Source organism: Mustela nivalis (assembly GCF_964662115.1).
Source record: "Mustela nivalis genome assembly, chromosome: 14".
Lineage (NCBI taxonomy): Eukaryota > Metazoa > Chordata > Mammalia > Carnivora > Mustelidae > Mustela > Mustela nivalis.
The window spans coordinates 42,651,570-42,723,658 of NC_139033.1; the positions used below are offsets into that span (position 1 = coordinate 42,651,570).

Genomic DNA, 72,089 nt, shown 5'->3' on the forward strand with positions numbered 1-72,089 from the left:
TCAAAAATGAAAACTGGTTGCTAGGTTTTACTAATATGTGAATTTAAAAACAATACTTGAGAACTGAACAGTATTCTAGTTACATATTTTCAGAGAAATCTGTTTAAAAGCTCTGTATTTTTGTGCCTATGACCATCCCATAAAAACCAGATATAACAAAGGCAGATGAAACCAGTTCCATGTAAGAAGATACTTTCAGTTATCTTTTTCATATTAAAGTACATACTATATGAGCACTAGACAAGCTGCACACCACGCTCAGTCCTCGGTGCCTTCTGTGTGCAAGCAACCTGCGCAAAACCCAGGAACGGGTAAGAAATACAGCCTCTGCAGCCCTACCCCAGACCCACTGCTCTCCAGAGGAGGAATCAGCTCTCCAGATGATTCGGATATCCACTTTAGGGCAGCCAGTGAGAGGCAGGGGAAGTGTGCGTCAGAATTCCCCTGGGAACCTGCTGAAAATTCAGCTGCCAGCGCTCTGCCCCTGCTGGTCCAGGGGGCCTGGAAGGAGGAGGCAGAGGCATATGCATGTTAAAGAAGCTTCAGGGGGATTCTGAAGCAACTTCCTGGTTAAGAAACCATCTTTTCAAACGATTTTAAAATCTTTAACATGGTTGCCAAGTTAAAGTCAATAAACCTTACCCCACAATTCACCCAGTTTCTTTCACACCATGGGTGCTGGTGCCAGATTAGAACATGTGTTCTCACTTCTCCCTACTAAGCAATTTCTGACAGACTAAACCTACAGATTTTCTTCCCTATTCAAAAGAATGAAAATGACTCTCCATTCTGTCTTTAAAAATAATTACCTTCTTGCTCAGTAAAATTTCCATAGAAGATCTGAATGTTTCTTTTCCAGTCTGATACGGTCATGCCACCAACCTCTTCCCACCATGCTGGTAGCTCCTGCCTGTATTCCTGTTTTGTTTTGTTTTGTTTTGTTTTTTCAATTTATATCCAACAGTCATTTCTTGTTTGGTGAAATACTGGTTGGTAAATAGCACACGAGAGCAGGTGGATTTCAATAAATACACATTATATATATATTCTAATATATTTGTTATATATCTCATATAGTATGTGTAAATGTATCTTACTTCTCCAGATAAATATGTGCTCATTAAAACCACCTATTCTCATGTGTTATTTACCAACCAGTACATTACTGGTTATATAAATAAGCAGGCTAAATGCCAGTTGGCTTTGTTTCTTTCTTTAAAATATAATTTCCATGAAGACTGTACCAGGCATATTTACTAAGCAAACATCTTAGTAAAATTACATTAACTCAGCATGTGATCCTGCCTTCAGTAAGCACAAAGCAAAAAACAGGATTTGTAATTATTATACTTGTAATGTTAAACTAAAATCAAGAGAGTATTTTGGGGGGCTATTTTTGTTTTGACAAAGGTAACATGAAAAACATAAAACATGCATTTTTAATTAAAAGAAACAAATAGTGACCCGATTGCTTATATTATACAACAGGTTTATAACAGACTTCTGACTTTACTCATCTGTTAAATGGATTAATCAATTGCATTTTAAAATACTCCAAATGGCAGTGCCATTTCAAGCATTCTTAAAATGTTAAATTATATCCCAAATTAGTATGAATCAATCTCTAACTATACATAGAAGGACATATGAACATACAAATGATGTCCTTTTCCCCCTATAGAATATCACATCTAACATATCAAGGATTGTGGAGAGAAATATCAAATAATGTTACACCCTTACATGTAGCTAAGAATAACTTTTTGTAGTTGATCTTCTAGAAGGAGCACTTAAAATAAGATTTTGTTCCTTCGAAGCAATTATGTTAGGCACATAAAAAGGAATACTACTAACTCTCCAAAGGCTTTTGTGTTTTCCTTTAGAACCCTCCAATCCACAAGCCAATAAGAAAACCGGTCTTACTTGCCAATTGTTACCCATTTTACTGGTATTAAAAATGGCATTTCCTGGTCTGTATACCTACCTCACTCATCCCCCTTAGCCCTAAATTAATTTTAGTGGTTTCAAAAAATTAAATCCATCTTCAGTGGGAAGAGTTATCACTAATGGTATTCAAAGGAATAAAGACATTCTAAAATTATCCAAACAATAAAGAGCACCACTATTGGAATAAGGGGTATAGCATCTCCAGTTAAATATGCTTCATTCAAATGTGCAACAGGACTCATTGGTTAAAAGTCACATGATGTCAGTTATAATTTATGCATTATATCCCCTCCTTCGAATTATCTAGAAATAAGTAAAATGAAAATAGGTGTTTTTCATAATAAGCAAACCTAAATTTCTACTTGGGCAATAAAATCACATTAATTGAAGCAATTAAATTTAAGATAATACCTTTATTAAATAAAAAAGTTACACTATGATTTTTATACACTGTTGAAACAATGACTATTTTGTTTATCTCTCTAAAGACAGCGGTACTTCCCATTTCTCTCTCCTGATGTTATAGTTGGGCCTCAATTTAGGTCCAGAAAATAAATAACAGGGTAGATTTTTCACATTTCTCTAGATTTATCAGCTGGAAAGGAATTTCAGAGCATGAAGATAAAATAAGGCTGAAATAAGAGAACTTTTAGACACTGACAGTTTGTCCTTATAATCTGGTTAAATTTGGCTTCTTAAAACTCTATACTCATATCCACAGAAGTAAAATTTCTTAGTAGCCCTAAAAGAGCTGGGGAGAGAAGATGATTACTATTAATAGTAAATAGCAAATACTCTGGCAAGCATGAACAATAGCACAAGTGAAGACATTTACAAATACATCTGTGACATCTCTTTGATGTGCTATGAGCTAGAATCAGAAGAAAAGCATCATGGTTATTTTGACTGCAGGGTGCTGGTGGGCATTCACAATTGTAGCCAACATGTTGATCCTCTAAGGAAGTACAGATTCATGGAAAAAAATAAAAAGTCAAGCAAAGCAGTGGGGGAGAATAAAACACATGAAAAAACTCATACATTTGAGATTATCTCTTTTTCTCTGGAAAAAAAAAATAAGGGGTGTTCCCTGAAGCATTGAAAGTATTTTTCAGTGGGTGTGCTTCTCTTCCGTTATCAAGGGAGGGCTTAGTGGGGATTCTGGCCAGTCGTAGACATCTGGCAGCAGGGAATCGTATTCACTTCGCCAGATTCTTTCTCTAATGTATTTGGCCTTGTCTTCAGGTTCTGGGTATCGGAAGGCCATTTTGTTAGCGTACAGGTATTCTGTGACCTGAAAAATAAATAAGATTGCTGTGTAGAGTCTGATAGTAACCGGAGAGAAAAAGTACTATTAAAACACAGTGGAACGAATGTATGATGTTTTTCTTTCTTCAAAATAAAAAAAAAATAACATTACTTTGACTCATTTCAAAACATTTGGAAGCTATTAAAAACTTGAAAGATGAAATAAAAATAATCTGCCATCTCAATGTGTGTTTTAAAGTTACCCCCCCGCCCATTATAGACATTTCCTTAATACTTCAAGCTAACAAACAATTTTAAGCTCTGCTTTGTGTCAGTCAGGCAGTCCTACCTGGGTGACCCGCCTAGCCCCTGTCCTTCTCCCACTTTCTTTTCTTTTCTTTTTTTAACATTTTATTTATTTATTTGACAGACAGAGATCACAAGTAGGCAGAGAGGCAGGCAGAGAGACAGAGGAAGCAGGCTCCCCGCAGAGCAGAGAGCCTGATGCAGGGCTCGATCCCAGGACCCTGGGATCATGACCTGAGCCAAAGGCAGAGGCTTTAACTCACTGAGCCACCAAGGCTTCCCTTCCCCCACTTTCAAACAGCATGTAAGAGTCTGCGTCCTGTCCATAGCTGACTGGACTGGGGTGAAAACCTAACCTAAATACGAGCCAGGTGTTTGTGCTCTAGAATTCAGATTAAGAGACAGAGAGATTACTATAAATCAGGTGTTGGACACAAGAACTCTAAGGTCAAGTAAAGTGAGAGCCGGGACCTACACATGGCAACTCACCACCACCATCATGGAGTGCCAGGCATGTTCCATGTGCTTTACATGTACAGCTTATTTACTCTTCACAACAATCCTATGAGGTTAAGTATTGGTAGTATTATCCTCATTTTACGTATGAGGACGCTAAAGTATGAGGAATAAGTAAGTAATAATAGTAAGTAACAAGTTACAAGTAAGTAACTTGCCCAAGGTAGTTAAATGAGAGCTGTGTCTCAAACCTAAAGCTTTCAGACTACAGATCCCAGGCCCTACACAGTGAAGCCAGATTACTTCCCATCTCATTTGGCTTGAATGGATTTCTGATATTTGTAACCAAGCCACACACCATGACTGGTGATGAGGATAAGCCCTCTCTGAGTTTTGAGGTGAAATGAGGTAGTAGGAAAAGTTTCCTCACAGGATAGCACAGTGTTTACTATATAGTAAATTCTCAAGTTATGGTTTCATTTTAACTTAAAAAATATTATAAAACATGATTAAAAAATTTCAATTTTGTCTTTCTCCTCCTACTCTAATTCCCATTTAAACGGTGACCACTATTCAAGTTTATTTCAGCTTTCTAAGAAAAAAATTTAACAAAGAAATGAAAGTCATTAAAAATAGCACTCCATTCCAGGGGCTCAACCTTACTGTATTTTGTGATGAACATGTAATTCAATTATTTTCTAGCCTATTATAAGAAACATATTTGTACCCACAGAAAAGGCTGAGGCAAAGCAAGAGAGATCGGAGATGCTCAGTGGCCGTGGGATGGGGTGAGGGACAGAAACAAAGCACTGCTAGTCTCCTGATCCCTTGCTCTTAAAAAGGCAAGTCTTAAGACAATAAAGGAGCAAATTCTCTACCCTGGGGAAGGGAGAAGAGGCATCAACCTGGGGCTACTCTCCTGTACCAGCCCATAAGCACAGGTCTCTCTTTCACATGACCTTTCAGCTTGACACACTGGTAATGTGACTGATAAGTTCCAAAATACGTCCCAAATATAGTATCATTCTATAAATTCCAAAACCGAGCACTGTTCATCCTAGTTCTTGGGCTCTAAAATTCTTGGCTGTTTTGCAACAGTAAGGTATTTAGACTCCTTAGCCTGGCATTTGTGTATCTGGATAAGCTGGCCTCAAGAAAACTTGCAAATCCTCTCTTGTGCCTTTTCCTATTCATACTTTAGTCCAGCTCAAGTGGACTGGCTGTTATTTATTTTTTAAGATGTTATTTATTTTTAATTTTTTTTCAACTTTACTGAGATAAGATTGACAAATAATCCTGTACTTACGGAATACAATGAGATGTTCTGATGTATGTGTACACTGTGAAATAATTCCCCCAACCAAGCCAATTGGCCTCTTCATCACTGCACATACTTACTTCTTGTGTGTGTGGCAAGAGTATTTAAGATCTACTCTGTTAGCAAATTTCATTAAACCATGCTGTACATTGAGATTTCTAGAACTTAATCAACTTATTATAGAAAGTTGCACCCTTTGATCAGCATTTCCCCTTTTCCTCTAGTTCCTTCTTTTTTAAGGCTGAATAATATTAGTGTGTGTGTATGTACATGTATTTGTGTATATATGCCACTTTGAGTGTTGATGGACTTTGATTTGTTTCTGTGTCTTGGCTATTATGGATAATGCTGTAGTGAACATGGGAGTGCTCTTCAAGATTATGATTTAATTTCTTTTGGATATATACCCAGAAATGGGGTTACTGGATTATGTGGTAGTTCTAATTTTTGGGTTTTGAGGAACAGCCATACAGCTTTCCATAATGGCTGCACTAATTTATATTCCCACCAACCATGCACAAGGAGGAATCCATTTACGTTTAATAGCTTAGTATAGCCCATAATCGAAAAACCAACTTTGGGGCACATGGGTGGCTCAGTCATTGAGTGCCTGCCTTCGGCTCCCAGGGTCCTGGAATTGAGCCCCACATCAGGCTCCTTCCTCGGCAGGAAGCCTGCTTTCCCTCTTCCACTCCCCCTGCTCATGTTTCTGCTCTCCCTGTTTCTCTGTCAAATAAATAAATAAAATCTTTAAAAAAAAACAAAAACAAAAACAAAACCAATTTTGAAGCCAAAACTTAAAACTAAAGTAATCTCTACACTCATCATGGGGCTTGAACTCGTTACTCCAAGAAGAGTCGTCACATCCTCCATTGACTGAGCCAGGCAGGTGCCCCTGGATTGGCTGTTCTTTATTTTTTTTTAAAAGAATATTTTTAAAGATTATTTATGTGAGTGAGAGGGAGAGCACGTGAGAGCATGCATGCGTAGGGGGAGGGACAGAGGGAGAGATCTCAAGCAGACGCCTCATCAAGTGTGGATTCTGATGTGGAGCTTGATCTCATGACTTGAGCTGAAATTAAGAGTCTTGGATGCTCAAATGACTGAGCCACGTAGGCACCTCTGGCTGTTATTTCTTAAACACATCACCCTCTAATTTCCAATCTTTAGTTTATGAGTGTTAAAATAATCAAATAACATAGTCAGAGGAGTAAAAATTTTACAATCATCAGTATACAGTTGAAAATATTATTAATAAATTCTAAATCTAATCCTGATGTTTACTAAGAAAATCTTAGTAAACTAGGATGAAGATTATTTCTTTAAAAAGATAAAAGAATATTTATTTCAGCCAAAAGCTAGTATCACATTTAGTATTAAAATACAAAGATGCCCTTATCTACTAAGTTGCTTAAAACTGGTCTTAAGGGGGAAAAAAAGTAATACATAAAAAATGAAGAAAAAGGGACACCTGGGTGGCTCTGTTAGTTAAGCAGCTGCCTTCGCCTCAGGTCATGATCCCAGCGTCCCGAGATCGAGTCCCACATCGGGCTCCTTGCTCTGCAGGGAGCCTGCTTCTCCCTCTGACTCTGCCTGCCACTCTGTCTGCCTGTGCTCGCTCTCACTCTCTCTTTCTGACAAATAAATAAAATAAATAAAATCTTTAAAAAAAAATGAAGAAAAAAATTACTTGCAAATGATTTAAAACTCAAAATTCCCAAAGAGGTAATTTAAAGAGTTAAGATTACTCAACAAATTAGTTACCAAGTAAATTCACAAAAATTAATACCTTCCCTATATGCCAGAAATGATAAGCGAGGATATGGAAAGAAAAATCTTCACTTATTTAAAAGAACAAAAATTTTAAAATCTAGGAAAATAAGTATAAGTAACATACCATGTTTAAGGAAGAAAACAAAAAAATTATATTAAAAGACTTAAGAAAAAAAAAAACAGACAGCTGATTGGGAAGAGGTAGCTAGGGAGGGAAGAGCGAGTACCAAAGACTCATTTTCACTAATTTAATTTATAAGTCTGATAGCTTCATTCATAGATGCAGGGTTTTCTTTGAATTCAAAAAATTGATAGAAAAATTCCTCCAAAACAATACATAGTTTGAACAGATAAGAAAATACTGAAAAACCATAGTAATGGGAAACATAGTATCAAATAATATACATTATATATACCACAATAATTATTATGTAAGATTTTACTTTTGAGAATCTTTATACCCAACTCATAACTCCCAGATCAAATTGCACTTTCTGACTGAGCCAGCCAGGTGCCCCCATACCACAATAATTTTAAAGGTACATGGGTGTCCCCAGGGGCGCCTGGGTGGCTCAGTGGGTTAAGCCTCTGCCTTTCGCTCAGGTCATGATCTCAGAGTCCTGGGATCTAGCCCTACCTCAGCCTCCCTGCTTAGCAGGGGAGTCTGGCTGAGATTCTCTCCCTCCTCCTGCTCTTTTTCTCTCTCAAATAAATAAATCTTTAAAAAAATATAACGTGGGTTTATATTCTGGTAGTAAGAAAATGTGTGATTTAAAGTTTCTTCTTTGCACCCTTGAAATGTTTCAAAATTTTCTCTAATAAACTTGTGCTACTTAAGAAAACATCATTAAGGGGCACCTGGATGGCTTGGTGGGTTAGAGCCTCTGCCTTCAGTGTAGGTCGTGTTCCCAGGGTCCTGGGATCTAGCCCCACGTTGGGCTCTCTGCTCAGCAGGGAGCCTGCTTCCCTTCCTCTCTCTCTGCCTGCCTCTCTACCTACATGTGATCTCTGTCAAATAAATAAATAAAATCTTAAAAGAAAAAAAAAGAAAACATCATGAAAATCTATGTGAAGAGGTATACATTAATACTTACTTTAATAGCAATGTTAATAGAAACTTCCTGAATGTTAGCAAGTGGTGGGTAAAGTCTCCCTTGAGCTAGCTCTTTATCTGTCAGCTGATTTGTCAGAGCCTGAAGAGAAAAACAGCATTTTATTTTTAAGTAACACAGAATAAGGACCTAATAAAATGGAAAAGGAGTTTGGGGAGCAGAAAATAATATAGGCAAGATAATTCTTCTTATTTTTAGCAGGAATATGCACCGCAGAGATTAAAACTCTTCACCACTAAATAAGAAATAACCAGATTGAAAGGTTTATTGACATATTCTACTTAACACATACACAGTGTGGCATAATTACATTAGTTACTATGAAAATAAGCATGAAAATCTGTATTAATTTGAGTTCTTCAAAACTCATATTACAGTTTGGCACTCTAACAGACCAGCGCACTCCAAATAAACCAGTATTTGTCCATTAAAAAATGAAGGTGTTACATTTTATCTATGCCGTCACAATATAGTACCTTCAGATACAGATACACAACAGGTACAGTATGTGTTATAAATATGAAAGGATTCATAGCTTAACATTCAAACATTTGAAAAATCATGATATAAAATTAATCTTATGCAAAAGTAGAGAGCCAAATCAAAAAAGCAACAGATGAATAACTTCCTTTCCATTCATAAGGCAGATTTAACCCATTTTCTTTCTCTGCTTTTAATTAAGATCCATTCATCTTTATAATTCATACTAATAAAAGAGCCAAACAATATTTAAAACATTTACCTTTGCAGCTTCTAGGAAAACATGATCACTGATATGCCGGGTGTTACAGAGAATAACAGCTAAAGCCACGCCTAAAAAACATTTTAAATAGTTTATTTAGTAAGATCACTTTTCAAATTACGAAAGGAACCAAATTCCAGACTTGAAGCAAGTTAATGGTGACAGCTAGCCCCAGATGGCCGCCCCCCCCCAAATTAGCAGCCAAGAGAAAACAGAAACCTGAGAGTTACAATCAAATGATCGTTGTTAACTGTTAGAATTTTTACCTCCTAGAATAACTTGAGAAATATCAAATGGCTTTTCTCAATTTAGTTTTTTACAATTAGCAAAATAACAATGCATACAATTCATCAACACTTGCTACAAGAAACTTGCTATAAGAAACATCAGCCCACCTCTAACCCTGCCACTTCTTGCCCTATAAAGGCAGCTACATTCAATTCTTTTAGCTGATTATTTTTATATTTCTTTCTCTCAAACAGCTGGCTTGTATTTCTCCTGACTGAATTCTGAGTTTTAAATATCACCCACTCCTTCCTGTAGGAATTAAGTACTTGGCTTTCCTTCCCATTTCCAGCCTTGTCCCTTTTGCCGGTATGGTTAGGGCACCATTTTGGTTGAGTCAATCAGTAGTCAATGTTTATATTATTCTGACTTCATGAGTGTTACTTCCAGCAGAGCCATTATTAACACCGTGTCGTCGTGTCGTGATTATTTCTCCTCTTCTGCAAAACTTCTGGTTTTCCCTGAAGTTACTGTCCTATTCTCCTTATCTTACTTTTTCAGTACTTAAAATTATTTCACATTGGAACAGTCATTCGTTTGCCTGAATCATCCAGTAACTCAGTCACCTCATGTACTCTCTTCCTTCATCTTCTAGAAGAATCCTCTGCCGCTGCGACCATCTGCTTTCCACCCAGATCCTGCTGTCCGTCCCAGATCTGGAGCAGTCATCCTGCAAAATCCCTTATCTTCATAGGGATTCCCTTTCTTTCTTTCTGAGTTCACGTCCTAAATCCCACTTTTTCCTAGTTTTTTGTTACTCCCTCTTTTTGGTCAGACATGTTTTCCAAAGATGCCCCTCCCCCCCCATTTTTTTTTTTTTAAACTACTGTCCACTTATTTTTGATAGTTTGTTTGGGTTTAGAATTCTAGTTTGGAAATAATTTCCCTTCAAAATTGTGAGTCATGACTTCAATACCTTTTAGCTGTTGGCACTGTTGGTGAGAAACCAGTGCCAATTTGATTCCAGATCCTTTTTGGTGATTATCTTTTTACTGCATTTCTGGAAATATTAGGAACTTTTCTCGTCCCGAATGTTCTGCAGTTTCCCAGGGATGGGCTTTGAGGTGCATGACTTTCACATATCATATCACATACGGCACTCAGTGGGAGCCCCTTCCTATCTAGAAACTTGGGTCTTTCAGTTTGGGGAAATGTTCATGAAATCTTCGATAATATTCTTCCTTCCACTTACCTATTCTCTCTCCAGTTCTTTTTTCTGATATTGTACTTTCTGGACTAGTCTTCTAATTTTCTTCTTTTGTTTTCCATCCCTTGTTCTCTGCTTGTTTTTTAGGTGATTTCCTCAGCTTTTTTTTTAATCCTTCTGCTATCAAACTTTTCGTTTTCAAGAGCTCATTTTTGTTTTCTAATTAAAAAAAAAAATTCTGTCCTGTTTCTAGAACATATTATTTTCATCTCCATGTGGTTACTGATAATTTTTAATCTTTCCTTTTCCCCACCTAATCAATCCCTGCTTCTTCCTAAACAACTTTTTTATTTCCTGTCTATTTTAGTCTCTCATGAGATAAATTGTTTATATAAGAAATTTCCTTAGTTAACGAGTAACATTTGAGTGTTTTTTCATATGTAAGGGTTAGGAACCAAAAGAATGATTGGTAGCCATGAGGACGAGGATGGGGCTTGCCCACTCTGAACATCACTGTGGTGACAATGACCCTACTTTCTGACACCTCCTTCCTTAACTCTGTCTGGTGTCTTCCAGTCTAGAAATTCTGTTTTACAGTATTCAAAGAGTATCCCAATAGTCCTTGGCCAGGTGGGGCACTACAGTTATCCAATTAATCAAGGATGAGAAGAAAAACAGATGGTTAATAGATTCCTTATTTTAATCTAGCCTCTAGATAATAGATACATTTCAGAAAGTAGAGCATTTATTTGTTCTGTCTATAGTTAATATAGTCGCTTAAATGATTGGAGCAAAATCTATTGTCCTCTTATATTTGTCTTGTCTATTCCATGTTCCTTCCTTTCCTCTTCATTCTTGACTGTCGAATTTTTTTTTTTTTTTAAATCATTTCATTTCCTCCCTTAACAGTCTCTAACCATAGTTGGGAAGTTCTTCTAGCCTTCTAATGATTATCCTAAAATTTATAACCTGCACCCTATGAAAACTCCATGGCAATCTCTAATGTACTCTCCTGCCAGACAATGCATGTCCCTTTAACAGTTTCAATCTGCTTAACTGATAAACTGTTATAGTTGCTCCTTTCAAGGAAATCCTTTTGCTCTGCCTGCATTCATAGTCTTCTCTTTGTTATTGTTTGCTGAAGGCTCACAACAATGTTCCTAGATGTGGCCTTTTATTTATCCCACAGAGGTTTCACTGGTTTCATGTCAATATTGAGTACTGACTTCATCCTTCAGGTTCTAAGACATTCTCAGCCATCGAGACACAAATATTGCCTCTGCTTCATTCTCAGGTTCATCTTCTGGGACCATATAATAAAGTATATCAATTAAAGGTATATATCTGTTTTTCTGTATTTTTCTTTTTTTTGGTCTCTTGATCATTTCTTCTGACTTTACAGTTTAATTCTCTTTAGTCTAATCTGCCATAAGCCTCATTCACTGAATTCTTAAATTTATTTTATTTTTCAATTCTACAATTTAGTGTTACTTGGCTGAATCTTTCAAGCTTGGCTTTTATCTCCATAAACACAACAAGCATATTTGTTTCACAGCACCTGTTTGATAGCCAGAATTCCAGTTTTCCTGTTGTTTCTGATACTTTTGGCTTCTGCTGTCTTGTCTCTGTACGTGTGTCTTTATCTTTAATTTTTTAACTGGAGGTTTATTTCAAAATTTGTGGAAGTAACCTGAAGAAAAGGATAGTGTTTATCTTGTTCCGTAGAAGATTTCTGTTTGCTTCTGCCAGTCACTTGTGGATGCTGGTAAGCCAGAACAAAGGCTTGAGGTTTTCTAGATTATCCACACGACAGTGCAAACTAGACCCATATTCCACGGTACAGCCTTTAGGGCTACAGCACGAGAGGTTCACAAAGAATCCCACTCTTGGCAGATGCCAGACTCTGACACTTGTCCTCCTTCCACCAAAAGCACTGTTGTTGGACTGCTCAGCCCCCTCTTGCTGATGAGAAAACACTTCATGGCGAAAAGCCTTCACATACTGGTTTTTGAAGCTCAAGTTCTCCCCCTACTCTTGATCCAGAATTCCCGAGTATTTTATTAGTCAGTATCTTATTAGCCTTGTGACCCTGTTAAGATTTTACTTTTGTTGTTACTTCATCCAGTTATAACTGCTGGACCAGGTAATTCAAACATTATCAGAGCCTTACCTTTTTTTAATCAACAGACTTTGGTCACCTGCTTTAAAGTCCATTTTTACCTCTACTACCAAGTCATTTTTACATCTGTATTTATAGTGCTGGTAATGGTTAATAATAAAGTTAGGATTTTGTGGTGTTGTATAAAAATAATCGATTGCCAAATTCCTTGTTAGTCAAATAAGATACAGAAGATGACTGTTAAAATGAGCAGAAAAGTATTCTTTTCCATACTCTTATGCCTTTATGCCACAGGAATACTGCTGGATAGAATGGATGGATGGATTCTGAACATTATCAAGTTCTAGAAAGAGATCATTGGTGATGAGAGAGTTTCTATTACAGACACTAGGTCTCAAGAGCCAAGCATGGTACAATTCTAGATATGAAACAGCTACACAGGAGGAAAATTCACACACAAAAGCACTGGGGTATTCACAGGCTAGAAGTCGTCTTTACTTTGACAACAGTTAAAATGCGCTTGATTGATGCTAACCTATGTACTCTAAAAATCTACCTGTCATGAAATCGTAGCACCTACTGTCAGCTCCTCAGGAAGAGGCCCACAAGAAGACAAAGGAAATTCAGGTCAAATCCAACAGTCTTTCATTAAAATGAATGAACAATTAAGGATCACCAGAAATTTATAGAAAATGAACAGCAAAAAGGAAGAAATATTTAAAAGAATCTAAGTTCTCAGAAGAAATTCAAAAAGATCCTGCAACCTTAAAAAAAAAAAGTGGCTATTAAAAAAAGAGTAATTTTAGGATAAGATAAAGGTATTGGGAATAAAAAAAAAATATTTGAGCCTACTGAACTGATGATATGTGATATCAAACAAATGTTCATTTTATGTGGTATGATACGAGTTTTACATTTAATTAAAAAAATTACTGGGGGCGCCTGGGTGGCTCAGTGGTTAAGCCGCTGCCTTCGGCTCAGGTCATGATCTCAGGGTCCTGGGATCGAGTCCCGTGTCCGGCTCTCTGCTCAGCAGGGAGCCTGCTTCCTCCTCTCTCTCTCTCTGCCTGCCTCTCTGCCTACTTGTCATTTCTCTCTGTCAAATAAATAAATAAATAAAATCTTTAAAAAAAAAAATTACTGAAAAAATAAAATTAAAAAAAATTTCTATCAACAGTAAAAAAAATTACTTTTTAAGAGATACATACTGTAGTAGTTATGAATGAAATTATATGATCGCTCTGATTTGCTTTAAAATAACGCAGTGAGGAAGGAATGGGTAGGGTTACATGTTAGTAACTGCTGAAATGCGGGAGACAGGAACATGGGCCTTCATTCTTTTCTCTGCTTTTGTGTATGTTTGAAAATTTTTATAATTAAAAAAAAAAAAAGACATTTTTTGTTGTTGTTTTAGGTTTTATTTAAAGTAGGCTCCACACCCACACATGCGGCTTGAATTCACAGCCCTGAAATCAAGAGTTACATGAACAGAACTCCCCCACATTACAGAATTTAAAAAGGCAGAGTTGAAAATGTAAAATAAAAATTACAAGTCAAGGACAACAGAAGTATTTGACCATGGTCTAATATAAGTTCCGTAAGAGAAAAACAAATAATGGAAGGAAGGAAATAAGAAAGAAAAAAAAAGTTAAAAAAATCATTTGGAAAAAGAATATATAGTGACCTGGCCCCCACACAGATAGGCATAATAAATGGAAATAAGCCCAAACGTGGATGCATCCCAGTAACCCTCAGAAATCTAAAGATAAAGATAAAATTTCAAGTATTTTTAGAGAGAAAAAGCTAGTATGGATAAAGAAATGAGAATCTCAATGACATCAGATTTCTCACAGCAACACTAAAAGTGGAGAAATATTTTCAAAGATCTGAGGGAATGGGCTTTCAATCTACAAACCTCTACCCCACCAAACTATCAAGTGAGAAGACAAAATAAAGACATTTTTAAGATATGTAAAAACTCAGGAGGTTTTCATCCATGCTTAATGAAAACATTTCTTCAAAAGATGTACTCCTGAAAAATGAGATCAAGATAGAGAGGAACAGTAGCAAGACAGAAATAGCACATGCATGAGAGGGAGAACAACACGGGTTACAAGAAGTAGTCTGCTGTGCGGGGCACCTGGGGGCTCAGTCGGTTGAGCATCTGATTTTTGGTTTCAGCTCAGATCATGATCTCGGGGTTTTAAGATTGAGCCCCCCATTAGGCTCCCTGCTCAGAGGGGAGTCTGCCTGGGATCCTCTCCCTCCGCCCCTCCCCTGATGCACATGCACACTCTCCCTTTCAAATAAATAAATCTTAAAAAAAGAAAAAGAGAAAGTAGTCTGCTGTGGAGCAGGATCCAGAAGAAATGAAGAAATGAAATGATTGATTCATGATACTTGATACTTGAAAGACTTTTACTTTGAGTTTCAAAAATTTTGTAATATAGAATTACATATTGTACTATATTTATCAAATCATACCGCTTAGACATAAATAGTCATGTAATTTCAGAATCAATCCACAAAGCACAGAAAATAACAGAGCACAACCTACATGTCCAAAACCCCTCTCTACAATGTAGAAAATTTTTTTAAAGATTTTATTTATTTATGACAGAGATAGCATGAGGGAACACAAGCATGGTGGAGCTGGAGAGGGAGAATCAGGCTCCCCACTGACCAGGGAGCCCAATGCGGGGCTCCATCCAAGGACCCTGGGATCACGACCTGAGCCAAAGGCAGATGCTTAACCGACTGAGCTGCACAGGAGCCCTACAATGTAGAAACATTAACTAACCAAAATTGAGAGATGGAATAAGAACAGATACAGCTAAATACCAGATTTTTCAACAGTGGCAAACTAATAAAAACTGTCGTAAGTTGCTAACAAAAGTTTTTTAGATGTGTTATATAAAAATAAAGGTAACTACTAGGAAAACTAAAAATAGTAACACAAATTGAAAGGTAGAGAAGCAAAGTATTAGGAGGTATGTGTACACTATTATATTTAACAGTGGGAAGTTCATACATACAGTCCATGGCTAGAATTAAGGTAAGGGAAGATAAGGGTATTAGTCGTGATGGTAACCATCAGAAAAACTCAAAGCAAACCACTGACAGTGGTTATAGCTGAGAAGTACAATAAGGAGGTACCAAGGGGACACTTGGGCTGCTTACACACTTTGGCTATTGTAGATAATGCTGCTATAAACATTGGGGTGCATATATCCCTTTGCATTAAAATTTTTGTATTCTTTGGGTAAATACCTAGCAGTGCAATTGCTAGATCATAGGGCAGTTCTAGTTTTAACATTTTGAGGACCCTCCATACTGCTCTCCTGACTGGCTGCACCCGCTTGCATTCTCACCAGCAGTGCAAGATGGTTCCCCTTTCTCTACTTCCTCACTGACACCTGCTGTTTCTTGTGTTGTTGATTTTAGCCATTCTGATGGGTGTGAGGTGATTATCTCATTGTAGTTTTGACTGTTTGTCCCTGATGACCAGTGAGGATGAGCATCTTTCCACGTATCTATTGGCCATCTGCATATCCTCTTTGGAAAAATGACTATGCATGTCTTTTGCTAATATTTTAGTTGGATTATTTGGGTTTTGGGTGTTGAGTTTTATAAGTTCTTTATATATTTTGGATACTAACACTCTATCAGGTATGTAATTTGCAAATATCTTCTCCCATTACATAGGCTGCCTATCAACTGGTGAATGGATAAAGAAAGTGTAGGCCAAGGGCGCCTGGGTGGCTCCATGGTTAAGAGTCTGCCTTCAGCTTGGGTCATGATTCCAGTACCCTGAGATTCAGCCCCACATTGGGCTTCCTGCTCAGTGGAGAGCCTGCTTCTCCCTCTCTAGGTCCCCCGTGCTTGTGTTCCCTCTCTTTCTCTGTCAAATAAATAAATAAAATCTTAAAAAAAAAAAAAAAAAAAGAAGATGTGGTGTATATATATATACAATGTACTATTACTCAGCCCTTAAGAAAAAAAAAAAAAAAAGGAATGAAACCTTGCCAGTTACAATAACATGGATGGAGCTAGAAAGTATTAACCTAAGCAACATAAGTCCGTCAGAGAAAGACAAAGATTATTTGATTTCACTCATATGTGGAATTTATGAAATAAAGCAAATGAGCAATAGGAAAAAAGAGAGGCAAACAAAGAAACGGACTCTTTCTATAGAGAACAAACTGATGGTTCCCAGAGGAGGGGTGGGGGGGTGGGTTAAACAGGCGGTGGGATTAAGGAGCACTTGTCCTGATGAGCACTGGGTGATGGATGGAAGTCCTGAATCACTATATTGTACACCTGAAACTAATACTGCACTGTATAACTAACTGGAATTTATTTTTTGGAATTATTTTACTAACTGGAATTTAAATAAAAACTTAGGAAAAAAAGAGGTACTGAAGGCAGAGACTAAATAATTTTATAACATTCTGTTCTGTTTGCATTTTTATATACCATGTACTACATTATTTCTATAATAAGAACAAGCTTAATGGAAAAGATGAATAAGTACATTTACAGGGAAAATGAAGCAACCTGGATTTGCTGAATTCCTTGAGTTTCCCTGTACATACGTAGCAAAATTCTATAAATACTATCATTCTTTTAATCTTAAATTCTATGTAATTTTGTTAAGTATTTTAATTTAATTACCTATTGCTCTTTAATATAAATCATGGTGGCACTTACCTGGGAAAATATACACATTGTTGCCTTGGCCTGGTGTAAAGACTTGCCCATCATTGAGTTTCACTGGCTCAAAAGGACTGCCACTGGCAAACAAACACCTTCCCTGGTAAGAAATGAAGTAACCTCAATTTGTAACTTAATGTGGACCAACACTGAGGTGAGTCAAAACACAATTAAATCCCGTACTAAAACAGACCAACGTATTACTTGCAAACAGTCATAATTAACAATATAATATCATCTTTCATTAAAATTCTTATCAGAATGAGTTTTTATGCAGAGCACACATTCAAATAAAATTGAAAATTGTCCATCAGTAAACTAAAAAAACTCACACTTCTACTTCCTTTATTTTATTTTTTTAAAAGATTTTTATTTATTTATTTGACAGAGATCACAAGTAGGCAGAGAGGCAGGCAGAGAGAGAGGAGGAAGCAGGATCCCTGCGGAGCAGAGAGCCCGATGCGGGGCTCGATGTGGGCTCAATCCCAGAACCCCGGGATCATGACCTGAGCTGAAAGCAGAGGCTTTAACCCACTGACCCACCCAGGTGCCCCTTCCACTTCCTTTAAAAAGTTTAAAATGTAGATGGGCCAACAAATACCATCCTGAATAATAAAGATTGCTATAAACATCTGTGAATGAAGGGGAACATACCAAAGGTTAAACTGTGGTCACTGACCATACATCTATTAATTTTGGCTCTGTACCAGGTGTTTTGTATGTGTTCTCTCAGTTTAGCCTGCATAAAAAGCCTTATGAGATTATCATTATCTCCACCTCACTGATATAAAAAAAAAATCTCAAAAAACTAGAGCTTAGATTTCCAAGTACTTTGTAAAAAGTCACATGTTACAATTGTAGTAGTTAAACTTGAATCCAGATTTTTTTTTTTTTTTTGGTAACTCCAAAGCCCATGGTCTTTCTATTATGCTAACAAAGCTCCTGTTGGACAGTTTACAAAACAGATGTATGGTATAACCACAGTATTACCCCAGAAAAATACAGCATGTTGCCTTGTTAAAGAAAAAAAAGTCTCCAAATTTGTTGTACCAATTTTAGTACTGTGCTCAACAATGGAATATAATGTTACTAGCATATGCATTATTTCCTTTTTTTTTTTTTAAAGATTTTTTCTTTATTTATCTGACAGAGATCACAAGCAGGCAGAGAGGCAGGCAGAGAGAGAGGAGGAAGCAGGCTCCCTGCAGCGCAGAGTGCCAGATGCGGGACTCGATCCCAGGACCCCGGGATCACGACCCGAGCCGAAGGCAGAGGCTCAACCCACTGAGCCACCCAGGTGCCCCCTTTTTTTTTTTTTTAGATTTTATTTATTTAGTTGAGAGAGAGCAAGCGAGTGCACATGAGCAGGGGAGGGGCAGAGGGAGAAGCAGACTCCCCTGCTGAGCATGACAATGCAGGGCTCATCCCAGGACCCTGAGATCATGACCTGAGCCAAAGGCAGATGCTTAACTGATTAAGCCACCCAGGTGTCCCCATGTTCAATATTTCTAGGAGAATTAGATACCTGTGAAATTGAAAAGTACCTGAAAGTAAATATTTGAATCTCTTCTTTTCTTTAAAGACTTTATTTGAGAGAGAAATAAAGAGAGAGAGAGTGAGAGAGAGCATAGCCCTGGGAGGCAGCAGAGGGAGAGGAAGGAGGCGGCTCCCAGCTAAGGAGGAACCTAGGGCTCAATCCCAGGACCCTGGGATCATGACCTGAGCCCTGAGCCCAAGACAGACGCTTAACCAGCTGAGCCACCCAGGTGCCCCCATAAATCCTTTAAATATCATTTCCCCACCACAAATCCCATCTGCTCCACTCCTCTTTGGCAAAAAACCACAAAGAGCAAGAAAACAGTAGTTCTCAAACAGGATAATCTATCTTGGAATGCTTGAGGTATGACTAAAGTAAGTATGTTTATTTCTTTTATTTTTTAATTTTTATTTATTTTTTAAAGATTTATGTATTTTAGCAAAAAAAATTTTTTTTTGGAATTTTATTTATTTATTTGACAGACAGAGATCACAGTAGGCAGAGAGGAGGCAGGTAGAGAGAGAGGAAGAAGTAGGCTCCCCACGGAGCAGAGAGCCCGATGTGGGGTTCGATCCCAGGACCCTGGGATCATGACCTAAGCCAAAGGCAGAGGCTTTAACCCACTGAGCCATCCAGGCGCCCCAGATTTATGTATTTTAGAGAGAGAAAGAGAGTGAGCGAGTGCACAGCGGGGAAGGGCAGAGGGAGAGGGAAAGCCAACCCTAAGCGGACTCCATACTAAGTACAGAGCCTGACACCGGGCTCGATCCCACAACCCCAAGATCATGAGCCAAACTGAAATCAAGCTTAACCGACTGAGCCAAAAGTCAGGCATGTTTGAACAGCTACCTGGATTAAGTAAGAGATGGTTTACAGAAAACTGAACTATCTCCACACAGAAGATGGACAAACTGACACGGTACCTGAACACTGGACAGAATAATAAGTGTTTAGACATTATTTTGTCTTCTTTTCTCTAGATCTAAAAATGTGTATTCTATAAAGGCTGATTATTCTCTGAAGTATAGTAAATCCTTGGCATTGGTGGATTTAACACTCAACAGTTTGAACCTTTGAACCACCTGAAGGTCTACGATATATATTAATTTTTACTTTTACAAGACATACTTTCAGTTTCAAAATGAACACAAAGTATAGAAGCTATCTAACTATGCTAGTGTTGGCCCCAGGTGACTACCCTGACGCTACAATGTCAGGCGGTTGGATCATTTTCTACAGAGAGCTATGATCATTCTCTACCTGTTCTAAGCACAGAGACTGTGATGAAATTGTGTTTCTTTGAAGATTAAAGTCAGTTCATGGTTAATGTCATCTAACATTACAATGATAATGCATATAATAATTACTTTTGTAATACCACTAATTTTAATAGCTTTATAAAATGGCCTATATGATATAAGCTCTTTATAGGAAAAATGTTACATTCTCATCATATTATTACTAATATGATTTAGATTTAGAAAGATCTTGGGTATTTTCTCTAGAATGGCAAGATTCTACAGCAGTTCTTCAGGATATTTTTTGTCTTTCACAATCAATCAAATATGGCTGGATCTTAATGATAACCAAGTTGTTCTCATTCTGAAGCTCAAGAATTAAAAAGAAGTATTTTTCTCACTAAGCAGCAGAGGGTGTTAGAGTAACACTAAGACTTCTCTCTACTGAAAACAAAAGGACACTAAAAATTTAAGAGGTGACTACAAATATGTAATTTATGCCATTATTTTATGTAAGATTAAGAAGGAATTTATGTAAAATTAAACTATGACACAATGCTTTTTTATCATTTTTAGGAGGTAATACAATATTGAGAAAAAATTTGCAGCTCAGAACTGATAGACAATATATCAAACTAGTCTTGTTGGATTTTTATTTTTATTCATTCTAGTAATACACAGCTCTCATGACAGTATTTATTCAAAAAATAAAATTCTTAAATGTTTGGGCCATCTTCCAGTGATATGCTACCACTGCCCAAAACATTGACGTATTTTGTATTTCTAAAATGCCAAAACCTACTGACAAATTGAGTATATTCTTCAGTCATTGTATCAGACTAAGACTTAATCTTGGGGGCAATAACCATTAATTTTAAGTAGTAAACACTGGTAAATAGGATACCATACTTTGGTAAAAAGATAAGGCAGTATACTAAAAGAGACTGATTTTCATTTATTTATTATTTTGGTATCTGGAGGCTGATTTTGTGGATGATTTCAAAGAAAAAGATTTCAGTAACTAGAAGTTTAGAAGTTTCAGTGATTACTATAACTTGGAAACCAGTAGTGAGAATTCATTTTGACTAAACTGAGCGGCACTATGAAGCAAAAGAAATTTAGAGGGGATGTATGTATCAAAATAAATACTTTGGCAATGAGAAAAAAAGAATGCAGAAGACTTAAGGAGCATGAATATTAAGTCTGGAAAGTTCTGAGAAGGTTCTGCTTTGGCAATGATCTAGGCTGTTTCACATCCAGTCTCCCTCTGATAACAATGAGAGAAACTGGATAAAATACATTAAAAATATCCGTTAAGAAAGCAGCAGTGCAGGGTGCCTGGGTGACTTATTGGGTTAAGCTTCCGCCTTCAGCTCAGGTCATGATCCTGGGAGTCCTGGAATAGAGCCCTGCATCGGGCTCTCTGCTCAGCAGGGAGCCTGCTTCCCTTCCTCTCTCTGCCTGCCTCTCTGCCTACTTGTGATAAAATCTTAAAAAAAAAGAAAGAAAGAAAGAAAGAAAGAAACAAAGCAAGCAAGCAGCAGTGCTCTCGAAATCATGAGAGCTTGGGTGTGGGAGATGCAGAAGAGGAGGAAAACAAGATACATGTGATTCCAGCACTTGAAGCTTTCCCCCTTCATGAGGATTGTGGATTTCAAAAGAAGCGGTATCTGTGGCTGAGAACCCAAGCAACAAAGCTATCCGGAGCCTCAAGATGACAGAGGAAGAAAAGTTCAGGGCCTGCGGGGGATGATGGCTGCTAATAAATAGCCCAGGACTTGTGATTCATGTGAAAGGGTAAACCGTGGAAAGACAGCAGGCACCCCATGGACCGCATCCTGATTAGATTAAGGTGAGCTGCTCCAGACCAACCCCCACCACAGGAAAAGGGAAGACCCCCTCCTCTAGAGCCTCAAATTACCGCTATAATAGTTTACCCACACCATCTAGCACTCAAGAAGGAAACAAAAAACAAAAATAAAATGAGGCTTACAAAAATACAAGACTGCATAACCAAGAAAAAGAAAGAGGATAGAAATGGATTCACAGAGAGTAAGGTATTTCCTGCTATCAGACATTCACTTTCATCATGATTCATATATTTCAGAAATTAAATAACAAGATAGACTATTTTAGCAGAGAACTATAAGCTACGTAGAAAGATGAAATAAGTATTTGAAAAATACTGTTAAAAATTGTGAGGTGTCGTAATGATCCCATGATTATATCTTTAAAAGAACTCTTAACTTTTGAGAGATTTACAATGAAGCGATGCGATGTCTTGAGATCTGTTTAGGGTGGGAAGGACGTAGAAGAAACAAGATTGAGAAGGAGGTGGTTATTTCCACAGCTGGTACTGGCATATGGGAGTTGACTAGACTATTCTACCTCTGTATATGTTTGAAATTTTCCGTAATAAAAGACATTTTTAATAGAGTGCAGAAAAAAGCATTCGTCACAGATTGGTTACCTATTCTGAAGTATATGACCTAATAATTTCCTGTTGGGTGTCACTGTAAACAAGCCTTTAAATACTACTTCCTGGGCGCCTGGGTGGCTCAGTGGGTTAAAGCCTCTGCTTCCCAGGGTCCTAGGATCGAGCCCCACATCAGGCTCTCTGCTCAACAGGGAACCTGCTTCCTCCCCTTCTCTCTCTGCCTGCCTCTCTGCCTACTTGAGATCTCTTTCTCTCTGTCAAATAAATAAAATCTTTAAAAAATAAACAAACAAATAAATAAATAAATACTACTTCCTGGGGTCACTTAAAGACCACTTACAAGAACAATACAGAACGTGATTACATTGTGGAGATTAAAAATATATCACTACAGAACAGTGCAGAAAACCTAACTGTCCTAATGGTATATGAGCAGACACCTGTAATTGGGATATAGTCCTGCGGCAGTGTCAAAGAATTCAGAAGTACTAAACCTTAAATGATTTGGATGAAAGTAAAAACTTCCTGACAGCTGTCAGATGACTGAAAACAATGGCTTTCATGAAAACAAATACCAACAGTGAAGCTATGTTGGAAGAGTAAAAAGAATTGTTTTATTAAATGTGACAGCAAGGAAGTAGAATTTATTTATGAATTATTTCTATAATATGCCATTGTAAGTCTGTTTCACTAATTAGAAAAACAGTCAAACTGAAATTCTACAAATGAAAAATACAATAAAATTAAGAGCCTAGCAATAGATTAGCATAGCTAAAAAGAGTGCATGCAACTGAAGATACACCCAAAAAAAATATTAAAATACAGCATGCAGGGGTGCTGGTGTGGCTCAGTGGATTAAGCATCTACCTCTTGATTTCAGCTCTGGTCATGATCTTAGAGTCATGGGATCAAGCCCTGCATTGGGCTCTGCACTCAGCACGGAGTCTGCTTATCCCTTTCCCTCTGCCCTTTTAAGAGATAAAAATCTTAAAAAAAAAAAGAAAGAAAGAAAGAAAGAAAGACTACACAGTATGTCAACAGGATGGAATATGCAGAAAGCTGTATAAGAGATACCTGAGATAGGAGAACAAGTCTGACACTCTCCAACCGGAGACCCACAAGAGCAGACAGAGAATGCAGCCAACCCAGATATTTCCAACATGGGCCACAAAAGAGGGCATCAAGATACAGAGTTCTACAGTCCCAGCTGGAATAAATATAAACTCAACTACGTCCATTATAGCAAAACCCAAGACAAAATAATGTATCAAAAGGAAAACAGACGTCAGGAAATAATAGCATACTATCTCCACTGACTTTTACTTCTATACATAGTAAAAACTATCCTTCAAAATGAAGGCAAAATAAAGAGATTATTAAGAGAAATTCATCAGACCCACACTCAAGGAAAGTCCTTCTGGTAGAAGGAAAACGACCCAAGATAAAAATACACGTCAGACAGAATGGCAAGAGAAGACATTAAAATGTATCAAAATGTATCAAAATCAATTATTTTGTGTTTAGAACAAGACTGTCTTTTGGGATTTAAAATATAATTAAAATGTACAACAATAGCCCACAAGACAGAAAGGTGTTAAAATGGAGATGTATGGTAATTATGTTCCAGAATTCATACACACAATAGTTTATACAGAACTTGATTCAAGGGTGCATACTGTAATCTCTACAGTTAACTATGAAAAGAATTATGCAAGAATGTATAACTAAGGCCAATGGAAGGAAAATAATGGACATAACCAATTCAGACAATTATGAGTAGTACCTCTGTAAGTGTATATGCTTCTTCAGCCGTGCACTCAGCCATTGCTGTAGGATTGCTTAATGCAAATATTACAGGCCTTTCATTGATTTCAGCCATGGCTTTGATTACACTAGGAGTGAAAAGTCGGCCAGCTCCTGCAACTCCTATAATACATAAGGGGGGGGGAAAGCAACTTCCTTACATGTAACATAAAACAATTCTTATCAACAGCATTTCTGCAATAGGTTTAATACAACAAAACACATATTTTGTATTGCTGAGATAATGCCATAGGAACACAGTCTCGAATCTGGAAACAATAAAATGCTGAAAGTTTTTACTAAAATATTGTTTACCCCAAACATAGTAAATTCTAGGAAATTAAAAAAAAAAGAGTATGACTATCTCCATCACTGTCTAATTAAGATAAAACTTGCTACAACATGAATGAACCTTAAGGATATTATGCTAGGTAAAATAAGCCAGTCACAAAAGGACAAATACTATGTGATTCCACTTACATGAGATACCTAGAGTAGTCAAATCCATAAACACAAAAAGTAGAAAGGTGGCAACAGGGGGCTAGGGAAAGTATTTGTTTAAGTGGTATGGAGTTTCAGTTTTGCAAAATGAGTTTTGGAAACCAGCTGCACAACAATGTGAACGCACTTAACACTACCTAATCATACACTTAAAAAGGGTTATGATATATACAATTCATGAATTACTGAACTCTACATCTGAAACTAATGATGTACTTACTATATGTTGGCTATATGTTGAATTTAAATTTAAAAAATGGTTATGACGGGCGCCTGGGTGGCTCAGTGGGTTAAGCCGCTGCCTTCGGCTCAGGTCATGATCTCAGGGTCCTGGGATCGAGTCCCACATCGGGCTCTCTGCTCGGCGGGGAGCCTGCTTCCTCCTCTCTCTCTCTCTGCCTGCCTCTCTGCCTACTTGTGATCTCTCTCTGTCAAATAAATAAATAAAATTTAAAAAAAAAAATGGTTATGATGCAGGGTGCCTGGGTGGCTCAGTGAGTTAAGCTGCTGCCTTCGGCTCAGGTCATGATCTCAGGGTCCAGGGATTGAACCTCGCATCAGGCTCTCTGCCTGCCTCTCTGCCTACTTGTGATCTTTCTCTCGGTCAAATAAATAAATAAAATCTTAAAAAAAAAATGGTTATGATGGCAAATTTTATGTTATGTGTATTTTACCACAATTAAAAATGAATTTTAAAAAGTTAAAAACTTGCATTTCAAATGTTAAATTGTTAAACTCGGGTTTAATTAAACAAATAATAGGAATTCAGAAGGGATAAAAAATCATCTGACTAAAGCAATCTACTTTCTTGATGCAATTTAATGACCTTTTCTTTAGTCCTTAGAATGTCTCAGACACTGCATTAGGCCACTGGGATATAAACATGAACACAATGCAACTTACAGTGGAGAGAAAAACAAAGTAGGCAGAAAATGAGAAAACCTGTAACAGGTGCCAAGTATGCAGTGTTACAGAAGCATGAAGAGTACTCAGCCTATGATAGGAATCTGGCGATGACCAAGCAAAACCTCAGCTGAGTCCTTTTCCAGTTCATCTAGTAAGATGACTTATATTTAACAATCAAAATAGTTAATTTTCAATTCTACTTTTAAAAACTGATATGTAACAAGGAATACTAATCTGGAGACTAGAGTTCTGGTGTTCTCTGTCAGTCCTGGCTATATGAAATATTCACAAATCTTGGGCAAGTTGTTTAACATCTCAGTGCTTGTTTTTCTTATGTAAAAAAGGAATTTATAATCAGTGTTTCTCTATAGGGAAGTGTATGGACATATTTTTAGGAGTCTATGAGTTCTAAAGGAATTAAACTTTTTTAATTTTTGTTTCCTTGACCCTCCAGAGAGAAAACTGGTGGACAGATTCTTAGGTTTTCATATTGAATTTTGAGAGAAATTGGGTGATCTTCAAGATGTCCTCTTGCTCTAAGAAATTGTGTGTTCTAATCAATGAAGAAGCTAACAACCACAGAAACTTATGTTTGTGACTGTTTTCTATTTAACATTCAATAGGAGTTCTACAAGAAAGTGATAAAACTATTAAAAACTTATGGATTCAAATCTCACAGCTATATAGGAAATGAAATAGCTCCTCTTTTAAAGACTTTTACATTTTCTGGGGCACCTGGGTGGCTCAGTTGGTTAAGCATCTGACTCTTGGTTTCAGCTCAGGTCATGATCTCAGGGTCCTGGGATTGAGCCCTGTGTCGGGCTCTGTCCTAGGCACAGAGTCTGCTTGTCCTGCTCTTGGGGAGGGTATAAGCTATGGTGAGTGCTGTGAATTGTATAAGACTAATGAATTACAGACCTGTACCCATGAAACAAATAATACATTATATGTCAATAAAAAAATAAAAAACAAAATACTTTTACATTTTCAGGGGTGAACCCAATACCATTTTGGCATACTCTGAAGTCAGCTATGCAATGCTTTACTCTCAAAACATAACAATGCTTTCTGCTTTGTTGCCACTGCAAAGATTTGACCCTGCACAGGACTTCTTGGTTTAGTCTATCATATGACCTTGGTCTTTTTCAGGTTTTGAGCACAGCAGTCACACCAAGTCTAAAAGCAAAGCATGATCAATTGTACAGCTTCCCACACTTAAGATCACAAGCAACATCTGTTAACTGAACTTTACACATAAAGGCTATCACAGAAAAACACATTAGATGCTGAAAGTTAGATAAAATAGGTCATTTCATTTTTAGTACTCCTGCATGGTACTGATGACCAGCAACATATTGTAAAGTGATATGATGACATGTCAACAATTCTACTTACCAATTATAGCTGAAGGCCTGAGAATATTTACTGCATCTTCAAAAGTATCAGGTATATTCCCTGGGGCTGAGTGAGCAAATGGTTCCTGATGACTGTCTATTTTAGCTTTCCGCCCCTGAATTTTTGGGAAAAAATACAGTATTTTTTAGTAAATGCTTACTGAGGATTAAGGAAAAGACATCATTATGAATCATATATTCTTTCTACAATAGAAATGCCTTTTCATTCTCATTTACTTTCCTCTTCAGCCACTATCTTCCAGTGTCCACAAAACCCAGATATAAAACATAAATCCCACCTTAACCAGAGACTTTCTAGTCCCTGTCAAAAACTCATTTACTTAGTGAAGTGCTTCTAAATCCAATATGGCACAAAGGCTTAAAATCCCTTATCTAGGCTAGATGTAAAATATTTTCATACTTTAGAAATGTATTGTGGTAATATATCAAATATTAAAATCCCCCAACATGGCACCCTAAACTGAAGAAAATTTAGTATACTAAGTACAAAAGGTCAAGACTACAAATACCTCTCTGGTTTTGCTATCAGATAAGTCCAAGTCAATCAGATTTGTTATCAATTTCAAAAAAACTTTGAGATTTCAGAGCTCTTAGGATTTTAGAATTGCAGAGAGACATCATGGACTTGTACTAGCAAGAGTTCTGAAACAAGAGGAACAGGGAATTCTGGTCCAAGATAGCTGAATGGAGAAACATGCTTTCCTCCCTAAATCCCAAGCCAAAAACTATAAAAATTAAATCCTTAGTGGTGTTATAAGGCCAGAAGACATACCACTGACAAACTAGAACAATGGAGAGTTTTTCAACAATTTAAAGCAGTCAAAAATATATCAAATGCAAAATCCAAGCAGGCTGAGAAATCCGTATCCTTATTTTGGCAAAAGAAGAGAACCCACTGCAGAGGTGAATTTTTCTATCAGAACTCCAGAATACCCCCAGATAAGAACTAGCAGGGTCTGGGGAAAGCAGCAGGCCATAATCAGTTAGATGGGAAGTTAATTAAGGAACTGACATATAGCCTCAACAGATTCAGGTTCTCAGAACAGTGGCTTCTTATACTTGCCCCCTGAAGGACCACCGCTCTCCAATATGTAGGTTCAACAGGAAACTCTCAGAGTCTCAAAAAGGAGGGCAGAGTTTGGGTCAGCAGGGGAGTTCAGGCGCCTAAAACCCATAAGTCAAGCTATTCACACACCCTAAAAGAAAAATATTCCCCGAACTAGCAGATATTCAGGGATTCACATTTATGCTAACCAATAGCATATTCATTCTAGACTTGACTTGCCACAAATATAAAAAAGAAACACAAAACATATGTGAAAACCAACACTACAAAAAGAAGCACCAAACTGTGTATGTATGTATGTGTATAAATATGTATTCTGCCAATGGCCTTCTAAAAGTACAAAGTTTTTAATCCTTGTATCTTAGATACAAGCAAATACAGTGGTGACAGCTCACTTGGAAGGCAGCACAGCTTCATGGTCAAGAGCACAGGCTTCATAGTCGGCTTGGATGTGTCTCTCACATCCACTACTTAAGCTAATGACCTTGGAAAAGTCACCTGCCCTTTTAAATCCTAAATTTCCTTATTTGTAAAACTTCACAGAAGATTAAACAAGATAATACCTGCAGAATCTTATCATAAGGTCTGGTACATTTTAAACTACTATTTTAAATTATGTATAATTTAAGCACTCAAGATTTTTCATTCAAACACTTTTTCATTTTATTTTCTGTGTCAACAGTTGTGAGTACTAGTTAAGAAGAAAAGATTTCAGAACTGAAACAAAGTATGTTCAAATAAGCTGTGTCTGAAGAGGTATATTTCAAGTTATTGCTGTATGTCATTATATAGAGCAAAAATACAACAGCACTGTGTACTGTAGGTTCAACTGTGAAATAGTTTACCTAATGTGTTACACAGTGTAAGATATAATTCATTCCTTAAGCTACTAAAAATGGTCATCAGTGCTAGGAAAGCAGGCAGGTGCAAAGGCAGGTGCAAAGGATACTAAATTAATCTGGGTTGGAAGCTCTTCCTTATCCATGAACTGGCCTCAGAAAAGGATGCATGGATTGCTCTCAGACTGTTACAATGGACTATGATCTCTAAATGGCTAAGGAATTTCTGCTCAAATGTCAGATGTCCTGCTAACAATTTAATTAGGAACTTCTGAGTTCCAATAAAAAACCTAGTTTTAGAAAGGCCAAGTACAATCTTATTTGTATGGTTACTTGAGTTCTTAAGAATCAGAGAACAAAGCAAGAAATAATATGTCTGGTGCCAACATGGAGATTATGACTTGAATATGAAGCAAGAGTCTTTATAAAAGACAGAAAGGAGACTGGAGGATTTCTGTTGAGAAGATACTGGAAGGTCCCCAGTGGTACAATCTGGACAGTCCAGTGCGATACAGTATTTTAGGAATTGATTATATTTTAAAGAAGTCAAACTAAAAGTATCATTTTAACAACATTCTTTTGCTTCTCCAAGATTTAAATACCTTACCTTAAATAACAAACCAAACTTGTCAAACATCCAAATTTTCTTTTGTGCCTCTTCTTCTGAGAGGCCATTTTCAACCATAGCCATAACTATGAGATTTGCAATTCCAAGAGCAGCCTGTCCAACAAAACATAAATTTAAAAAATAAAGACCAGGGTATAATACAATGCTTGAATTACTTTATATATGAGGATTATGCATTATGAGGAATATTTGGTTTATTCTCTAACAAATTACGTAAAAACTTTTTTTTTTTTTTTAAGATTTTACTTATTTATTTGACAGAGAAAGACACAGCAAGAGAGGGAACACAAGCAGAGGGAGTGGGAGAGGGAGAAGCAGGCCTCCTGCCAAGCAGGGAGCCCGATCAGGGCCGGATCCCAGGACCCTGGGATCATGATCTGAGCCAAAGGCAAACCCTTAATGACTGAGCCACCTGGGCACCCCGCAAAAGTTGATTATTTGTGATATTCTCTCTAAACATAGTATTTCTAAACATATGTTAAATTACCTACTTTACAGCAGAGATCTCCTATTCATACAAGATCACAACAAAATTCGAAGCTCATTATGTCCCATTTTTCCAATTTTAAAGGAGAGTTTTAGTTTTAAATGCTCAAAGCGCACAAAAACATACCTCTCCTGCTCCAAGGAATAGGACTCTGTGATCTGACAGTGGTTTACCTATAACTTTCTGTGCGGCGAGAAGACCCGCTAGGGCTACTGCAGCCGTCCCTGTAAGATGAATAAGGATGTTTTGTAAATGATTTATTTATTTTGGGGAGAGAGCACTGGCGAACAGGGTAGGGGGCAAGGGCCAAGGGAAAGAATCTCCAGAAGACTTCCCACCGAGTGCAGAGCCCACGTGGGGCTCCATCTCACAGCCCAGAGACCATGATCTGGAGTCAAGATCAAGAGTCAGACGCTCAATTGACTATGCCTCCCAGGCGCCCCCCCAAATAAAGATTTTCTAAGATAACAAAAGGGAAGATTAAACAGGTTTAAAGAAGGTAGGGCTCAAAACCCGAGGTTTTCTTTTTGCTTTACCTTGAATATCATCATTGAAGGTACAATACTTTTCTCGATATTTTCTCAAGAACCTGAATGCATTATGATTTCCAAAGTCTTCAAACTGAATAAGTGTGTTCTGTCCGTATCTAAAACAGCAAAATCCATAACGGTGGTATTGAAAATATCATTATTAAAAAGCTTTCCTGTCTAATATTCCTTATGATTCCATTTTGAAATAATGTCTCAAGTCAGTCCATTTAAGGCCACCGGGATATTTTCAGAGCCTCTGAAAACTGGAGTTGAAATGCAGAAATCTATTACTCATTCAGAAAAATCTGAGAGGGAATCTATGTAATATTAATCAGTATAAACTAATTCCAAGTGCCTACAAGGTTGCCCAGCACATAACAGCATGAAGTAACTTCCTAAAAAGAAAGAGATTTTTATCTGAGTCTCATAAAGTATATATCTGATATGTGTATTCTCACCATATTAGCAGTTAAACAGCAACACAGGAAAGTATATATTAAATAAGAGGTTAAAAAGTAATTTTGTAAGAGTTCACTGGCATTCAAAAAAAGACCCCAATCACCCTGGTGAGCTGAGGTAAGGGAAGGTTTGAAAAGGAGGTAAGACCTTATTTGGGCCCTCAAAGAACAAAAAGTAAAGAGACAGGAAGAAAAACAAGGTATATTTTGGTGACCCTGAATTTTCAACAGTCAGGCTATATACTTCAGGGTTTATGTGAGAAGATAAGAAGTTGGTTATGGTAGGTTGGGGCCAGATAAGGGAGACTCTTGAATGCAAAAGTAGGGAATGGGGCCTTTATTCTGATCAGATGCTGCAGAAGTGGAGAGAGAAGAGGATCTATGGTCAGTGAATCTGAAACATGAAAGCTGCCCAAGAGTCCCAGGAACGGTGGACGTGAGCCCGGCCGCCAAGGGCGGGGAGAGCTGAGCAGTGAGGCTCTGGTAGGAGCGGGGAGTACAGACTTCCCGCAGCAGGTCAGACAACTCAGGAGAGCAAGGCAGAATGCGAAGGGTCTCGCCAGTATCAGCACACCTAAGCAGGCAGGACAGAACCCAAGCTCTCAGAAATGTATCTCCTTCCATGCATCTTTTCCAAGAAAAAACTGTGGTTCCTTTCTTTTATTAATTAAAGATGTTTTCATTTATTCCAACTTAACAAAAAAATACCTGTCAGTAATGGCTTTCATAAACTCATCAATCAGGTCATCATAACGTTGCGATCGATCTCTTTTCTGATACAAGCCCATGTAAAATGGATCTTTTAAGAGTGCCTATAACATAGACCAAACGCAAAAATAAAATCATTTTGTTACACAACCAGCTTAACCATATTCTATAAAACAAAAACTGCAAAACAAAAAAAATTTACTAAGGTAACTTTTAAAACCTTACTACATTTTTTCAAGAAACTCTTAATAGATTTAATTTACTGTTATTTGTATAAATATTAAAAGCACAGTTTAAGAAAAGATTAGCTTTAATCATGAAATTTTCCCATCTTATATTATCTTCAAGAGAAGAATGTTGTAAAGCTTTTGTTTTTTAAATATGGGAGGAAGATCAAAGGCAGAAAATGGTTTTACTCACTGGATTATCAGTTCCTACATCAATACACACAGGCAGGCATCTATCAGGCCGTATTCCTGCACACGCTGTATACAAACAAAGTTTTCCTACTGGAATTCCCATTCCATAGACACCCAGATCTCCAAGACCCAGAATTCTCTCTCCATCAGTCACCACAACAGCCTTAATTACAAAAAATATATATAAATTAAAAGTTGTCAAAAGTGGGGTACTAAAAAGCATTTGAAAAAAGATTCTCTTTGTGTATTTTCACTCTCACTTTTAAAAATAAAATTATTTCTTGACTAACTTCCAAAGTAAACCAACCAAGCGTATTTAAAATTCTAGGATTTCTAGAATCTAGGTGTGAAACAAAGATGAACTAGATCTGATTTCCCTTTGTCTTTGGTTTAGAACCAGAATGTTTCTGACTGGAGGCTCAGTGATGTATCTTCCCAAAAACTAAACTGGGGAGAGGCAGGCAGACTTCTGATCGAGAGTCACCAGAAGAGAAAAACAAGGTTAGAATGGAACCATATGCTCTTCCCACATAATGACCCAGGCCAAACAAGAAACACCTTAACAACAGTGGGGGGAAGAAGACCTAAAATAAAAAATATACCTATCTACAAGGTCTAAAGATCATATTAACAGTTTAATTATCTGGCCAAAATTTTTCTAGATTATTAGAGCTCATGATTATTCATCAAAGATTATTTTGGTGAGGAAGACATGTTATAAAGGCAAGTAAGATCACTGCCTATAACAAGCACTAAAGCCTGCCAAAAGACCTTAAGTAAATCACTGGATTTTATTTTATGAAAGACAGCCACATGGACCAAGATTTATATTTATTAAATTTGAAACTCTACAGTGTTTTATATTTGCTTAAGGATCTAAATCCATCTGAGATTTAAAAGAATAAAGTGTCATCAATCCTCTCACCACCCACAAAAATGAAAGTTTTTATGGCATTTTAATGTGTTTTCTATACCTAGAATAATATTAAAAAGGAATAAAGAGAAGGCAAGAAATACCATGGTATCAACAGTGACAGGTTCACCTTGTGAACTAACTCCCATTTCGTTCCCAGAGTCCAGCTCTGTACTGGGGACCCATTTTGCAATTATTACTGTCATGATCTCCTCAGAGCACTAAATCTGCATATATGCAAGTGCAAAATAAATCAGAGCAACAATGAAAACTATTCTTGGAAATTCAGAGGCAACTTACAAAGAAGGAAAAAAAGATTATGAAGAGGAAGGTTGTGCTATTAGTAGTACCTTAACATGATTTTCTGGCCAGTTATCCACAATTGATCTAACATGACCTCTGTCTGAGATTGAAATAAATAATCCCCTGCAACAGAACAAAAACACCTTTGCATTTCACAACAGTTTTTTCTTTTCTCCTAAGTTTTGTTCATAACTGGAATATTTAGGTATTTTAATAAAACATCAAGAGACAGTTATCATTTCCAAGCAGATTTAGCTAAATCACACTGGATTATTTTCAAACATTTTCAACTACTCCAAACTGTAACTGCATTGCGCACACAGTAGCTGCAACAAAGATCATTATTAAATGACATGACTGTTTTACCCAAGAAGAAACTCGATACACCTGCGGTAAAAAGCAGTATAAAAATAAACCACCAATGCAGGACAGCATGATAAAGCTATATCAACTACTATTAAAATTCACCAAAACTGAAAATGTGAAATTTGAAGGAGCAGGAAAGGAAAGAAGAAAAGTACAGTAACTTCGCACAAAAGAGGATGTCTCTGAAGCATTAGGAAAAAGTGAAAAGTTATTTTAAACACACTGCATATTGTTATCCAACTGAGATAAATATAGATTTTTAAAAAGGAAGAGAGGAAGAAAGAAGGGGACGGGGTAGGGGAGAAACACAGGTTGTAGACACGTGTGTAGAAACACAGGGTTAGGTAGGGATGAAGGCCAACAGGTCCCCAGTGCCTTCAAACTGGCTCTTACACTTGACTTTCTCACTAGCGTCTTAGCTTTGGCACTGCTCTCGTAACTCAAATCAGTTTGAACAGTTCCTCAGCTGTAGCTGCATAATAGAATCATCTATTATGGGCTAAAAAAAAAAAAAAAAAAAAAAAATGCCAGGGGTCCCAACCCCAGAGATTCTGATTAAACTGACCTGGAGTTGAGATCAAGATTTACTGACCATCTCCTATGCAAAAAACACAGTATCTGTGTCGCCCCAAAGCCCTGCTCTTTTTGCTTCATGTCGGTTCTGAGAGCGGGGTACACATCAGAATGACACAGGAACTTTCCTGGAACACCTACTCGGGGGCCCAGCTCCAGACTGACTGAATCGGAACTTCTACAGGTGGGGCCCAAGCATAAATATATTTTTAGGTTTTTCCTTGTTCTTTAATATGGATTGAGAACCACTATTCTGAATGAAAAAGAAACTATAAGAGAACTAAACAGTCGGGTTAACTTAAGGAATGTTTAACACACATTAACTGATGGTAGCACACAGGACAGAGACTGCTCTCAAAGTGTCTTCCAGGGAACACCTGCCATACTGTCACCAACCGCGTTCATTAAAATCCAGACCTCCACATCTTTCTCTTCTTCATTAGAATCTTAGGAATGGGAAGGACAGGAAGGTTGGCTCCGATCAGCATTTTAAGTCCTATGGGTGTTTTGTACACACATTAACATCGGAAAGCCACGAGGCTGGATGAAGGGAGACTGGAGGCCGATGCTACCATGCATTGCCTGAATGTCTCCACCATTGCATCAATATCTAAGCAGGACATGGGAAAGGGGTGAGGACTGTTGAAAATGCTAATAGGTTAGAGGAACACGACAAGAAAACACAAACTAATCGTAAAATTTACAAAGAACAGTTCCCGTCAGTTCTTCATCTGACCTTCTCTGCTGCTCTTTAACAGGCACTAGCATCCCTATTTTACGAGAAAACAGATTCAGAGGGAGAAAGTAACTTATGGAAAGACTTAAGTAGATGCCCATTCCCCTACTCTTTCTGTTTAAAATATTGAGGCACTAGAACTATTTGATATTAAAATTTGGAGAAGCTCATAAAAAAGAACAAACAATAGAAATTAAAGCCAACAGGGACGCCTGGGTGGCTCAGTTGGTTAAGCAGCTGCCTTCGGCTCAGGTCATGATCCCAGCGTCCTGGGATCGAGTCCCACATCGGGCTCCTTGCTCAGCAGGGAGTCTGCTTCTCCCTCTGCCTCTGCCTGCCATTCTGTCTGCCTGTGTTCACGCTCTCTCTCTCTGACAAATAAATAAAAAAAAAAAAAAAAAAAAAAAAGAAATTAAAGCCAACAAAAAAATGAGAATCTTTAAATTTGGGCAGATTGTCAAACTGTTATTAATGATAATTCTGGAGAACCTGCCACCAAAATCAAGAGTAACCCCCCCTTTTTTGTACAGAAATGCAGGGTTCTTCTACTAATCATAATAACTTGCAGAAAGTTAGGAATGAACATTGCCATTTCTACTACAACAAGATATGAACACGCTGGGTTTTTATTAACCCCTTCTTGTCCAAATTAAGCTTTGATGAGGAGGGAACGGTGATTGACATAAGACGGCAATATATAAAAGAGAAATGTAAGAGCTGTTAGGGAGTGCCATTCTTCCCATACGATAATCATTTACAAATTTATGTCTTTAAAATAAGCCTTACTTAGGTCTCCTAAAGATGTGTCCATATTGGGAGCAAGCAAGACCCACTGTTGGTGTGTATACAATTGGCATCAGACTTTCAATATCATCTTGCAGAATTCTATAAAACAACTTCTCATTTCTTTCTTGTATTCCCATTATATAGATGTATCTGAAATTAAGCACAGTAAATAATGTCTACATCAGTCAGCATTTACACTCAAAGTTCTGGCTTTTAGAATAAGAAGTTATATGTAAACATCTAAAACAGGACTCCCCTCCCTACCAGAAAACAAAACTCTAAATTATCATTATTTGACACCAAGGACAAAAATTAACAAAAATAAAAATGTACTTAAACAGTCGATGATGATAATGAAGAAGGGGGGAAGAAGGAGAAGAGCAGAAACAGCAGCAGCTAACATTCACCGAGCCCTCACTGTGAGGCAGGCTCTATACCAGGCACCAGAAATGCAAAGACCACCATGACACCACCCTACTCTTAAGAAAATAACCTTTGGGCACCTGGGTGGCTCAGTGGGTTAAGCGACTGCCTTTGGCTCAGGTCATGATCCCGGGGTCCTGGGATCGAGCCCCACATCGGGCTGTCCCTGCTGCAGGGAGCCTGCTTTTCCTCTCCCTCTGCCTGCTTGTGCACGCTCTCTCTCTCTCTTCCTGTCAAATAAGTAAATAAAATCTTAAAAAAAAAAAAAAAAGAAAAGAACCTTCAAGGTTATTGACATGGAAATATGGAAGCAAAATAAAGTGGCATTCATTCAAATATTTACTAAATACTATGTGCCAGGCACTATTTTGGGCTCCCAGGTTGTAAGAAGTGACCCCTGTCCTTGTGCAGTCAGAATCCAGTAGGTTTGAGGCATTAGAGGGTCTATACAGAGTGCAGAGGTACCACAAAGGCAATGGTCAATTAGCACACATATATAAATAACGCCTTTTCAAGAATAAAGTTTAGAAAACTGGGAAATGTTCACTTGAAAAAACCAGTGACTGGGCACCTGGCTGGCTCAGTCAGAAAAGTGTGTGACTCTTGATCTGGGGGGTTTAAGTATGATGTTGGGTAGAGAGATAACTAAAATAAATAAATAAATAAAATAAATCAACTTAAAAAAATAAAAAGTCGTAAGGGGCACCTGGGTGGCTCAGTCTGCTAAGTGCCTGCCTTCAGCTCAGGTCACGATCCCAGGGTCCTGGGATCTAGTTCCACATCGGGCTCCCTGCTGAGTGGGAAGCCTGCTTCTCCCACTGCCTGCCACTCCCCCTGCTTCTGCTCATGCAGTCTCTCTCTGACAAATAAATAAAGTCTTTTAAAAAATAAATAAAAATCCGTAGATGATTCTCCTATTAGAAAACAAAGAAAAAGAAAAAAAGCCACCAATCATCTTGAATTAAATATGTGTAAAACAGACTTACTACTTTTTACTCAAACTTGTCTGTCCTCCTGTTATCATCTGACCGAATTCGAATCTGAGATCCCATTCCTGATTTCTCGCTCGCCCACTCTGTCTTACCCTAGTCTAATAAACCAACAAGACCTACAGTGTCCATCAGCTAAATAGTTTTCAAATATATCTATACCCCCCTTCTGCCCTCACCCTGTCCAAGCCAGCATCATTTCTCACCTGGGCTACCTCAAGAACTTTCTTTTTTTTTCTTTAGAGGTGGGGGCAGAGGGAGGAGAGAGGATCTTAAGCAGGCTCCACACCAGCACGGAGTCCAACTCAGGGCTCAATTTCACAACCCTGAGATCATGATCTGAGGTGAAATCAAGAGTCGGACACTAATGACTGAGCCATGTAGGTGCCCCACCTCAAGAACTTTCTAACTCGTTTTTATATACACAATTTTGCACCCCCCTGCTCAAATTTATTCTTCTCTTAAAAAATAAACGCTAACCATTTCTATTCTCCTTGAATGTCTTCCAAACACCCATTAAATAGGCTTCTGCTTCTAAAATAGTTACCAAGATCTCTGCCTACTTCCTAGCTTCATCCTCCTACTGAACTTAACATCAGTTTCTCAAACGCCCCACATCTCTTACCTTGGTGTCGCTGTACACAAGACACCCTTTGCCTGGCTCACCCTCTACCCATGCACGGTCCCATACTTACACCCCCTGAGTGCAACACAGGTGGCATGCTCTCCCTTTCTGCCCGTTTCAGTCCCCCACCACGCATACATACACAGATTTTCCTGTTTTCAGGTCCCTCAACACCCTAGTCCTATTTCTGCAATTCTCAGTCCACTTTCTGACTTTGTCTTCCCCTCAGCCTGGATGAGATTATGAGCTAGGGACTACTGCCTTATATAAATCTATTATTTCCAGTAACTACCAAAGTAAGTGCAATGTAAGTGGTGTGCAAATATTTGGCGAATAAATAGGGAGAAGTGATTCCCTTCATAAAAGGAATAATATTTTCTATGTAGCTAGTGCAGGCAGAACTAACAGCAGCAGGTAGCAGATGGAAGGAGACGGCTCCTCAGGCTAGGGAAGAAAACAAACTATGACGACAGACTAGCTTTATGACACAGCAGAGACGTCAAGAACAGATGACTTACCAGGCACATGTGATTCACTTTCACCTTCCTTTCACTTTGGTCACTCCTCTGCATGCTTCCCACTGGATCTTGTCCTCACTGAGGACTGTTACAGCTCAGCAATCCTGAACGCCACGGACGCAGTCCTCTGATCGCAACCCTCCCCTCTTCAGCTAGCTCTATGATGCCGTGCCTCACAGTCCTGACGGAGAGCCCTGGCTCCTGGATCGCTTCATTTTCTCTGGTTCTATTAGGCTCCCTGCTGGCATCTCTTCTTTCCCCACTCTAGATCCCGATCAAGCCTCTCCCCCTCAACAAACCCTGACCATTGTGGAACACCCCCGCACCTTTATCACGGCACCACCCTGCCATGAACTTTTCCAGCCATGAACTCCCTAAAGGCAAGGGCTGGAATTTCTCATTTCTGTAGTTCTAGAGCTTAAAACAATGCCTGGCACATAGGAGCCCTGAATGAATATGAGCTGAATGAGTTAATGTAGCATTGTTGCTAGCCCAGCAAACCCCAAACCTGAACTACCATTACATTTCATCTTTCCTGAGGAAAAAATAACATTGCTGGGCAGTTTTATTTTTTTATCAATAAAAATAAGATTATGCTATTAGGCCTTCTGGGCTTACCCAGGCCTTTAATCTGTCCTTGTTCAGCTTCACTTTTGGCTAAATGGCTATTCTAAACATTTATCACGGTCCTCACCAATTCTGTTTAACCTTGACCCTTACAACTCTTAGCCAAGACCTTCATATTCTACATCATCGAAAATCCAGGTCCTCAGGTGGGGTGGGAGCTCACAGGCTCTGCCGCACCACCTGCAGGGTTACCCCTACCTGTGCCTGTATTTCATCTCTGCTCTTGCCTCAGAGAAAGAGCTTTTCTTTTTTCTTGTTCAAGGCCACCCTCTACCTCTGCACTTGACCCTACGCCCTCTATCTTTGCCTTTGACCCTATGCGCTCTACTTTGCACTTGTCCCTCTGTCCCTTTCCATTCTCTGGGATCTTGTTCTATCAGTTACCCTTTCTTCTGGGCTCATTCCTCACAGCGTGAGCACCTTAAACCTCCTTCTGGCCTGAAATATACACCCCCAAATATAGTCCCCAAGCAGGACTAGAAACCCAAGTCTTGCTTTACTTAGTGCTCAGTGTCCTTCCTATCCCCTTATCTAACTTCTTGAAATAGTCTGGATTTCCTTTCGTCTCAATCATTTCTCAGTCTACTGTTCTCTTCCTTTTGCCCCAACAGATCAAAGAAACTACTCTTACTTTTCATCAAAAAATAATCTCCTGTACTTAATAAACCCAAAAGATATATTTTTCAAAGATTTTATTCATTTATCTAACAGAGAGAGAGAGAGAGAGAGAGAATAAGCAGGGGGAGACGGGAGACGGGAGAAAATAAGCAGGTGGGAGACGGAGAAGCAGGCTCCCCACTGAGCAGGGAGCCATTGCAGGGGGCTCAATCCCAGGACCCTGGGGTCATGACCCGAGCGGAAGGCAGACACCTAACAACTGAGCCACCCAGGTGCTGACCCCCAAAAGATTTTTAGGATTTTATTTATTTATTTATTTATTTGACAGAGAGAGAGATCACAAGTAGGCAGAGAGGCAGGCAGAGAGAGAGGGGGAAGTAGGCTTCCCACTGAGCAGAGAGCCGGATGCGGGGCTTGATCCCAGGACCCTGAGATCAAGACCTGAGCTGAAGGCAGAGGCTTAACCCCCTGAGGCACCCAGGCATTCCCCAAAAGATATTTTAAACTCTGCCTTCAGACTGGTCTCTCTACACAGAATACCCTGCCCTTCTTTCTCATATTACCTGTCTCTTGTAACGTACTGCTTAAAACTCAGCTCAGGCATCACTTCTCTAGGAAGCTTTAATGTACTCTTTAAACTCGGTTAGTTACTCTTTAAGTTCAGAATATCCTCTGCATGTACCTTTTCTCTGTTGCACACTGCAGTATAGGGTATGATGATGATCACAGTATAACTACTGATGAACTCCTAGAATGCAGGGCTGTGTGCTATGGGGTGGCATACACTCTGTTTCACCTGGGACAGTTTCAGTTACTTCTCTTTTTCACTCCCCTGGATTGGATGACATATTAATTGATCACCTATCTTTTAACTTACTTTACAACCTCAGTGACTAGTATAGTGACACACACAAAGTAGAGGATTAATAAAAGTTGTTGAAGAGAAAGGGTACAAATCAGATGACAGCTTTTGCTTCTAATATTCCAATCAAGGCTGAAATGTTCTGTGATTTTAGGCTTAAAAAAATAGATTTCTGGGGCGCCTAGGTGGCTTGGTGAGTTAAGCCTCTGTCTTTGGCTCAGGTCATAATTTCAGGGTCCTGGGATTGAGCCCTTGCATGGGGGGGGGGGGTCTCTGCTCAGCGGGGAGCCTGCTCCCTGCCCCCCCCCCCGCCCCCGGCCGGCTGCCTCTCTGCCTACTTGTGATTTCTGTCAAATAAATAAATAAATAAATAAATAGATTTCTGCTAAATTTTACAATAGTGAACACAATATTCAGTGAAATAAAGGAAACGTAATCATTATAAAAATAACAGTCAACTGCCTAAAACACAAACTTCATTATAAGACTGCATATTTCTTATACACAATAACCATAATGTTCCCAATTTTACTGATCAGAGCATCAATAGAGAACTAAACATTTAATTGATTCTTACTTTTCCAAAGGGCCATTCAATTTTTTTAAGTTTCTATGAAATCGTAAAGCTTGAATATCTTGTGTCTCTATTTTGGGAGGTAGAAGTCCTTGAAGACCAAGCATTTGTCGTTCTTGTAATGTAAATGCCATTCCCTAAAAAGGAGAAAAGGATGAAAAATTATTGCTTAATGAGGTTGCAAGGGTGCTATTCTACAAAATGTAATTTAAATGTAAAAAAATCAGTATGATACCATTTTGCCCACACTGTCAAAAATCTGTAAGACTGTTCATGTCTAATAATGGTAAGGGTGTGGTAAAAGAGTTACTCTTACATATCATTGCTGGAAATGTAAACAGATTTAAGTTTTTTAAAAGACAACTTAAAAATATTTTTAAAATCTAATGCACATACACTATATCTAGACAGCCTTCTTAGAGAAATATTCATACATAAAATAAAGACAAGTATACAAAAAGACTATAGTACTGTTTCTAGTTTTCTTGACTATTACAAACTTACTAAAAGCCCATTAATTATGGAACGGTTAAGGAACCTATGGTATTTCCATACCATGAAATACCACACACTTAAACACAGATCTCCAGTTATGTACAATTACCTCCCAGACATATAGTTAAGGAAAAAAAGCAAGTTGCAAATCAAACACACTCACTGTTGACTGTGATGTTCAGAAAACCCACATAAAGTACCTATACACAGATATGTCCATATGTTAGAAATGAAATTAACAAAATACAGCTTGAAAGAACATAGTCCAAACTGATGATAGAGTTACCCTCACTAGAAAGAGAGGCTGAGTTAAAGAGGGCAAAGAAAGCAATGGTACTTAGGCATTTTTGCAGGAAATAGGAAAATTCATAAGAAAATCTATGTCATAAGAAAATCTTTTCCAATTTCTGATATTCAGTTGTGTGTTAAATTCTTTTCATCGAAGTGATGTCAGTGAAAATGCCAGAGTAAGGATTTCCCAAATCTTTTCCTCTATAAAAACTGTAAAACATTGGCCAAGTGATCAGAATAAACTTCTTTGGAATTCTGGAAACTAACCAAAGGCTTCAGCAATCAGGGAACATTTTACTCAAGAAAAATAGCTGAATTCTCATAAGAACAGCAAGCTTCTTGACATTTTTATTTGCCTTATTCCTATGCTTCCCTCCCCAGCTCCCCAGTAGCCTAGAAAACAGCAATCATTATGAAACAACAAGCTTTGAAAAACAGAGCCTGGCAGCTACTAAAGAGAGGTTGGAGATAATTCTACAGTCCCATACTCAGGAAATTTGTCATTATTTGGCCTGTTTGGTGATTTAGTGGACGACCCCACTTGCAAGGCTTTATTAAATATGATCTAGAGTTCACCCAGTGTGAACAGGTTTTTCTCCAGAAGAGCTTGTTGAAAACAATCAGAAGTAATTATTTAACATGACAGCTGTGGCAGTGGATAACAGCTGAGGCAAACAATAGGCTAACCAAAAAGCTGAAAAGGAAAAGCCGAAGAACAAAATGTCCACAGGGTGAGTGGGAATTTGAAAAGCTTCAAATATTCCCAAGAATCTAGATGATCACTGGGAGCTATAGGCAATCCAGGAAAGACTTGGGAAGGCCCTTCGCTCCCATCTCTGGCTAATCTTGAGGCTCTGTGTAAGCAGGAGGTGAAGGCTGATGTGTAGTTGTAAACTGCTTAAGTACGAAAGGCACGCCCCAAAATGTACACATTGCCCTTAGGTATTTAAGTCTCTGTCTAATTACTAGTTGATGACTAAGCCAACAAAGCAGACTTTAGTGGGCATATCAAAACAAGACGATTTTATTTATTTATTTTTTTTTTTAAAGATTTTATTTATTTATTTGACAGAGAGAAATCACAAGTAGGCAGAGAGGCAGGCAGAGAGAGAGAGAGGAGGAAGCAGGCTCCCTGCCGAGCAGAGAGCCCGATGCGGGCCTCGATCCCAGGACCCTGAGATCATGACCCGAGCCGAAGGCAGCGGCTTAACCACTGAGCCACCCAGGCGCCCAAAACAAGACGATTTTAAATAGTTCAAGTATACTTTACACACCTTAAAAGCATTAGTTCAGAAATGTCACTAAATAGACAATAGCAATACAAGAAACCCTGGCAGGAATATCTGGTTTCCAGAGAAGTCACATTATTGAGTATGTCCAGTTTTCAACAAAAAATTGTAAAATATGCAAAAAGAAAAAGTCTGGCTCATACTCAGGAAAAAGAGTAGTTAGTTAATAGAAACTATCTCTAAGGAAACTCAAACATTATACTAACTAAAGACTTCAGTGATTTTGAATATATTCAAAGACCTAGAGGATACCACATCTAAAAAACTAAAGGAAAGTACAAGAATGATATCCCACTAACTACCGAATATCAATGAAGAGATACAAAAAAAGAACCAAATATAGAAATTCTGGAATTCAAAATACAATAACTGAAATAAAAAGATTCAGAGGGATTAAACAGCAGATTTGAGCAGGTGGAAGAAAGGATCGGCAAACATAAAGAAAAACCAACTGAGATAATCCAGTCTGAAAAGAGAGAAAAAGCAATGAGTAAATATGAACAGAGCCTCAGAGACCTGTGGGACACAATCAAGTGTGCCAACGTGTGTGTAATAGAAGTCCCAGAAGGCAAGAAGAGAAAAAGACAAAAGAATATTTGAAGAACTAATGCCCAAAAGCTTCTCAAATTTGGTGAGAAACATCACCCCTAGAAGAAACACACATCCTAGAAACTCAACAGCTCCAATCAGGGAAAAAACTCAAAGAAATCTACATCTAGAAATATCATGTTCAAACTGTTAAAAGCCAAAAGACAAACTTGAAAGCAGGGAGAAGTCACTCAACATGCACAGGTGACCTTCAAAAAGAGGAGCAGCTAAATTCTTTCTTTTTTTTTTAAATTAACTTATTTTTTTTTCAGCATAACTATTCATTGTTTTTGCACCACACCCAGTGCTCCATGCCCTCTCTAATACCCACCACCTGGTTCCCCCAACCTCCCACCCCCCGCCCCTTCAAAACCCTCAGATTGTTTTTCAGAGTCCATAGTCTCTCATGGTTCACCTCCCCTTCCAATTTCCCTCAACTCCCTTCTCCTCTCCATCTCCCCTTGTCCTCCATGCTATTTGTTATGCTCCACAAATTTCTTAACATAAACCACAGAGGCCATAACACAGTAGGATGACATATTAAAAGTGCTGAAAGGAAAAAAAAAAGCTGTCAACCAAGAACTTCTAAATCCTTACAAAATTATCTAAAAACAAAGAAGAAATTTAGATGTTTCCAAATAAAGATAGAGTACTCATTGTTGGCAGGCCTGTTTCACAAGGAATATCAAAGGGTGTCCTTTAGGGTGAAAGAAAGACACTGGAGAGTAACTCAAATCTACACAAAGAAATAAAGAACACAGGTAAGATCACCATATAGGTAAATATAAAAGTCAGTATGAATGTATTTTGTTTGCTTGTTTGTTTGTAGCTCTTTGTCTCTCCTACCTGACTTAAAAGACAGCTGCATAAAAAAAAATTATAAATCTGTACTGATGATCAAACAATGTACAAACATGTAATTTTTATGACAAAGCAGACAAAAGGAAAGGATGGAACTATACAAGAACCATTTTTTTTTTTTTTTAATTTGACAGAGAGAAATCACAAGTAGATGGAGAGGCAGGCAGAGAGAGAGGGAAGCAGGCTCCCTGCTGAGCAGAGACCCCGATGCGGGACTCGATCCCAGGACCCCGAGATCATGACCTGAGCCGAAGGCAGGGGCTTAACCCACTGAGCCACCCAGGCACCCTACAAGAACCGTTTTTATGTACTATTAAAATTAAGTTGGAATCAGTCTGAATTAAATTGTTATGAAAATGGTAATTATCATCCCCCGAGCAAACCACTAAGACAATAATTCAGAAAAAGGCAGTAGAACAAATGACAAGGGAATTAAAATGGTATACTAGAAAATATGGTTTAACAGAAAGGAAGGGAACAATGGAGAAATAAAGGAACAAAAAAAGACAAGACATTTAGAAAACCAACAGCAAAATGACAGACATAACTTATATCCTATCAACCACTATATAATGTAAATGGATAAAAATCTACAATAATAAGGCATGGATTGGGGCACCTGGGTGGCTCAGAGGGTTAAGTCTCTACCTTTGGCTCAGGTCATGGTCTGGGGTCCTGAGATCAAGCCCCACATTGGGCTCCCTGCTCAGCAGGGAGCCTGCTTCCCTCTCTCTGCCTCTCTGCCTACTTGTGATCTCTCTCTCTGTGTCAAATAAATAAATAAAATCTTTCAAAAAAAAAAAAAAGGTATGGATTGGCAAGATGGAGAACACAATCCAATTTTATGCTGTCTACAGGAGACACAGTTTGATTCAAAACACAATTAGGTAGAAAGTAAAAGGATGGGAAAAGATACACCATGTAAATAGTAACCCAAGGAGAGCTGGAATGATTAAATTAATAACAAACAAAATGATTGTGAAATACACATTGTTCATAGAGAAGGACAGTCTATAATGATAAAAAGGTCAATCTATTAAAAAGATGTAACAATTATAAATATATATGTATCTGTGAAAAAAGCCCAGAATACATGAAACAAAAACTGACAGAATCCGAGGAAGAAAGACAAGTTGGAGACTTCTATACCTTATTTCCAATACTGAAGAAAACAAGTACACAGAAAATCAAAAGGAAACAGAAGACCTGAGCAACACTATAAAGCAACTAAACCTGACAGACTCGTATGGCACATTTCACTCAAGAGCAGCAGGAAACACATCCTTCAAACCGAGTGTCCATGGAATTAAACAGAAAACAAAATCTTAAACCATAAAACAAGTCTCAATAAATTTAAAAGGATTTAAATCCAAATATGATCTCCTAACATAATGCAATGAGATTAAAAATCAGTAATAGAAGGAAATTTGGGGAATTCACAAATATGTGGATTTCAAACAACACACTCCAAAATGACCAACTGACCAAAGAAGAAATCACAAAGGAAATTAAAGATACTTGGAGATGAATTAAAACACACATACCGAAACTTACAGGGATGCAGTGAAAGCAATGCCTACAGGGAAATTCATAGGTATAAATGCCCACACTAAAAAGGCTGAAAGATCTAGAATCAATAATCTAAACTTATACCTTAAGAAACTACCAGGGGAGGGCACCTGGTTGGCTCAGTCAGTTAAGTATCTGCCTTCAGCTCAGGTCATTATCCTGGAGTCCCAGGAACGAGTCCGACATTGAGCCCCTTGCTCAGCAGGGAGTCTGCTTCTCCCTCTGCCCTTCACCTTGCTCATGCTCTCTCTTTCTCTCTCTCTCAAAATAAATAAATAAAAATCTTAAAAAAAAATGGAAGAAAGAAAAGAAACTAGCAGGAGAGAGAAAGAGCAAACTAAACCTGAAGTAAAAAGGAAGGAAATACAAAAGATTGGAGTGAAAATAAATGAAATAGGTAACAGAAAAAAACAACTGGAAAAATAAATCAGTGAACCCAAAAGTTGGTTCTTTGAAAGGATGTACAAAATTGACAAACCTTTAGCTATACTGGAAAAAGGAGAAAGGGAGAAGACTGAAATCTCTAAATCTTTGCAACTCATGTTTCTTGTTCTAAGATTTCCTCTAAGGCTGGGATATATAAAAGAAGTAAAACCCAGGGGCGCCTGGGTGGCTCAGTGGGTTAAGTCACAGCCTTCGGCTCAGGTCATGATCTCAGGGTCCTGGGATCGAGTCCCGCATCAGGCTCTCTGCTCAGCAGAGAGCCTGCTTCCCTCTATCTCTCTCTCTCTGTCTGCCTCTCCGTCTACTTGTGATCTCTCTCTGTCAAATAAATAAATAAAATCTTTAAAAAAAAAATAAGAAAAGAAGTAAAACCCAAACTTTCACCCTTACTTCCTTTTCCCACTCTAGTACAAGACTGAAGTGGAAAAGCTAAACTTTATTTATTTTTTTAATTAAATTACCCATTTATTTAAGTAAACTCAGTACCCAATGCAGGGCATGAACTCATGACCCTGAGATCAAGAGTCACTTGGTAAGCCAGCCAGGTGCCCCTAAAATTTAGATTTAAATGAACTAATTATTTCACTTAAAGGTACCTTACCTACCCTACCACCAAAGGTAAATGACTTGGCTACACAAGGTGTCACTGCCTATCTCCTATTGAGGTTGAAGGGACACTCAAAAGTTAGGTTGAAGGGACACTCAAAAGTGTATATTCGGGGTACCTGGGTATCTCAGTCAGTCAGGTGTGCAACTCTTTAGATTTTATTTATTTCTCTACTGAGAGAGAGAGTGAATGAGCAGTGGGAGAGACAGGAGAGAGAGAATCTCAAGCAGACTCCAAGCTGAGTACAGAACCCGACGTGTGGCTTCACCACCTCATGACCCTGAGGATCATGACCTGAGCCGAAATCCAGAGTCAGATGCTTAACAAACTGAGCCTCTCAGGAGCCCCAAGTGTCCAACTCTTGATCTCAGCTTGGGTCTTGATCTCAGAGTCATGAGTTCAAGCCCCACATTGGGTAAGGAGCCTACCTTAAAAAAAAAAAAAAAAAGTTAAAAAAGAAAGCATTTTATTTATAATGCAGGGTAGAAATTAAAATGATTTAAAAAACACTTTTGTAGGGACGCCTGGGTGGCTCAGTGGGTTAAGCCTCTGCCTTCGGCTCAGGTCATGATCTCAGGGTCCTGGGATCGAGTCCCGCATCAGGCTCTCTGCTCAGCAGGAAGCCTGTTTCCCTTCCTTTCTCTCTCCGTCTGTCAAATAAATAAATAAAATCTTAAAAAAAACAAAAACAAAACAAAACAAAAAAAACCCACTTTTGTATAGTGAGTATTTAAGTTAGTAATTGATCAAATGCTTACATTTGCTAGCCTGGTATTAACAAGTGAAGCAAGCCCACAAAGATGACATTAGCTTCAAATGAACACCTCGATCAGTTCTTTAATGGTTCATTTTTCCTCCTCCTCCATCTCCCCAGGTCACCTATCTCACCATGTCTGCCCTTTTCTCATCTATGCCACAGCAATGCCCTCCCATTTAGCAGCGTGGAAGTGTGTCTTCTTTGGCTGATCCTGAAAGATCCCCTAAGCTATTTTCCTCTAGAAACACTCAATTTCTTCACATAAGCCAATATTGATAAAAGCTCATTAACTAGATTTGAACATACAGGTGAACATACTGTGAAGAAAGAAAAAGCCCCTTCTATTCGCTTCCCTTGAAGTGTAGTTAGAATAAACCGTCAGGAATTAAGAAGTCACCAAATACCTACTTATAAAACTGCTAACTAGTAACTAACGATGCATAATGTCAAGACTGAAAACAATATTCGACAATAGCATCATGACTAACCAAATTCTAAAACATCCCCCGAAAGGAGTAACTCACACTTACATAGAATTTACAGTGCCTAAAGTAGCTTTACAATATTCCTTTTTCTCCACAACAGTTCAGATGAAGAAACTGGGATCCGGGAGGTTGTATCTACTCTGCAGATCACACAGCCTGTCAGGGTCAAGCTGGGTCTCTCTTCAGTCTCTGTGAGTCCAGATCTACCTACTGGACTGTGATGCAGCCATTTATAGAAGGCTTATGACGCATCATAGAGATTATTTGTAAAATACTCTTCCCAGTAGGAAAATGGCATGTAAAATTGTATCCTATGATCTTCAAAGTAAATATACTTTTAAGGGGCTTTGGCAAAATAAAAACAGATGATCTACTCGGACGGTAGGAATGTGATCTTTCTTTCTTTTATTAGTTGTAATGTAATTGTTACTTGTGCAAATAAAAAAGAAAATTTTGAATTACTTTATTAGAGGTGTAGCCAGGGGAGTTAAAATAAAAACAAACTGGGGCGCCTGGGTGGCTCAGTGGGTTAAGCCGCTGCCTTCGGCTCAGGTCATGATCTTGGGGTCCTGGGATCGAGTCCCGCATCGGGCTCTCTGCTCAGCAGGAGCCTGCTTCCTCCTCTCTCTCTCTCTGCCTGCCTCTCTGCCTACTCGTGGTCTCTCTCTGTCAAATAAATAAATAAAATATTTAAAAAAAAAATAAATAAAAACAAACAAAAACCCTCATAGAACCAAAAACCATTAGACCAGAGCTCCAGGCTCCTGCATACTTCCTACAGGACAGGATGCAGAGATGAGGTTCTAAAAATTATCTAAGAAGTTTACCAAGTGAGCATGAGGAGAGAAGGGAAAATCCAACCTTCCACATGCACAGCCTTTTGAACATTTCAAAATGTATCACCTACATGATTTAAGTGAGTAAACTGAGGTCTGGAGAAGTTAAATAAATACCCAAAGTTTCATGGCTAGTGAAATCAAATGCACACCAGAACACTTGCTTATAACCTAGCACAATGATGTCTACTCCTTTAACGAATAAGGACTTCTAAAAAATGTCATAAAGAATTTCATATTCATACTAGAATTGGCAAATCTATGGAAGAGAAAACAGATTTGTGGTTGCCAGGGGCTGAGAAGTTAGCGGCGGTGGGGGGGACAGGGGGCTGTGACTGTGGAATGGCTTCTGGGTTTCCACTTCAGGTGATGGAGGCACCACACTGAATGTTCTTAATGTCATCGACCTGCATGCTATTACCACATTGAAAAAGCCTTAAAGACATAGTAACAGGTCTGCCTTTAGTAGACAGTGATTACAGACATCTTTTTTTTTTTTTTCTTTTAAAGATTTTATTTATCTATTTGACAGAGAGAAATCACAAGCAGGCAGAGAAGCAGGCAGAGAGAGAGAGAGGAGGAAGCAGGCTCCCTGCTGAGCAGAGAGCCCGATGCGGGACTCGATCCCAGGACCCCGAGACCATGACCTGAGCCGAAGGCAGCGGCCTAACCACTGAGCCACCCAGGCGCCCTGATTACAGACATCTTAAAAGATCACAATCTTAAAAGAATTCGATACTGTCTAAAATTACTATTCTATTAATCATAGCAGTAACATATTCTTTTTTTTTTTTAAGATTTTATTTGTTTATTTGACAGACAAAAATCACAAGTAGGCAGAGAGGCAGGCAGAGAGAGAGGAGGAAGCAGGCTCCCCGCAAAGCAGAGAGCCTGATGCAGGACTCGATCCCAGGACACTGGGATCAAGACCTGAGCTGAAGGCAGAGGCTTTTATCCACGGAGTCAGTCACCCAGGCGCTGAAGGCAGAGGCTTTTATCCACGGAGTCAGTCACCCAGGCGCCCCCTACAGCAACATATTCTTAAAACATTTAGCCTACAAAATTTGAAGCACAAACCTGATGTCTTTAAGTCCCCAAGGATTTCATGATCCTCAAATCAGGAATTATGTCCCCTCTTAAACACGCAGAACAAAAAACTCTTCCTGATGTTAAAAGGGTTTCCAAAAATTATCCTTCAGTGAGGTAACCTTAGAGATGCTATCCAACCAGCGAGATCTCAGAGGCCCAGAGCATTAGATTTACTATCTTTGCAGAAGTACTATGATGCATTTTAGACTACCCTCCTCCTTAAAATTAATTTGCCACTTAAACTACTTTATACATTTCTCATAATTCCCTCATAGTACATTTTAAGTAGTTTCTTTAAGGATAAAAATAAATAAGACCAACATAATTAGCAAATATTTACTATACCCATGGCATTGTAAAAAACATAAAATTTTTAATGGTCGGTCCCTGACCCAAAGGAACCTGAAATATAGGTAAGAAATATAAATTCATGAAAACGTAAATACCACAATTACTTCAATGACAACTTAAGGCATGAAAGGAAGCACACAGCAAGATGTTGATTACTTGCTACACGAACAGGAAGACAAAACTGCTATAGGGCTTCAGAGAAGGGAGCCATTATTCCAGTCTATGGTATATGAAAAGTTGCTACAGGAGAACTGTACTTTGAATGAGTTGCGTCTTGAAGAGTAAGCAAGATTTGGGGAAGTGAGGCAAAAACAAGAGAGCATTAGAATATCCCTCATTAAGCTTCATTTAATTCACTACTACCTGCTGAATTCTCATTCTGTCTAAGGTACAAAAATGCAAAAATAAGGCAGTCTGGGTGGCCCCTGGTCAATTTCCCTTTGTAGGCCTGAAATCCTTCAAAACATATCATACTGTACAATTAGTTATCCTCAACCCCCACCACGGGAAATAAATAGCATTGGTAAATTTCTGATGACCGTTGTTTTAAAATAAGTCACACCTTAACCTGTATGCATTATTCCCAAGAGGTAAATTTCACCCATTACAATGAACTCAGTGTATCCTCTTACAGGCTTTCAATGAGAAATCTCTTTCTAGAAATACATATACTTACTAATTACTATCTCCACTAGAAAATAAAGAGGGACTTGCCCACTGAACACAGCTTGGCCATGGAGTAAAGGCAAGACTAGGTATCAATAATGCCCATCACTTCTACCCTAAGAGTATAAAGAGGGGGCTGGAAGTCTCTCCACTATGAAGCAGTACTGTGAGATTAATGGACAAAAGCACTTGTGTGCAATGGTCTGTGTCCAAGAAGTTGGGGCGGAGGTGCAGACATTAGACAATAGTTCATTTTACAATTTTAACCCTATCTTTCAAGGGCTCCGTTGGATTTGAGCTGGGTAAATCTCAGTATCCCCCACTGCCTGAAAGTTCTGGACAGACTGCTATTCTAGGGATGTTTTTGAGCTGAAAGCAGGAAACAAAGTCAATCTTTTTCTGGTAGTAGAATTTGAGTGGTCAAACAGACCCATCAAGTAGCTGTGATTCTTGCCATGTGGAGAAAAGTGGAAAGTCATACTGAAAGAGCAAATACCTCTGAACAGTTTTAGTATAAAGCTACAAAATTTAAAAAGTTCATACTTTATCAGCCTAAAATATATCAAACCTTTACCAGGAAGAGAGAAATGTTATGCTAGTATTAATGTTACTAACCTTGTTTGTTCTTGGGTTCAACATGAGTGTCTTGCCTTTTTCTTTTATGTGCATATGACGACATGCTAGAGTATAGGGAGTAGCGACTATTCTTAACCGGGACAACATCTTTCCTTGCACCTGGGGAAAAGGCAGCAGATAACGGATGAGAAACATATTACAGAATGCATGCACATTAGGTATCAGTTTTCAAAAGCAGATACAGAAAGCTTAATTTTCCACACTTGAAAAAGCTTTATCAAAGTACATTTATGTTTCTACAGGTTGTAACCGTTGTAAAAAAGTAACTGGGTGAAGACAACGACTGACTTTTCCTGATAATACTCTAAGCCCCTGGTTAGTCATCATTGTTATTTTGTATGTACTGTATACTACAGTGTGCTAAACACTTATTCTTTTTCTAAGCCACAAGTGTGGCAAGGTATGTATCTCTTGATTGTGAGAGAAAGAAAGAAATCCAGCAATTAAGAAACAAGGTAACATCTAGTAAACAAAGACATATGGTATGGTCCATGTAAATGCGTATGGGAGTTTAGGTTGAAGGTTGAAAAGTAAGTTACCAGGAAAGCCTGGAACATAAACATCCAGAGGAAGAGAAGTCATTCAAACTCTTAATCTAGCTGTATAATTTTAATGTATTACTATAATCAGTGTTTAAAGGTAATATACTAAATATTTTTTCTTTTCAAAAAACCTGTTACTTAATATAAAAAATACACAAATTGGCTAGAAAACATGTTTTTGCCTTTTCACGACCATCACAGACACATGGAAATTTTTCAAAATGGAAAACTCCACATAATACATTGCACATTAAATATTTAAAATAAGAATACAATAGATTCTTCTGCATATCAATTCTCCCACCCAAAATGAACTTGCAAAGCCCATTTATCTTAGTCATTACAAATCATTGCAATTATCCCACAATAAGTTTTTTACTGGAATTTTTACTTGCTTAGAAATCAAGGTTTGTATACGGAGTGCAGCAAACCATTACAGTGAGATTATTTTTTAAGTTAATTTTTATGGAAGTGAATTCACACAACAAAATTTGCCATTTCAAAGTGAACAATTGAGAGGGATTAGAAAACCCATAATGTTGTGCAATCCACCTCTACCTAGTTCCAAAATATCTTCACCATCCCAGAAGGAAACACGACCCATTTAAGCAGTTCTTTCCCTCCTCCAGTGCCAGCAATTTTCTGTCGTTATGGATTTACCTATTCTGGATATTTCCTATAAATGTGGTGCATAACTGTGTCCACAAAAACAAAAAATTTATATGATTACAAGGACATCAAGAATCACGAGAGGGGTGCCTGGGTGGCTCAGTGGGTTAAAGACTGTGCTTTCAGCTCAGGTCATGATCCCAGGATCCTGGGATCGAGCCCCGCATCGGGCTTTCTGCTCCACAGAGAGTGTGCTTCCTCCTCTCTCTTCCCTGCCTGCCTCTCTTGCCTACTTGTAATCTCTGTCAAATATATAAACAAAATTAAAAAAAAAAATAAAAAGAATCACAAGAGATGTGGACTGGGGGTGGAAGGACAGGGCAGATGTTTAAAGATACAAACTTGCAATGAGAGTCCTAAGAAATAATAAGTCCTAAAGATCTAATATGTAGTATAGTGAATATAGATAACATTGTATTATAACCATCAAACTTTTTAAGAGACTAGGTCTTAATTGTTCCAACCATTTAAAAAAAATGGTAATTATATAACATGAGAGGTGACAATTATCACTACAATGGCAATCATATTATAATACATAAATATATCTAATTAATGTTATATGCCTTAAATTTATACAATGTCATATACCAAATATACTTCAGTAATAATAAAAAAGAATTATGAGAGATATACAACAAAATAATTGGGTCACTTTAAAATGTTAGTGAAAGACAAACACTAAGGAACTACTGCAATTTAAAGAAGACTGAGCATATGACAACTAAATGCAAAGCCTGAATAAAAAAAAAATGCTATCAAGGACACTTATTGGGACAACTGGAAAAACTAGAAGATATACTGTAGCTTAAATAAAAGTACTATAAAATTTTAAATTTTCTGTATTTGATAACCATATGGAAGAGATATACTTGTCCTGAAAACACAGTGAAGCATTAAGGGGCCAAGAAGTATGACATATGCAACCAAAGCCTTTCAGATAATTTCAAAATAAATTTCAAAGACTGAAATGGTAGCACTGATTATGTGTTTGTGTGGTTCTTCCAGGACAGACAGCATTATCTGTCAACACTAAAACTTTGTTACCAAAAAACTGGATTAGTATTCTAGTATACTGGTGAGGTAGGCAAATCTACGGTATAGTACAGAATACTTTTTACTTTAAATCAAAGACAATCTGAAAAAAAAATTATTTTGTCATCAGTACTTGTGGTATGATGAGAAATATATCTTGGGGGGCTCAGTCAGTTACATGTCTGACTCTTGATTTCTGCTCAGGTCATGATCTCACGATCCTGAGGTCGGGCCCCAAGATAGGCTCCAGGGTGGAGTCTGCTTCAGATTCACTGCCTCTCACTCTCCCTCTGCACCCCCTCTATGAATGAATAAATAAAATCTTTTTTAAAAAAAGAAATATATTTGTTTTTTGTCCCCAGTTCCTGCAACAGTGCTCCTAAAAGATCTTTGGAATTTCCTGAATGATAGAGGAGTATTTTTTGTGACTCATAAGAAGACACTTTTGATCACATTTGAGTTTATGCTTATGAGGTGACCTAGGGTGGACCACTGCAAAGCCTCAGATAGAGCCGGTCACCAAAAACACCAAGTCATTAGAGAGTAGAAATTTACTGCCCCGCCTCCAGAACCTCCAGAAAGGGAAGTGGGCAGGGGCTCTTTTTAACAAGATCTATTGAGCTTTCATGCTGGTGAACACATCTAGGTGTTGGGGGATGGCACACTCAGGGAGCACAAGTAAGCTCTATGCCTCTCCACCCCTACCCCCATCAATACCTAGTTCTATGCATCCCTCCCATCTGTTCCTGAGTTGTATCCTTTTATAATAAACCAGCAAATATAAGTAAGTCTGTGTGCCATTATAGCAAATCATCGAAACAGAGGAGGTTGTGCGAAGCCTCAATTTATAGAGAGTTGGTCAGAAGTATGGGTCACAACCTGGGACTTAGGATTGGCATCTCAAGTAGGGGCTGTCTTCTGGGACCTAATCCTTAACCTATGGGATCTGAAGCTATCTCCATATGGACAGTGTCAGAATTAAGTTACATCAAAGCAAGCCCAATCAGCATCTGCTGAGAACTGGAGAATTGCGGAAGGGGACGGGGGAGAAGTCCCACATTTAGTGGCCAGAAGAATTGACACTGCAAGTAACGAAGATTAAAATTTTTCCTCTTAGTACTTAACTTAAGAGCAGCATTCTAATACATGAAATCTATTTTCAGTTCCTGGTTAAAGTTTTGCTTCTACCTAATACTGAATTTAGTCTGTATAATAAAGATAACACCACTTGTCAAATCCACCTTATAGATAATCATGATGATCAAATGAGACTATATGCAAAAAAGTATTATAATTAAAGAATGTTTAATCACTAAAATTACTTTGTTAGTGAGTGATAGAGAATAAAATAAATGTAAAGGAAACTTTAATAGTGTCTTGAAAACAGTGGTCATAAGTTAAAAAAAGAATTAAGGAAAAAAAAAATCTGCCAAAACTAAAACCAAGGAATAAGAGATAGACAGGGAGGCTTAAATACCAGTAATAAGAACAATGAGAGGCAACAAGATAAAACGCTGTTATGCAGGTGGGTTGGAAGGAGAACTCTCAGAATGAGTGAAGTAAAAATAGGAACCAAAAGGCAGCGTTTAATTTTTAGTTGACATGTAAAATCAAGCCACTTGCTTCCTTGACAGCTTCTGGAATACTGAGATCTGCCTCTGGTTTCTCCCCCCCGGTGTGTCTTTCACATGGCCTTGCCCTGGAACTTACTCTCTGGTGTTTACAAGCTGGACCAGGACAGAAACTGCTAGGCCACTGGCTGCTGGAGACAACTCTCCCTGGCCCCCTCCTTGGGGTTAAAGGAGGTCACCGCAAGGGAGACAGAAATTAGAGGTCGTGACTGAGTGCAATGAGCACAAGCTCTGCAGTCCAACTGGGATAGGAATCTGGACTCAGCTCATCACCACTTTGGATGCGGCTGTGTCACCCAGGCATTCCCAACGGCTTCTGAATTGGTGTTAGCCTGGGACACATTTCTCACTGCTGTGTGGCCAAATGAGAAAAACTGAACAATGCAACTAGTCCTTCATAAAACAAAATTTATTCTCTTTGTTTTCCTATTCTAATTTTGATCTTCTTAGCTGTTTGGTGATAAAAACGTCCTTTCTTTTATGAAAAGATGGTGATAGTAGATTGCAATAGTTCTTAAAAGAGTCCTTAACCTTAATAGAATTAAAAGTTGGCAGTGTATGTCTGGTCCCAACTGTCCCCCTATACACACTTGCCCATCAAGTCCCAAAGTCTCAGGACTGCCTCAGAAGTCTCATTTCTCTCATCAATGAAACAAGGAAGAGGGAACTCTGGTTTGCAGAGCTGTGTAGTAAGGATGATATTTACAAAGTATCAAGCAATTAAGAGCTTTGTCATCATCATAAAGAGCCTGACTACTTGACATGAAAGTTTATTCAATAAAATCCATATCCAGGCAGTTTAGCAGAGTAGTCAAAGGCAAGCTCTGGAATCAAACTACTGGGTTTAAATCCTGGTTTGGCCAATTCTTACTCTGATTTTGAATAAGTCTGTTGCAGTTTTCTCATCACTCAAATGTGGATAATAATAGGACCTACTAAACAGTGCCATTTTAAGATTTTAATTAGATCATCTGTGTAAGATGCTTATCATAGTGCCCTCTAAGTGCTCTATAAATGTTAGTTCTTTAAGCACTATTAGTAGTAGTGACAGACTGTGGTGCTCAGATGTGTTCTGAATGCCTGTTAGTTTCTGCATCGATATCTTCTACTGTGAAATCCTTGAAGATATAAGGATACTCATGGTTAGCACTTATTTAAACTATTTTGAATTAAATCTCTAGGTCAAGTAATTAGAATTTGGATGGTATACAGAGCCAGGCAACATCAAATGTCATTCTGAACAACATCTACAGAATCAATATAGTATTTTTTATTACTTTTGCAATTTGTACACATTAAGCAAAGGAAATATAATATATAGCCATATAACTAAAACGATGACTTTAAAATAAAAGTTAACTTTTTATAAAATAGATTTTTAGGAAACTAAATGTAGAATGATTTTGATAGTATGAATTTTGTCCTCCTTCTAAAAATGATCCTCAGTAAACAACTATAGGTTTCAATTATTATTTATGTTTTAAAATATGACTAAATTTGGGGTGCCTGAGTGGCTTTGTCGGTTAAGTATCTGTCTTGATTTTAGCTCAGGTTTCAATCTTAGGGTCGTGAATTCAAGCCCCAAGTTGGGTGTGGATCCTACTTAAAAAATAAATAAATAAATGAAGTATGACTAAGTTTGTCGAAAATTCACCAACATAAATTAGAATTTATTTTAGTTTAACTTAATATAAAATTTAATATAGTTAAGAATAGCTTATTTTTATAGGAAACTTGATACAAGTTATACATGAGCAGCTTTATAGGAGTTAATTTGCAAGAGAAATTCTTAAACGGTAAATTAGGTTTTCTTTTATGAATTTTTGACATATTTCCATAACAAGTGCATTTTAAAAGACAAAAACACCCTGTAAGACAAACCTGTGAGTAGTTCTTTTTCAGAAGTAAGTACTGAGCAAGAGTATATTTAATTCTCAAGAGAATGAAGAACTTCTACAAATGCATAGCCCAACATTTCCTTAATATATGATAAAAGTTCTATCAGCATATCTGGGCTCTATGCTTAACTTTTAATTAAGTCTTTATAACTACCATAAGATAGCCAAACACTGATTGTAAATCAAAGTTCAAAGCTAATTAAAGGTCCAACATTAGAAGACAAGAGTTAAGTTGTTTTTTCTGTATTTCTGCAAACCATGTAACATAGTATCATATAACTTGGTTTTAGTAGTTACACAAGAGATTTTACATACACATACAAATACACACACAGGGGGAAGGTGGGGAGAGGAAAGTGCAGGCAAATGTTTCTTCTCTAACTTCCAGGATGCCTGGAAACTAAAGAATAAATTCATGAGTAAAGATTAAGAGTAAAATTAATGAGTACAACATTGCAATTACTTGAACAACAGGAACAATGCTTAAGGAGCGACTAAGCTGGAGCTGTTTTGTTAAATTGCCTGAGTTCAAATCCAGACTTGGCCACCTATAAAATCTGTGATCTTGCGCAAGTTACTTAACCTTCTTAAGCCTTAGTCTCTTCATTTGTTAAGTAGAAATAACAGTACCAACCTCAAAGAGTTATTTTGAGATGATTCATGTACAGAACAATGTCAGGTCCAGAAGTGACAATTAAAACGTGCTTCTATTGTTAGCAATTGCAACACTAAAAGAAACAACAATGCTATTAACTATTCTGCTTAGAAGCAGCTGCCACAAGCATTAGGAAAATAAATCAGATAAGGAGATAACGCATTTTGTAAGGAAGCACTACTGCTAAGATGTATCATTTTGATCATGCTTCTCATCGAAAGGGAACATGTTTTCTAAAATTGTTTTTGTAACCACGAAAGAAGTCAATTCCTGGACCGCAAATCTAACACCAGCACACAAGCAGAGGTGGTCATCACAGTGTCAAAGAAACACCTGCCAGTTCTGGTCTATTTATGCCATTTCACACGAATAGGCAGAACTGTCCAAACGTAGAACTTTCTAGCTTGTAGCAAACTTCCTTTAAAGAGAGGAACGAACAAACGCGCGCGCGCGCACACACATACATACACACATGCACACACACACAGAGCCTAATTCCTGTCATTAATTCATCCTTGCAGAAGGAGATTTAATAAAAGGTATCAAGCCACAAAATCGTTCTTTAAAGGGCGCAGGGGAGAGCGACGCTCGCGGTCTGGAAGCCACAGGACCTCATCCCAGGGCAGCAAGGGCGCCGCCCTGGGACCGGCGGGTCGAGAAACGGGAAAGTCGCGCCCCGAAACCGTGCCCGGGAAAAAGCCGCGGGCGCTCGTATGGGGGACCGCCGCGACCTGACCGCTCCCCCGCCCTCCCCCGGGCTCCGGCAGCCGCTTCCCTTCGCCTCGCCCCGCCCATCCGCCAAGCGGGTCCTTGCCCGCCGCCCGCGCGAAAGCCGGCGGCGGGTCCGCAATCGGGTGGGCGGGCCGGGCGGGAGGAGGCCGCCCCCGCTGCGCTCCCGGAGCCCCCGCCCCGGCCCCGCCACGCCAGGCCGCCTGCAACCGCGTGCTGCGCGGAGCCTTACCCGAAGTCTCGGCCCGCGACAGGTGGTGCTGCCGGCGGAGAGGCCGCGGCCCTGCCGCCCACTCAGGCGATGCTCAGCGGCGGCCGAGTCCGCCCCCCTCTTCCCTGAGCTTCGCGGAGCTGGCGCTAGCTCAGGTCCCGACAGGCAGGGGCGGCAGACAGCCGGCGAGGTAGCCAGGCAGGCGGCGTAGAGAGCCAGGGAGGCGGGCCGGCGCGGCCCGACGGAGACTGACAGGCACGCGGACCAATGCGGAGGCGGAAAGTCGTCCCGGGGGCGGGGCTCCGGCCGCCACTTCGCGGCCGGCGCGCCCGCGTCCCCCCCGCCGCCCCCCTCCCCTCCCCAGGACCTTCCTGGATCTGGTTCTTTGAGGTTACTGTTTAGAGGCCGGCGCGCGCCCGTGGGGACGCGATCTCGAGAAATGCGAGAGGGGCCGTATAGAGTTGAAGGAGTCCGCAGCCGACCCAGGTGACGCCCGTTGTTCCACGAAAGGAGCGGGGCTAGTTTACGGCGGACCGCGCATCCCCCCGAGGTGTCGGGGTACTCGAGGGGCGATGGCTACACGTTCGCGCGAGAAGAGGCTCTGCGCAGGCGCGGGCGGGCCCGGGAAATCCGCGGGTACCAGTCTCCGAGCCCCAGGGGACGAGAGGAAGGCTGGGAGTTTCGGTCCATCAGGGACAGCGAGCGGAGGCAGGAGGAGATGAAGGAGAGATTAGGAGCTGGATACAGGTCAGGTGGCTGGAGAAGCGGAATAGGTGGGACCGGGAAATGTGAGGCCTCTGCACTTAAGGAACGCTTTCTATTTCTGAGCTATTTTTGTTTCTGTGCCGAGGCCTCCATCTTCTGCAGAATTCTTTGCCACTCTCCACGCCTGCTGGCACAGTTACCGGCCCGCAGGGGATTTACTAATCTCTATCATCACAGTCACCATAAATAGATGTTCAATGTCCTCTCTCAGAAAAGCACTGGAACACTAAATTGTCATCTTTGAAAGCAGCGAGGACTGTACCTTAGTACCCCTTGACCCACTCACGGTTATGACATTGAAGGATTTTTCTTCACTCTTGTTTCAGAAAAATCTTATCATCAAAAATTTTTTGCTATAAATGAGTTTGTGCACTTTTAAAGTATGATCATGATAATTTTATTATTTTTTTAAGATTTTATTTTTAAGTAATCTCTACATCCAAAGTGGGGCTCAAACTCACAACCCCTAGATCCTGAGTTGCATGCGCCCTGGACTGAGTCAGCCGGGCGCCCCTGGTAATGATAATCTTAAGGTGAAGATGTAAAGGATGCAAAAAGAGTCAAGGAACATGGAATAAGAAAACTGAAAGTGATGGGAACGTAAAATAGAGAAAATTGAGTGGAAGTAGAGAACAGTGCATTGCCCCTTCCTAAACACTGGCAATTACATAAAATCTGGAGCAACCAGGCCACTGGGAACATCAAAGGGCGGGCATGTTTGGGAACACTGTAGTTAGATGATAAATGATAGGTATGGCTGCTATAGTCAGCACCACAGTAAAAAGGACTGTATATAAGCATCACCTCAGATAACCCTGCTCGCCAGACATTGTCAAGAACATCAAACTGAATGAGGGAAATTTCAAAAAGTACAAGCATCATAAATACTTCATTAGGAGTGGTAAAATTGTTTTGTCTTTGAAAGTCAGTTTGTCCTACATTTGAATAACCCTGGTCTGAAGCATTGTAGCGAGCTATCATGGATGGGACTGATTTTGGTTAAATTCAGGTCATTTCATTCCTTAAATGAAGTATTTGCTACTGTCAAGAAGGCAGATAGTGCTATTTGGATGGCCCACCCCAATTCATATATCCTTCTGAGACACTTCGGTGATTGGCCTGAGGCTTCCCACCCAAGACAGTAACATGGCTATTGGGCACTTGAAAGGTAGCTTGTCTAAACTGAGATACAGACTGACTATGAAAACAATACAAAAAAAGAAGGTAAAATGTGTATCTTGATTTGATTTTTAAAGTATTAGTCACACATAAGAAAAATTGGGGGGTATTTTGGTTAAATCTGTTATTGAAATTAATTTCCTCTCTTTTTGACTTTTTTAAAACATAGCTACTAGAAAATGTAAGATTTTATATGTGGCTCCCATTTGTGGCTTGCATTATATATCAGCTGGACAGTGCTACTCCAAGAGGAGCCTGTTCAAGTCCCATACATGGAAGCTGCTGGGTGGGACTTACAGAAACGCTTTAAAAAATAGGCTCAGCTGGTGTGTACTTTGGCTTTTTGCTTCATTCCACTTCTTGCCTGAAAAGTTTGAAGGCATGGCACTCATCATTGGACCATAAGATGACAAGCAAATGGATGAGGGTATATACTCTAAAGATATTGGCAGAATTAACGACCTTGGATCCCTGGTAGTATTGTCGAGTCACATTCAGCCTTGGCTCCTAGCCTTATATTTCTTATTTTGTGAAATAAGCCTCTGTGTAAACCAACTCAAATAGGGTTTTCTGTTGTTTGGGGATAAAAATAATTTCTAACAAATACCGTTAAAATGCACAGAGATCTTGTTTCCTGCCATAATATCTTAGTTCATACTTTTTTCTTTAGAATAGCTCATAACTCAAATGGAGGATAGCAAATCTAAAGTAGTAGTAGCAGCAGTAGGAGTAATGATAATAATAGGTTTTCTACACATCTGTTTTCAGTTATGTGGAAAATTTGCCACCAGTTACAGAGTAACAGCCACGTCATGTAACCTAGGAGCTGTATCCTTCACAGTAGTTCTCACCTGTAGAAACCAGTAGAGGAAACCTTGGGAAGTTTTAGACTTTATGTCTCTATTAATGATTACTCATGTTTTCCAATTACATTTGTTTTCCTACTCTTGTACTGTCCAGACCAAGAATATAATACACATAAGAGGTCACCAAGTATGTGTTACATGAAAGAACATGTTAATTACTATATTAACTTTTCCATTTTGTATGTGTGTGTTGAAGAACAGAACTTTCTTGTTCCAACTTGCCTAGTTTTAGGTTTTCCATTTTCTGGATGTTCCTTAAGAGAATGAAAGAACTTCTCCTAAAGGCAGGGTTCTCTCCAGTAAATGGAGTTATCTGACAATCCTTGACTAGAAATATAGCTGAATAAGAAATGTAGCTCCTGGGGTGCCTGGACAGCTCAGTCAGTTAAGCATCTACCTGCCTTAGGCTCAGATCATGATTCCAGGGTCCTGGGATCCAGCCGCACATCGTTGGGCTCCCTGTTCAGCAGGGAGTCTGCGTTTCCCTCTCCCTGTGCCCCTCCTCCCAGCTTGTGCTGTCTTCCTTTCTTTCTGCTCTCTCTCAAATAAATAAATCTCTATAAAAGAAAGAAAGAAAAGAAAAGAAATGTAATTCCAAGCAGAGTACAGATTATCCGCCAATTAAATGTCCCCCTTATGGATAACCTGGGAATGACAGAAGGAAGATTGTTGAGATTCTTAGGGACCTCTGTCTCGGTAAAGTGAAGTATGTGTACAAATTAGCTGAACAAATGCCTCAGTTCTTCAACATTTTTTTGCTTTTGTTTTTGGTTTTTGTTTGTTTGCTTCCTTATTTTATTGAAGAGTTCGGGACACTTTTGGAGTTTGAAATACTGGAGTTTACGTACTATTGCACTCTTTGAGAAAGTCACTCCACAGCTTTCTCCTGTCATATAGGTGCTATTAAACTTTCTCTCCCTATTGCAAAGGTCACTGGAAGGAGGAAGTGTGATAAAAATATACAGCAGCTTTGGGGTGCCTGGGTGCTAGGGTGGCTCAGTCGTTAAAGTCTATCTTCGGCTCAGGGTCCCGGGATCGAGTCCTCTAGGGCTCCCTGGTCAGTGGGGAGCCTGCTTCTCTCTCTTCCCTGTTCATGCCCTCTCTCCCAATCTATATCTCTCTCAAATAAATAAATAAAGACTTTTAAAATATACAACAGCTTTGTAAAGTCAAAAGAATACAAATGCAAAGTATTCTCATTATGGTTCCCTGCCTGGCATACAGATGATGTTCAATAAATAATGATTAGCATTCATTGAGCACTTATTTGCTAAACATTATTCTAAACAATGTTCCTTATTTATACTAAGATCATTTAATTGTCTCGACAATACTATGATGTAGGTATAATTATTATTCCCATTTTACATATGGGAAATCTGAGGATTTAGAGGTTGATTCGTCTAAGAAAAAAAGGATGCAAACTGTGTTGTACAAACTCTGAATATTTTTGAATATTTTTATGTACAAGTCAATGTCCTGGAAAGACCAGAAAAAGCATCTGGAGCTTTATGCCACCGCAGCCCCCCTCCCCACCTAGGAAGTGGGAAGGCCCTTCCCACTTAAGCTTTTAAAAGCTTCTTCATAAGTCAAGGACAAATTCTAATCTCACCTCTTCAGTAAAGCCTGGTGTGATGGTATGTAAATACACATTGGGATTACCTGGGAACACTTAAAAAAAAAAAGTCTATTCTATACTAATTAAATAAAAATCTTCTGATATGGGACTCCAGCACCCGTGTTTCTTAATAATTCTCCTATATTTCTTTTTTAATTACTCATATAGTAAAATTTCCATGAGAGTAGGGGCTTATAAAAACTATAAAAAATTATTTCTCCCTCTATTCCTTTCAAGCCCTCACATATGATTGTTTGATTAATTAATAGGCAGGTTTGGAAATGTCAACATCTTCCTTGTTCCAAGGAAGGAGTTCCCAGTGTATGAATCTAGATCACCATCATCATAACGGTCACCACCACTACCACCATCATTTGGGAACTGGGGAACTTGTTAGAAAGGTGACTACTTGGGCCCCACCCCAGGTCTACCAAATCAGGAATTCTGGGGTGGGGGTCCAGCACTATGTGTTTTGACAAACCTTCCAGTTGCTCTGGATACACACTCAAGTTTAAGAACCATTGTCTGCTGCCATGCATTGATCAAGAATCTAATTTATGTTTTTGTGTAGCATTTCCTACTGAGAAGAGCTCGCTGGGAAACAAGAATGAAAAAGATACAATGCTTGCCCTGGCAGAGTCTACATTATAATACGGAGACAAAACATTTACTCATGTAAATGTAATTTAATAAACAATGTGTTGTTAAGTATTTACAGGTGAGGTGACAGGATCATGATATCTTGGGTTTGTTTTAAATGATTCTAGGGAAGGTTGGCTGGGTGGCTTAGTCAGTTAAGTGCCAACTTTTGGTTTCGACTCAAGTTGGGATCTAAGGATCCTGGGGTATAACCCTGCGTTGGGCTTCAGGTTCAGCACAGGGTCTGCTAAAGTTTCTCTCTTCCTCTCCCTCTGCCCCCACCCTGTCACTCACTGCCTCTCTCTCTCTGTCTCTGTCTCTCTGTCTCTCTCCCTCTCTCTAAAATAAATGAATAGATCTTTAAAAAAATTATTCTAGGGGTAAAAATGGGAATTGATGAAACAAGACTGGCAAAATGATATTATTGAGGTTTGGTGATATCTTTAGGGAGTTTATTATACTATATTCTCCACTTTTTGTATAATTGAACATTTCATTATAAAAAAATTTTAAGGCGGGCCTCCTGGGTGGCTCAGTGGGTTAAGCCTCTGCCTTCGGCTCAGGTCATGGTCTCAGAGTCCTGGAATTGAGCCCTGCATCAGGCTCTCTGCTCAGCAGGGAGCCTACTTCCCCTCCTTCTTTCTCTGCCTACTTGTGATCTCTGTCTGTCAAATAAATAAATAAAACTCTTAAAAAGAAAAAGATTTGTTTATTTTAGAGAGAAAGAGAGCATGAACGGGAGAAGCAGAAGGAGAGAGAGAAAGAATCTCAGGCAAACTCTACACTGAGATTAGAGCCCGTCTCGGGCCTCAGTCTCATGACCCTGAGATCATGACCTGAGCCAAAACCAGGAGTCGGACATTCATATGACTGTGCCACCTAGGTGCCCCAAGAGGTTAGCTTTAATGGGGGAGTTGGGGTTGGCTGAAAAGAAACAAGGGAGCATTCTATATCTCAACCTGCATGATGACTACACAGGTGTACATGTAGGTTAAAGTTCACCACACTTGAATGAGGTGCTTTACACACCTCACTGCGTGAATTTTAGATCTACCCCAGCCCACATATAAAATAAACTGTTTTCTTTGTGCATTGCTTTTCATTTTGATGTTAATGCCTCTGAACTTGGCTGTGAATCTTTTACCCTCATTTTGGGCTTCTTCCTTGGTGTCCTCCACTGGACCCTCTCAGAAAAAGCCAGGGACCATTGCTGGCTGTCCGGAGTGTAGCTCACCAGGCCTTGCAGCGTTGTCAAATGACAGACAACATACAAGCCTGGAAAGAAGGCACAAGCTCTTCCAAGAAAGGTAGGTTACAAAGCAGGGGATCAGGGAAAACTAGGTGCCAACACTCAAATTATTGGAAAAGTAGGAGGAGGAAATAGGAATAGGGCTTGGTCACTAAACAAATAGAGAAGGACATGGGTGTGGCTAAGTTTGTGTGAGTCCTGTGGTTTTGGAAGCTGACGCTGCCATCTCAGGCTTTGTCACAGGTTTGGCCAGTTCACCTATGAAGTGGGAGGAGCCTTAAAGGGACAGACTTCCAGGGCACACCTGGTCAGGTAACTTCCTTATAAAGCTCTTCAATAGACAGCTTAAAGTGTTATATATGCCAGTTATCTCAAGATGGACACATGTTTGCCCACCTTTCTCAAAATTAAAGGAAGATGCTTGGAAAAACATCAGGACCAATTACCATGAAAATAGAGCAACTTTATCTCATCTAAGCACAAGTGTGTTTTCTTAAGGAAAATCCATATGATTGAGTTTTCAGAGAGTTACAGAAGGTCATTCTCCTTATAAAGAGAATATATGTGGTAGACACGTTGGTTTTAGGTTGGCACATCGTCTAGAGCAAAAGCGGATAGATTGTGCTAATCACATGTTTAGGTTTACACAACTCCATCTGCCTTAGACTAGAAAACATTAATAATGAATGCTGACTGCACCACTGGGAATTATCTTACAATAAATTAGGGTCATTAAAAATGCAAACTCTGAAAATACAAGAGAAAATAAAGAGTGTATCTGAAGGCATTTATGCCAGACACTGCAGAAACAAGCTTCCAGTCAGCCTAGTTTGGAAGTGACACAAGCATTTGATGCTTAAAAAAAAAAAAAAAAGGCATTTGGTATAGGTAAGTACTATCATTAAAAACCAATGATGTTTTAAAATACAATGAAGTACCAATGATAGTAATTACTGCTAAAAAGCAGTACTATTTAAAAAATAATTAATATAATGTAACTTATCAGGCTGTCTGCTAAAAGAGTAAACTAACACCATAATAAGCAGTAATTAATACCATAATAAGCAGTCCCTTCATTACCAAAATATCTTAAGGACATTTCTAGAAACTTTTGTGAAAAACAAAGAAGTTACCATCATAGGCTTATTAACAATAGAAGAATCGTTACTCCTTAAAGAAAATAACATTTTGGTTTTATAGATAATATTTTACCTCTTGATTTTCCTCTAGGACTTAGGTAATCTGGAGAGAGTAAAATTTGCTAGTGTCATGTCATTGTGGAAGTACCTTCTTTCTTTTATGAAGGTGATTCAGTCTTCCTAATGCCACCTCTAAAATTTTCTAAAGCCAATGGCAGCTCGGTGTTACTCATTCTAAATCCTAGTCTGGCTCATCATCATCTATAAGCTCTTAAGAGAGGACTGGAAGAGCAGCAACATTGGCATCACCAGACTGTTAGAAAAATGAAATCTAGGTCCTACCCAGACCTACTACACCAGAATCCATCCAACACAGCCAGGTGGTTCCATGCACATTAACATTTGAGAAGCACAAAGAACCTCTGAAGTTCTAGATTCTGTTAATTCATGTTGCTGTGAATGAATTTTTGTTTCTAGAAATCTATGAAACTTTATCCTCAAGAAGTTCCTGTGCCAAGGCAAATGTAGTTGTTCTTTCCTTCCCGTACTGAGAATATGTTATGTTTAAACCACGGGCAGCACAATTCTATTCTTCATTCACCAGATATGTAGTTATGGTCTAGATACCAGGTAGAAATGTGTACCAGATAGAATGTAGGCAAGGTCTCTGTCTGATGTCAGGAGGGGAAAAAAATCCCAGAAATGTTTGCCTTGGTCACCCAAATAGCATCCCTGTTATCTTGAGCATTACTGTACATACAGTAATAGACCCTGCACACTTCATAGTTCTTAGACCACTTGGGATAAAAATGTACCTCTGAGATTCTATCTCTTGGGGGCAGTACTGGGACATTTTTCTACAAAGTTTTCAAAATTTCTGTGGCCAAGAGAGTAGCTACGGGGCACCTGGGTCCTTAAGCATCTGCTTCCGCTCAGGTCTTGATCTCAGGGTCCCGGGATTGAGCTCCGCATCGCTCTCCCTGCTCTGTGGGAAGCTGCTTCTCTGTCTCCCATTCTCCCGGCTGTGCTCCCTCTCTCGCTGTGTCTCTCTCTGTCAAATAAACAAATTTAAAAAGAGAGAGAAAGAGAGAGTAGCTACAATAGATACAGTAATTTAAGAAAGCCATGAATTAATAAATTGGGTTTGATTTTCCTGTATATTTTCCTACTGGGCAGTAAATGGTGGATTCTTTGGCACAAGGGATATTAGGATCCTAAAAACAGCTTTAATATTGTTTAGTTGAAGATTTCATATCTTTTAGGTCAACAAGGTGTGGTCTAACCATAGAAGAAATCTGCCAGGCATGCCTTCCCACCCTTTACTATTTGACGTTAGACCTGCTAGTTTTCTGAAATGTTTCTCAGAGTGAATCATCTCCCCCGCCAGCTGCACTCCTCGGCTGGGAATTCTTTCAAATGTCCTTTCCATGGCCACTGGTTACCTCATGAATGTCTGGGGACCCCAGGGCCTCCCTGTCACTTGACTCAGTGCTTATGTTTCACATTAGAACTTGGCCATCCTGGGGTCTATACCAATTCCAGCAATTAACTGGAGAATTCTGTGTTAATAGGCATCCAAAGGGAAGTCAAAAATCTTTTCTTCTTTGCACTTGAACCAAAAGTATATTGCAGAGAAGAATAGAGAATAAGGGACACCTGGGTGGCTCAGTCAGTTGAGTGTCTGCCTTCTACTCAGGTCATGGTCCCAGAGTCTTGGGATCACCCCCAAGTTGGGCTTCCTGCTCAGCGGGGAGCCTACTTCTCCCTCCACCTGCCACTCCCCCTGTTAGTGCTCTTTCTCATACAAATAAATAAACAAAATCTTAAAAAATATATATAGAGAGAATAAAAGATTAGTCCTAAACAACACAACTTTGGAAAATTATATCTAGATTCCAGCTTATTAAGGGCACCAAATGGTGCAAACATAATCTCTTGCTCATATTTTTGTGCCTGCAGCTAGAAATGAACCATAAGCTTTATTCATAAAACACCAGATCAGAGTGTCTTCATCTTCTTTTACTCAATGGACATTACCAACAGTCTGGTGAAGCCTAGAGACTCTTCAGATTTTTTTTTTTAATTTATCAAATAAAGCATGTAGAATAACCAAAGAATCTAATTACAATAAAATAAGATCAAAATATTTTTAACGATTGTATTTATTTGAGATAGAGAATGAGAGAGAGAGAGCACGATTTGGGGGTAGAGACAGAGGGAGAAGCAGGCTCCCTGCTAAGCAGGGAGTCCGTCTTGGGGCTCCATCCCAGGACCCTGGGATCATGACCTGAGCTGAAAACAGATGGTTAACCTATTGAGCCACCCAGGCACCTCCAAAATATTTTTAAATTCTAAATTCCTGATACAATAATGCACATACTACTTTATAATACATTAAATAAAAATCTAGCAACTAGTAATATAACTAGTAATATAACTAGTATAGTTATAGACTAGTAATATAACTAATCTAGTTATAGACTAGCTATATAGACTAGTCTAATAACTAATAATGATGAATATAAATGATATTTGAAAGTATCTGCAACAATTGTAATGTGGTATGAAAAATCTGGGGCTTCTGTTAATCCTAGCTGTTTGTTGCTTTCATCTATAATTGAACAAAATGCTAAGTTCCAGTTAGAGATAGTGAAAATAAACATTTTTTTCTCTTTTTAAAAAATTTTATTTTTCCTTTATTTGAGAAAGAGAAAGAGAGTGAGAAAGCACAAGTTGTGGGGGGAGGGTAGAGGAAGAACCAGACTCCCTGCTGAGCAGGGAGCCTGATGTGGGGCTCAGCCCCAGGACCCTGGGCCATGACTTGAGCCGAAGGTGGATGCTTAACTGACTGAGTCACTGAAGTGCCCCAACATATTTTTCTCAATCCAAATTCACCTACCACCTGTGGTTAGGAGCCCCTGGAAGGGTGCCTGGATGGCTCAGTAGTTAAGTGCCTGCCTTCGGCTGAGGTCATGATCTCAGGGTCCTGGAACGGAGCCCCACATAGGACTCCCTGCTTCTCCCTCTCCCGCTCCCCCTGCTTGTTCTCTCTCTCTCTCTCTGTCAAATAAATAAATAAATAAAATCCTTAAAAATTAAACAACAACAACAATAACAACAACAACAAAAGAACCCCTCCCCCTTTCCCCCACTACTCAAGCTCAGCTAAGAACCTCCTTCTACCTGTCAGCAATTTAGGAGTTCAACTTCTGATACTGGAAAATAATTTCCTGTAGCAGTTTCTTTTGTCAGAGCTCCAGTTTCAGGGATATGCGGAGACATTCCCTGTCAACAGGTCTTTTGTGACAGTGAATTATACAGTAAGTTCTACTCCATTTCAATTTATTGAGCTATACCTGGGACAGTGGCACCTGGGCTTTCCTGTGGCCCAATGACTCACCATTATGACACAAACTTGGATGTACCTGGTTCGCGTTGCAGAGGTTGCTTTCAACTTGAAAATTGGCCAAATTTCCCAGCCTCCCAGGTTGATAATTTAGGAAACTTCCCTAAGTCATCTTCTGCTCCTCGTTAAGAGGAATTTGTTCATGTCTCTCCTTGTGCCAGAGGCACATACTGCTAGACCTGTTAAGAAAGTAATTTACTACTGACATTCTCACTCTTGGAGTAATTGTTCTAGAATACGTTTTTGGAAACCTGCCATGAGGATTTTTTTTTTTAAAGCATTTTACAATTTTTTTCTTGACAGAAAAATGTATCTTAGCTCCTTTTGTGAAGAAAAATGACTTGTTCATATTTTTTATTTCATCCACATTTTCAGAGTAGACATGAAAAGCAACTATCATCCTTCTGTAAGTTTGGAAAGGGATAGAATTTTATTTCACACCAGCTGTGAAAATAACATTCAAAAAACATTATGCCAACAATGAGAAAGGGAAACTGAACTATTTGGTCATGAATTCAGCCCATTCTGTTCTTATTAGGGTGGAAAGGAGAAGTGAGAAGAAAATAAGAGAAGGAACGTTCTGGTACACATTTTACTCCACCCAAATGGGGGAGCTTGACTGGTCTCCACAGTATTCAGCCATTTCAACGAAGAGTCTACAGCTTTGTTTGCTCCTATGAAACCAGTCCCTTCCCTTTTTTTTTTTTTAATTTAAATTCAATTAACATAGAATATAGTATTAGCTTCAGAGGTCAAGTTTAGTGATTCATCAGTCTTATATAATACCTCTTATGGTTTCTCTCCCTCCCCAAGATATGGTTTCATCTTGTTTTATTTTCCCCTCCCTTCCCCTACGATCCTCTGTCTTGTTTCTTAAATTCCACATATGAGTGAGACCACATGATAATCGTCTTTCTCTGATTTACTTATTTTGCCCAATATAGTGCCTTCTAGTTCCATCCATATCATTGCAGTTGACAAGATTTCATCTTTTTGATGGCTGAGTGATATTCCATTATATATATATATATATATATATATATATATATATATATATATATATGCCTCATCTCTTTTACCCATTCATCTGCCAAGGGACATCTAGGCTCTTTCCATAGTTTGGCTATTGTGGACACTGCTGCTATGAACATTGGGGTGCACCTACTCCTTCAGATGATACATTTGTATTTTGGGGATAAATACCCAGTAGTGCAATTACTGGGTCATAGGGTAGCTCTATTTTCAACTTTTTGAGGAGCTTCCATACTGTTTTCCAGAGTGGCTACACCAGCTTGCATTCCCACCAGCAGTGTAGGAGGGTTCCCCTTTCTCTGCATCCTGGCCAACATCTGTCATTTCTTGACTTCTTAATTTTAGCCATTCTGACTGGTGTGAGGTGGTATCTCATTGGGGAAACCTTCCTGATTGTGTATAGTCTGGCTTCCTTCTCCACAGCTTTATTAAAACTGCAAAACTTGCTCTTTTTTACCACTAAAAAACCTTTTAAAAATATTTTATTTATTTGTTTCTTTAGAGAGACAGAGAGCGGAGGGGGGGAGGGTCAGGACAAAGCATGGAGCCAACACGGGCCTCAATCCCATGACCCCAAGATCATGACCTGAGCCAAAACTAAGAATCAGATGCTCTACCCACTGGGTCACCCAGACACCCAAACCCTTTTTAAAATCCTCAACTTTCTTATTCTTCAAGCAAAATTTGCCCCAGCTGGCCTTCACCCCCTTCTTGAAACCCTTCCTTTGGCACCTGTGGCACAATACTCTCCATCATTGGCCTCACATTGGCCATCTCTTCTTCCTACTGCCGCATAATGAAGGGTGATCTCTGA

At 38.8% G+C, this 72,089-nt stretch overlaps 1 protein-coding gene across 1 annotated transcript; it reads right to left on the reverse strand.

The window, feature by feature from the left end:
• Positions 1–2,340: 2,340 nt before the first annotated feature.
• On the reverse strand, positions 2,341–59,707 carry ME2 (malic enzyme 2). Its single transcript, XM_082699429.1, has 16 exons — positions 59,404–59,707; positions 51,992–52,111; positions 41,052–41,185; positions 35,813–35,962; positions 33,399–33,474; positions 32,137–32,298; positions 31,717–31,820; positions 30,557–30,666; positions 30,147–30,244; positions 29,513–29,626; positions 26,981–27,095; positions 24,159–24,301; positions 17,161–17,263; positions 8,900–8,970; positions 8,140–8,238; positions 2,341–3,238 (listed from the first exon to the last, which is right to left on the reverse strand). The coding sequence occupies exons 2-16, from the start codon at positions 52,097–52,099 to the stop codon at positions 3,056–3,058; spliced, it is 1,770 nt and encodes a 589-aa protein (XP_082555555.1). The 5' UTR covers positions 52,100–52,111; positions 59,404–59,707; the 3' UTR covers positions 2,341–3,055.
• Positions 59,708–72,089: the final 12,382 nt, after the last annotated feature.

Coding starts and splice junctions, on each gene's coding strand:
- ME2 (XM_082699429.1), bottom strand. CDS start 52,099: ATGTTGTCCCGGTTAAGAATAGTCGCTACTCCCTATACTCTAGCATGT. Junction 32,299..33,398: donor GGCCAGAAAATCATGTTAAG/GTACTACTAATA, acceptor TTTGTAATTAAG/GCTGTTGTGGTGACTGATGG. Junction 3,239..8,139: donor CTATTAACATTGCTATTAAA/GTAAGTATTAAT, acceptor TTTATTTTTCAG/GTCACAGAATACCTGTACGC.